Genomic DNA, 70864 nt, shown 5'->3' on the forward strand with positions numbered 1-70864 from the left:
TTGTATACAGAACCATCCCTGTGTCTCTCTGAACTTAGTTTATTCACAGTCAAAAAATTCAAATAAAACACAATAATACACACAATTCAGACTCTCTGTGTATATTCCATCTTTACGTGGCTTATTTGTTTTTACTCTATTACTTTTTAATATTTATTTTATTATCTTTATTCTTTTAATCTATGACTGTACTGTCTCTTTAAAGATTTTGGGTTTTTTTCATATTTTTTTTCTCTCTCTCAAACCTACATATATTTTTCTTTAAACACACTGTGACCCATTCAGTGGTTTATGTTTGTCTGAATCTTTATTGCATATCGGTAATTCTTTTCTGACCAGGAGCACTTTAAAACAGTAAGTAGTGAGGTTGTGGCAGCCCTGGATGCTGGCTCCACCTCTGTCTTTCAAGTCCCATTACTGCCAGCTCTGGGACTGCTGGGTGGGAGCCGTCCTCACCACTTCAACCCTGGATAGCTCCTTGCAGCATATAAACCCTTTTCATCTGAGTAAAAGCTAAATCTGCCATGCAGCTCAGTGCACAGCCTGGAAATATCTCTGTGTACAGCAGCGGGAATCTGCCATGCTCTCCTGCCTATGCGCGCCTAGCAGACCTGATCCTGCCGCCTGCCCAGGCTGGGGTGCTGAGTGGCAGGCAAGCTCTCAGCTACTTTTCTCCTAACCCTGAACGGGCATACAAGCACCTGGATCCGGAGTGTGTGGCTTGCCATGCGGGTTAGCCCATTGGGTACCAATCTGTTGGTGGAGGCCACTTGTTTGTTTCCTGGCTGCCCAGACCCAAAATAATATCACAGAAACTATTTTATTTGCAATACTGTTTGGCAAATAGCTTAAGCGTATTTCTAGTTAGCTCTTACATCTTTAATTAACCCATTTCTATCATTTTGTATTTTACCACGAGGCTCATGGTTTATGGGCAAGGTTCTGGGGTGGGCATCTGTCTCCCCTGGTGGCTACATGGCATCTCTCTGACTCTGCCTACTCTTTCTATATATCTTTTCCAGCCTGGCTATTGGCCATTGGCCAAAAGCAGCTTCTTTATTAACCAATGATAATAAAACATATTAACAACATACAGAGGGAAATTCCACATCAATCCTTGTTATCTGGCTCTTACACTCTCTCTTCTTCCTTTTCCAGGATGTTTTCCAAGCCTTAGGTTTAAGAGCTGCATTGTAGATATACCAGCAAGGTCGGGAGTCCCACAGTCTCTCCTTCTCTGCATTTTGACCAGTTGTGGGTCTCTATAGTGGCCTCTATCTGCTGCAAAAAGTTCACTTGAGGAGGTGTGAGAGTTATACCTATCTGCGGATGTAAGGATACGTGTTTAGAATATAGTTAGAGGCTATATTGATTTAGAAAATGACAGTAGTAGGTCTTCTGCGACTTGTGACTCTCTAGCCCCAGGGTCTTGGTTGTTTACAGCTCATGACTATTGAGCAAGCCTTCAGTCCCATCACTCAGCTGGTGGTTACCCCTGAGATAAGCATGCCATTGTTGCGCCAGCAGAGGACGCCTTGCCAGGCGCATCTCTGTGGTTTACAGGGTCTAAAGCGGGGTAGGACTACTGATTCCCTTTTTTGGTAGCTTGCATAGCACCCTATACTGTGAGAGCTAGCCCTCCAGGGGCTGGGGGCCTCCAGGTCAGTACCAGCTTGACTCTTCCAAGCCTTATGTCCAAAGTGTGTGGTGTCTTCAGCAATAGGGGTTTATCTTAAATTCTAGGAGGTAATCAAAGACAAGGCAATAGCCTACATTTTGGGGTGGGGACTTGCCTCTTGGTCCCTCCTGACTAACATCCTGAAGGGGTGTGTGCCTTGCTTAGCATTGGAGTTTTGTTGCGTAGTTCATGGCTTGGAGTACGGGGAGCACTACCATTTCATGTAGAGTAGCTCCCCAGGGTAAGAAGCAAGCTTCTAGCATAAGCTAGCATAAGGCCTTGTGGAGCAGTGTGTGTGTGTGTGTGTGTGTGTGTGTGTGTAGGTAGAGGTCAGGGATTGAACTCAGGTCATCAATCTTGGTGGCAAGCGCCCTTACCTGCTGAGCCATAGTGCTGGCTCAGAAAGTACAAAGTACATTTTTGGGGTCTATTGTTATCTCTACTGTGTGGATTTGACCTCTGTGAGGCCCTTCACTGACTTTTGTGTCTCAAAGTCTCTTAGGAAGCTTTCTCATGTCATTTCACAGTACTTCCTCTGGTCATTTTAGCTGGTGCAATTTGGCAAGGCAAATTTGAGAGGCATTATTTTAATAATGGGGATTGAACCCAGGGCTTCCCTTGCTAGGCAAATGGTCTAACATCCAGGCATACCTCCAGGTCTAGCGCCAAGGAATCATTATTGTTTTTTTAAGATTTGTTTTGTGAATGTGTGCGGTGGGATATTAGTACACTGTGTGAAAGTGTATTGCTGTGATTGGTTTTTTATAAAAAGCTGAACTGCCAATAGCTAGGCAGGAGGTGTAGGTGAGACTTCAGAGAGACAGGAGGAGACCCAGAATGGGCGTATGTGATAGAACATAGATTAATAGAAATGTGTTCATTTAAGTTATAAGAGATAGTTAAAAACAGGCTTAAGCTAAGGCCAAGCTTTCATAATTAATAAGTCTCCATGTTGTTGTTTGTGAGCTGGAGGACCAAAGAAAAATTTGACTCTCTATGTATGTATGTATGTGTGTGTGTGTGTGTGTGTGTGTGTGTGCGCGCATGTGTGAACATGTTTGTGTACACCCCCAAAGGCCAACAGTGGCTCTTAGTGAGGTAAATAAATCATTGGGAGCACCATCAGTTGATACTATTCTCTCACAGTGAATTCAGCACGGATTATTGTGGTGGCACATACTTGTAATCTCAGGGCTTGAGAGGCTGAGGCAGGAGGATTGTGAGTTTAAAGATAGCCTGGGCTACATAGTGAAACTGTCTCAAAAACAAAACAACAAAATGCTCAGGGGGCTGGGGAGATGGCTCAGCAGTTAAGAGTGCTAGCAGTTCTTCCAGAGGACCCAGATTTGAGTCCCAATACCCACATGGTGGCTAACAACTATCTGTAACTACAGTTCCAGGAGATCCAATGACGACTTCTGGCCTCTGTGGGCACTGCACACATACAGTAAACAGACATACATGCAGAAAAAACACATATGCATAATAATAATTTTTTAAAATCTTAAAAATAAAAACCTGGCTCAGTTGGAAAAGTGCCTGCTATGCCAGCAGAAGATCTGAGTTTTATTTTAATAATTCAGAATCCATGGAGAAAAATCAGATGTAGCAGTACATGTGTGTAATCCTATTTCTGCAGAAACGGGAAGAAGCAGATTCCTGGGACTTACTGGCCAGTCAGCTTGACCTAATTGGCAAGCTCCAGATCAACGAGAGACTCTGTCTCAAAACAAAACCAAAACCAAGATGGTTCCTGAAAAGTGACACCTGAAGTTGAACTCTGACCTTCACACACACCAATCCTCTGTCACTTCTTTGTTACTTCTGCATTAAGTTATTGTGTAGTAGAAGCTGCTAAAATCAAGAGATCTTCTGTTCTAATCTCCTTCCTGTTGCTGGGAAAAAAAATATTGGGCTAAAAGACTCAAGAGAGACTTAGTAGAAGCGTCTCAGCTACTTTTCCATTGTTGTGAAGAGACACCATTGTAACATGTCTTTCTTCAGACCTCCAGCTCCCAAATAATAACACAGAGAGTTCTTATTAATTCTGAAATCTTGGCCTTAGGTTACACTTGCTCCCAACTAGCTCTTAGACCAGACATACTGTTGTCAAGATGTTGCTGTTGCATCTGCCAGACGCTTGTAGCCCGACAATCATTATGTTTATGAGTTAAATTAACTCACTCTGTGAGTTTAAGGTCAGAGTAATCTACATGGCAAGTTCCAGACCTGTAAGAGTTACATAATGACCTTGTCCAAGCATAAAGAAATAAAAAAAGGAATTATTTGCTGGGCCTGGTAGTACAAGCCTTTAATCCCAGCACTCAGGAGGCAGAGGCAGGTGGATCTCTGTGAGTTTGAGGCCGGTTTGGTCTACAGAGTGAGTTCCAGGACAGCCGAAGATACACAGAGAAACCCTGTCTCAAAAGAACAAACAAACGAACAAACAAGCAAAAATGAATTATTTAATGGCATAGATGGTTTGGGTATGGATGTCAGTTTGATCTTGCAGAAGTGGTGCCACGTTGGACATGTTTCTCAAACTGTCTTTATTTATTTTCATTAATAAAATAGAAATAGTGATCTTGTTTGAGAGGTGCAAAAAGTGAGGGACTGGCTGTTCCTATCCCACCCAGCTTACATCCAGAACCCCCTACCCCCTGTCTCCCTCCCTCCCTCCCCTCTTTGGCAGCATAGCACCTCCCAGTTCAGCCTGCTTGGGCGCTGGGACCGAACCCGAATTGGGAGGGCAAAAGGGAGGGCGGTAGTTCCTTTGTCTCCATAGCCTGCCTGCAGCAAGCAGGGTGGGCCCTTTGTTTGTGAGCTACCCAAGCAGCAAGGAGATCCGATCTGGACACGGGGAGAACCATCACTGGGGAGTGACATCACTGGGAAGGTACATCAGGGGGCAAGAAGACCTGATCCTGTAAAAGAAGATCCATAGGGGAGTATTAGGAGGAAGAGATGGGCAGGCGCCAATGCAAGAATTCACCCAACAATCTGAAAAACAACATGAAACCACCAGAACCCAGCGACCTCACAACAGGAGGACATGAACACCTTAATCAAGAAGAAGTAGAAAAAACTGACTTTATGAAAGTGATAGAGGCCCTTAAACAGCATGTAAAAAACGCCCTTATAGAAATGGATGAGAAGTATAACAGAAAGTTTGAGGAATTGAGTAAATCAGTGAATGATACCCTAGGAAACCAAGGAAAAACAATCAAGCAGATAATGGAAACAGTTCATGACTTGAAAACTGAAATGGAGGCAAAGAAGAAAACACAAACAGAGGGCCGGCTGGACATGGAAAATCTAGGTAAACGAATAGAGACTACAGAAACAAGCATAACCAGCAGAATACAAGAGATAGAAGAAAGAATCTCAGATTCTGAAGATAACATAGAGAAAATAAATGCACTGATCAAAGAAAACAGCAAGTCCAACAAACTCTCATCACAAAACATTCAGGAAATATGGGACACAATAAAAAGACCAAACCTAAGAATAATTGGAGTAGAAGAAGGAGAAGAAGTGCAGCTCAACGGTCCAGAAAATATACTTAATAAAATTATAGAAGAAAACTTTCCCAACCTGAAGAAAGATGTACCTATGAAGGTTCAAGAAGCATACAGAACACCAAATAGGCTGGATCAAAAAAAAAATCCCCTCGGCATATAATAATCAAAACACAAAGCATACAGAATAAAGAAAGAATATTAAGAGCCGCAAAGGAAAAAGGCCAAGTTACTTATAAAGGTAAACATATCAGACTTACACCTGACTTCTCTATGGAAACCATGAAAGCCAGAAGGTCCTGGATAGATGTACTGCAAAAACTAAGAGACCATGGATGCAAGCCCAGACAACTATACCCAGCCAAGTTTCGTTCACTATAAATGGAGAAAACAAAATTTTCCAGGATAAAAACAAATTTAAACAATATGTAGCCACAAATTCAGCCTTACAGAAAATAATAGAAGGAAAATCACTAACCAAGGAGTCCAACAAAGACCACAATAACTCAGACATATAGAGACCCTTCACCAGCGCAACTCAAAGAAGGGAAACACACAAACCCTACTACTAAAAAAGTGACCAGAATTAACAACCACTGGTCATTAATATCACTTAATGTCAATGGGCTCAACTCACCTATAAAAAGGCACAGGCTAAGAGATTGGATACGAAAACAGGATCTAACATTCTGCTGTTCACAAGAAACACACCTCAACCACAAAGACAGGCACCTACTCAGAGTAAAGGGCTGGGAAAAGGCTTATCAAGCAAATGGACCTAAGAAACAAGCAGGTGTGGCCATACTAATTTCTAAAAAGTTGACTTCAAACTTAAATCAATCAGAAGAGATGGAGAGGGACATTTTATATTCCTAACAGGAACAATTCATCAGGAAGAAGTCTCAATCCTGAATATCTATGCCCCTAATATAAAAGCACCCACGCACGTAAAAGAAACATTACTAAAACTTAAGGCAGCCATCAAACCGCACACACTAATAGTAGGAGACTTCAACACTCCTCTCTCACCAATGGACAGGTCAATCAAAGAGAAACCTAACAGAGAAATTAGAGAATTAATGGAGGTAATGAAGCAAATGGACTTAACAGACATCTATAGATTATTCCACCCAAAGAGGAAAGAATATACCTTCTTCTCTGCAGCTCATGGAACCTTCTCGAAAATTGACCACATACTCGGTAGCAAAGCTAACTTACACAGTTACAAAAAAATATTAGTAACCACCTGTGTCTTATCAGATCACCATGGATTAAAGTTAGAATTCAACAACAATGCTACCCCGAGAAAGCCTACAAACTCATGGAAACTGAACAGTCAACTAATGAACCATACCTGGATTAAGGAAGAAATAAAGAAAGAAATTAAAGTCTTCTTTGAATTCAATGAAAATAAAGAAAGAACATACTTGAACTTATGGGACACGATGAAAGCAGTCCTAAGAGGAAAGTTCATCGCACTAAGTGCCCACTTAAAGAAAACAGAGAAAGTACATATTGGAGACTTAACAGCCCACCTGAAAGCTCTTGAAAAAAAAGAAGCAGACTCACCTAGGAGGAGTAGAAGACTGGAAATAATCAAACTGAGGGCTGAAATCAACAAAATAGAAACACAGAAAACAATCCAAAGAATCAATGAAACAAAAAGCTGGTTCCTGGAGAAAATCAAGAAGATTGATAAACCCCTATCCAAACTAATCAAACGGCAGAGAGAGAATACGCAAATTAATAAGATCAGAAATGAAAAGGGGGACATAACCACAGACACAGAGGAAATTCAGAGAATCATTAGATCTTACTACAAAAGCCTGTATACCACAAAACTGGAAAATTAAAGGAAATGGACACTTTTTTAGATAAATACCATATACCAAAGTTAAACCAGGACCAGGTGAACAATCTAAACAGACCTGTTAGTGGCGAAGATTTAGAAGCTGTTATCAAAAACCTCCCTACCAAAAAAAGCCCAGGACCAGATAGTTTCAATGTGGAATTCTACCATAACTTCCAAGAAGAGCTAATACTTTTACTCCTTAATGTATTCCACGATATAAAAACAGAAGGGTCATTACCAAATTCCTTTTATGAAGCTACAGTTACTCTGATACCAAAACCACACAAAGACTCAACCATGAAAGAGAATTACAGGCCAATCTCACTCATGAACATCGACGCAAAAATCCTCAACAAAATACTGGCAAACCGAATCCAAGAACACATCCGAAAAATTATCCATTATGATCAAGTAGGCTTCATCCCAGAGATGCAGGGCTGGTTCAACATACGAAAATCTATCAATGTAATCCAACATATAAATAAACTGAAAGAAAAAAACCATATGATCATTTCATTAGATGCTGAAAAAGCATTTAACAAAATTCAACATCCCTTTATGATAAAAGTATTGGAGCGATTAGGGATACAAGGGTCATACCTAAATATAATAAAAGCTATATACAGCAAGCCGACAGCTAACATCAAATTAAACGGAGAGAAACTCAAAGCCATCCCGCTAACTCAGGAATATGACAAGGCTGTCCACTCTCGCCATACCTCTTCAATATAGTGCTTGAAGTTCTAGCAATAGCAATAAGACAACATAATTGGATCAAGGGGATTCGAATTGGAAAGGAAGAAGTTAAACTTTCGTTATTTGCAGATGATATGATAGTGTACATAAGCAACCCCCAAAACTCCACCAAAGAACTTTTACAGCTGATAAACAGCTTTAGTAATGTGGCAGGATACAAGATCAACTCCAAAAAATCAGTCGCCCTCTTATACACAAAGGATATGGAAGCAGAGAGGGAAATCAGAGAAGCTTCACCTTTCACGATAGCCACAAACAGCATAAAATATCTTGGGGTAAATCTAACCAAGGAAGTGAAAGATCTATTTGACAAGAACTTTAAGGCATTGAAGAAAGAAATTGAAGAGGATACCAGAAAATGGATGGACCTCCCTTGCTCTTGGATTGGGAGGATCAACATAGTAAAAATGGCAATTCTACCAAAGGCAATTTATAGATTCAATGCAATCCCCATCAAGATCCCATCAAAATTCTTCACAGATCTGGAGAGGACAAAAATCAACTTTATATGGAAAAACAAAAATCCCAGGATAGCCAAAACAATCCTATACAATAAAGGATCTTCTGGAGGCATTACCATCCCTGACTTCAAACTCTATTACAGAGCTACAGTAATGAAAACAGTGTGGTACTGGCATAACAACAGAGAAGTCGACCAATGGAATCGAATAGAAGACCCAGATTTTAACCCACAAACCTATGATCAACTCATTTTCGATAAAGGAGCTAAAAGTATACAATGGAAGAAAGAAAGCATCTTCAACAAATGTTGCTGGCACAACTGGATGTCAACCTGTAGAAGAATGAAAATAGACCCATATCTATCACCATGCACAAAACTCAAGTCCAAATGGATTAAAGACCTCAATATCAGCCCGAACACACTGAACCTGAGAGAAAAGAAAGTGGGAAGTACCCTACAACAGATGGGCACAGGAGATCGCTTCCTATGTATATCCCCAGCAGCACAGACATTAGGGCAACATTGAATAAATGGGACCTACTAAAACTGAGAAGCTTCTGTAAAGCAAAGGACACTGTCACTAAGACAAAAAGGCAACCTACTGACTGGAAGAAGATCTTCACCAACCCCGCAACAGACAAAGGTCTGATCTCCAAAATATATAGAGAACTCAAGAAACTCGACTTTAAAATGCTAATTAACCCAATTACAAAATTGGGCACTGAACTGAACAGAGAATTCTCAACAGAAGAAGTTCAAATGGCCAAAAGACACTTAAGGTCATGCTCAACCTCCTTAGCAATCAGGGAAATGCAAATCAAAACAACTTTGAGATATCATCTTACACCTGTCAGAATGGCTAAAATAAAAAACTCCAATGATAGCCTTTGCTGGAGAGGCTGTGGAGGAAGGGGTACCCTCATCCATTGCTGGTGGGAACGCAATCTTGTGCAACCACTGTGGAAATCAGTGTTTCCTTTTCTCAGGAAATTCGGGATCAACCTACCCCTGGATCCAGCAATACCACTCTTGGGAATATACCCAAGAGATGCCCTATCATATGACAAGAGCATTTGTTCAACTATGTTCATAGCAGTATTATTTGTAATAGCCAGAACCTGGAAACAACCTAGATGCCCTTCAATGGAAGAATGGATGAAGAAAGTATGGAATATATACACATTAGAGTACTACGCTGCGGTAAAAAAACAATGACTTCTCGAATTTTGCATGCAAATGGATGGAAATAGAAAACACTATCCTGAGTGAGGTAAGCCAGACCCAAAAAGATGAACATGGGATGTACTCACTCATAATTGGTTTCTAGCCATAAATAAGGGTCACAGAGACTACAATTGGTGAACCTAAAGAAACTAAATAAGAAGGTGAACCCAAGGAAAAACATATAGTTATCCTCTTGGCTATGGGAAGTAGACAAAATTGCTGGGGAGAAAATTGGGATCTTGGGGGTGGGGTGGGATGGGGGTAAGGGGAGATGGGGAGAGAAAAGTGAGAAGGGAAGGAGGGGGGAACTAGGGAAACAGGATGATTGGGATAAAGGAAGGTTGGACAGGGGAGCAAGGAAGAACAATTCTTAGTTATGGGATCCACCTTAGGGTTGGCAAGAGACTCGACCCTAGAGTGGCTCCCAGGAGCCCATGGTGATGTCCCCAGTTAGTCCCTTGTACAGCTGAGGATAGGGAACCTGAAATGACCCTATCCTATAGCAATACTGCCGAATATCTTGCATATCACCATAGAACCTTCATCTGGTGATGGATGGAGATAGAGACAGAGACCCACACTGGAGCACTGGACTGAGCTCCCAAGGTCCCAATGAGGAGCAGAAGGAGGGAGAACATGAGCAAGGAAGTCAGGACCACGAGGGGTGCACCCACCCACTGAGACAATGGGGCTGATCTATTGGGAGCTCACCAAGACCAGCTGGACTGTGACTGAAAAAGCAGGGGACAAAACCGGACTCTCTGAACATGGCGAACAATGAGGGCTGCTGAGAAGCCAAGGACAATGGCACGGGGTTTTGATCCTACTTAATGTGATGGCTTTGTGGGAGCCTAGCCAGTTTGGATGTTCACCTTCCTAGATATGGACGGAGTGGGGCGGACCTTGGACTTTCCACAGGGCAGGGAACCCTGACTGCTCTTTGGACTGGAGAGGGAGGGGGAGAGGAGTTTGGGGGAGGGGGAGAAAGGTGGGAGGAGGGGGAGGGAATGGGAGGCTGGGAGGAGGCGGATACTTTTTTTTCCTTTTTTCAATAAAAAAAAAAGTGAGGGACTGGCAGCTGTTCACCAGAATCTATTTTCCTCTTCTTCCTTTAGTGATAGAATCCTGGTCTGGGATTGCAGCTCCGTGGTAGAGCACTTTGACAAGGAATGTTCAGAAGCAAAGTGTGCCTCTGGGGGTAGTGTCAGGTGCCTGTGTTCCCAAGGAGGCTACACAGGAGGATAATTGTGCCTCGGAGTTCCTTAGCTGAGCAACATAGAGAGACTGTGTCAAAACTCAACCAACTGCAAGGTGATGTTGAAGGGTTAAAGTAGTACCTTCACTTGGGATGGTTAGAAAATAAGTTCATAGAGTCAGTTGTTTCCCTGCGGGCTTCACAGAACCACTGACTTGGAGAAGCCAATACAAAACCATTTCTGGGAGAAGGCCTTTATTTTGTTCTCCAATAGCCTCCTCTTTTTGTGACCTGACCCCTTAGTGAAGAGACAGTTACTTTGAAGCCGTGGCAGACAACATTGTATCACTAACTAAAATCACTGCAATGTCCTTAAGCCCACCAGCGAAAGACAAGGGCTGTGAGCCTGTACTCAAGAGCTATTTCAAAGATAGAAGTACATGATGAATACAAAGATATTGTCATGAATTGTAAAGTGCTTTGTAAAATTCACATTTACCAAGTAATAAAGTCAGTTTAACACTCTCTTACCTCCAGACCAACTAATCAATCATATAAGCCCACAGGTACTTTATGCCTCGAGACCTGAGACAGGAGATCTGGGTATGTTAGTGCTGAACCATTGAGTGTGACAGGGGAAGTTCTTTCTCTTCTGCTTGTCTTGTTGTTTACTTGATTTCACCATTATCACCACCACCACCATCATCACCACCATCATTTGCTAGTACAGGGAGTGAACCTCACACATATTAGGCAGGTGCTCATTTTTTCTTTCTCCTTGAGACACTAAGTTGCCCGGGCTGGCTTTGATTTCACTCTGCAGCCTAAGCTGTCGTTGAACTTGTGACTCTTCTGTCTCAACCCTCTGTGTACCAGGAAAGCAAGCACGCACCACTATATGTCTGGCTGCTTCACTAGTTACAGAAGGGCAGAGTCAGCATTGACAACGTCCTTCCTCTTGGGCAGTTTTTGGATCCTGTGCTTTCTCAGAAGCTCATTCATATTCATGGGTCACAGTTATTGTTTTAGCTCATAAATATAATGATTGTTGAGGCTACAAGGGTCTGGCGGATGCACCAACATCCTTGAGAGCGGTATGTCTGGTATGTGGCATCAAAAAAGCTTCAGAACTACAGAAAGTTATTCTCATCTCCGGCTCTCTCAAACTGTTGCCAGTGGTTGCAATCTGTTGTTTCAAGACACTGAAATAAAAACGCAAAAGTATCGAGGAAACACCATTGAAGCCAACCTGTAAAACAAGTTAGAGTATGCTCCAAGTCCTTTAATCCCAGCATTTGGGAGGCAGAGGAAGGACAATCTCAACAATCTCCGTGAGTCTGAGGCCAGTCTGATCTATATAGTGAGTTCCAGGATAGTCAAGGCTATGCAGAGAGACCCGGTCTACAAAAAACAAAACAAAACAAAACAACAACAACAAAAAAAACCCTAAAACTAAAATAAGCAAAAGTGAAATACTTCAAGAGCAGCAGGTTGGGTCCCAGGTACTGTTTGAGATGCAAGAGAAGGAATTTGGTCATTAAGGTGGAATAGTGAGAGTAGTTCTCTATTTTTTATGTTTATTTATTTTATGTGTGTGAGTGTTTTACCAGCAGGTATGTATATGCACTGTATGAATGCCTGGTGCTTGCAGAGGCAAGAACAAGGTGTCAGATTCTCTGGAACTGGAATAACAGAGGGTTTCAAGTCACCTGGTGGTTGTAGAACTACACCCCAGTCCTTAAAAAAAGCAGAAAGTGCTCTTAACTATTGAGTCATCTCGTCATCTCCAAGACTGTCTCTTTTGATTGCTATATACACAACCATTTGTAGTAATAAGGGCGGCGGGGCTGCGTCCCCAGCCGCCTGCTCAGCTAGCTTATGCCCCGAAATAATTACAGGGACACTGTATTCTTTTAATCACTGCTTGGCCCTTTAGCTCTAGCCCTTACTGGCTAATTCTGATATCCCGATCAACCCATCTCTAATAATCTGAGAGCACCGGTCTTACCGGGAAAGATTCAGCATGTCTGACCTGGCGGCTTGCTTCATCGCGTGCCTCTGCCCAGGAGCCGGGAGCATGGCTTCTCTCTCTGAGGCGTCTGCTCCAGAGAGCAGAGCTGTGGAGTCTGACCTCACTTCCTCTTCCTCCCAGCGTTCTGTCCTGTTTACTCCTCCCACCTATCTTCTAACCAACGAGGACCAAGCAGTTTCTTTTTATTTAACCAATGACCTTCCTCCATCAACCATTTTCTACTGTACATGTCTCTTTCCACAATTCACTTGATTTTAATCATGTGTACAGTCACAAGATGGTAATTGGTGGATTCTCCCTAAAAGTTCACATGAGGTCACAATTTTGCCTTACATGAACCCCAAACCAATTCATACTGGGATCAGTCCTTCTGCCCTGGGGAACAAGGGTGCATTGGGAGTGTATTTGAGTAGAAACTGTGTAAGTTTGATGTTTATTTAAGGTAGGAGGGGGCAGAAGAGGTGTCTCAGAGGTTAAGAAGAGGATCAAGGATTGTTAGAGCCCATGTGGGCCCCAACATAGATAACTCTTTTCCCTAACTGGACTGGTACGGAGCCGCAAGGAATAACCAGACACAGCTTACATGGTCATCACAGAAGGGCATCTCAGGGTTCTTTCTCCTGACGGTCTCCTGAAGATCTCCTCACGTTCATTATCCAAACAACTTTTATACCAACACATAAACTGAGCGGAAAAATACATTAGGCTGTCTCCTAGGTAACCAGGTGAATGGCCTTTTGTCACGTCTGCATCTGCCTGTCTGCTGTGCATGCTAGCTGTCACGTAGGCTTGAATCAGCATCTCTATAAGGCATCCTCCAAATTACAAAGGAAGGAGCACCGAATATCCTGACTTTTTTTTTTTTTTGGTTTTTTGAGACAGGGTTTCTCTGTGGTTTTGGAGCCTGTCCTGGAACTAGCTCTTGTATCCCAGGCTGGCCTTGAACTCACAGAGATCTGCCTGCCTCTGCCTCCCGAGTGCTGGGATTACTTTTGTTAGGCAGAGACAGCTTGTCTGCAGAACTACGTGACCCCCTCGGATGGGGCCTATGGCTTTGTCGCCTGGCTGCCACACCATACAGAAATATGGGCCTACAAATTATCTATTCCTAGTACCCATATGGGACCTTACAATTGTTTGTTTTTCTAGTTCCAGGGGTTCTGACATCCTCTTATGGCCTTCCAGGGCACTAAGCACACATGTGCTGCCTAGATATACATGCAGACAAAACACTTATGCACAAATAATTAAAATAAGAGGAGAAATGTATTCTGTTATTCAGGAAGGATGTATGTGTCACTCACAATGGAAAAGTGCCTAAACACAGGGTTGTAAAGTTGTAAATAGGAGCCAGGTGTGGTGGCGCACGCCTTTAATCCCAGAACTTGAGGCAGGGACAGGTGGATCTCTGTGAGTTCGAGACCAGCCTGGTCTACAAGGAAGAGAGTTTCAGGACAGCTGGGACTGTTACGTGGAGAAACCCTGTCTTGGAAACAAACAAAAAAGAAAGAAAGAAAGAAAGAAAGAAAGAAAGAAAGAAAAGAAAAGAAAGAAAAAGAAAAAAGCAGCTAGGGAAAGCCCTTTGCAAACTGCAGGCTGTGCTGGCAGGAGCTACAGCTGCTGCACCTGGATCACTGTCAAATTAGCTCCAGGCACTGAAACCCTGAGAACAATGGCAGAGCTCACATCTCTGGCTTCTGAAACCAAAACTGTGGAGGGCATTTCATCTCTGATTTTATAGGCTGAGAAAGATGGGACTTGAATTAGATCCCTGGAACTCAAAAGGGAGAAGAGCGAGCTGACTCTCAAAAGTTGCTCTTTGTGTACAGTTTCATGTGCGTGCTTGCACGCGTGTGGACACGTGCGTGTGAATGCTTATCTGGATGTGTGTACAGAGTCCAGAGGTCACACTGGGTGTCTTCCTTTATTATCTCTCTGCTATCATCTTATTTTCTGAAACAGGGTTTATCACTGAACCGTGAGCATACTGATCAGTTAGGCTGGCCAGGAAGCCAACTGCCACTGTTCTTCAGTGGGGATACACTTGGCGGAGGTTACATGGAGCTTCTCAGGCCAGCACAGAAAGTGTCCTATTTTGCTTTATGTTGCTTAGGTGAACACCATGACCAAAAACAGCTTCTGGGAGAAAGGGGTTTACTTCAGCTTACAGCATACAGTCTCATCATTGAGGGAAGCCCAGGCAGAAACCTGGAGGCAGGAACTGAAGCAGAAACCATGGAAGAACACTGCCTGGTGGTTTGCTTTCCACAGCTTGCTCAGTCAGCCCAGGGCCACCTGTTTAAGAATGGCACTGCCCACACTGGACTGGGCCCCCTACATTAGTCAACAATCAAGAAAATACCCACCACCCCAGGCATGCCCACAGTCTGCTGGCAGCAATTTTTCAGTTGAGTTTTTCTCTTCCTAAGTATGTCCAGATTTGTGACAGAAACTAATCAACACTGAAAGTTGATGAGGAACAAAAGGGAAGTAAAAACAAGATTTGTGTGTGTGTGTGTGTGGCTAAGGTTGTGTGTGAAATTCGAACAAACGACACTTTGGAAATGGTGTGGATGCATGAGTTTGTAGCCCCCCGTTACTTTGGACGCTGAAGCTGAGGATCACTTGAATCCAGGAGTTTGAGGCTAGCCCTGGCAACATAGTGAGACCTTGACACACCCACACAGAGACGCAGAGAGATAGAAATAGAGAGCCAGCCAGCCACACACACGCACAGAAACACACACACACATACGCACGCGCACACACACACACACAGACACACACACGAGAGAGGAGAGAAGAGAGAACTAGATTAACATGTAAAATGTCCCACTTAGCCAAAAACCTTTGTTGTGTGTGTGTCTGGGGGTTGGTGCCTGTGTTAAGGCCAACCTGATTGACTTGCAATCTTGCTCCAGTGAGGCCAACATGAAATGAGTTTCAGGTAACTGTGAATTGAAGGCTTATGACAAAGGCTCAGTTAGGGCAAAATTAGAAGCCTTGCCTTGGATCAAAGAATTTTGCGGGAGAAATACCAGCCATTGTTTGAAAATCCAGTTCTCTGGTTAACAGGCAATGTTTCTGTGCAAAAGGGAGCTGGAAGGGTCTGGAGTTTCCATCCACATCTTTGATTTGCCACATGGTGGCTGACCCTTGATGCTGTTTGTGTGACGGGGCAGGGCAGTAACTCATCTATTCATAGAACTCTATGAATGTGCCTTTGTATTGAGCTCTGTGTCTTAGACGGAGTCTCCCAGATGTTGACTAAAAAAGTAGCTTGTTTGAAATTCTTGTCCTGAATTTGGGGAGCCCTGCCTGGGGTGCCTAAGGGTACCAGAGACATTTAGGTCCCCACTTTGTATTCTTGGTCTCATCAGTGCAAGAATTTAAGAAGGAAACTTGAGGACAGTTTATTATAATCTAAAAGAAAAACAGGAGTGTAGGCAAGCAGCCAGGAAAGAGGGAGCAATGCCTTTTGAATTAGTCTGGCATGTGTGAAATGAGGTCAGCAAACAGCCATAGGCAGATAAGCAGCTCACAAAGGCCGATGAGGAACTTCAGAGGAAGAATGAAGAAGCCCAATGTGTCGGAGAGAGCATGTCCAAGCTTTGGCCGGTATTCAAAAGAAAAAAAAAGAAAAAAAGAAGGAAAAAGGAAAGGCTATCTTTTTCTGAGCAATTTGGAAAATCAGAAAGACTTGGCAGAGCCACGTGGAAGCTAAAACATCAAGCTTAACATCAGAGGGGCCAGTGAGACGGCTGGCTCAATGGTGGAGGTGCCTGCTGTTAAGCCTTGCAGACCCGAGTTCAATCCCTAGGTCTCACAGTTGTCCTCTGACCGCCACACGTGTACCTTGCACAAAATAAATACAATGCAATAAAAGAAAATCACATACTTAACATGAAAGAAGTCAGTTTGCAGAAGAAGACTGGCATGGTGGGTTGCTTCTAATCCCAGCCTCAGAGGACCAAAACAGGCGATGGCCAGAGCAAGCTCACTAAGGAGACCAGCCATCTTGACAAGCTCTGGTTTGACCATGAGAACCTATCTCACTGACTAAAGTAGGAGAGCAAGGGAAGGCGATTATAGACCTCACCCTTGTACCTCCATATGCATGTGCACCTCCACATGCATACCGCATGGAGAGGAAAATGAGAGACTGGGAACCTTTATTTACCTAGGTTTCTGTTAGCAGAGCGTTTCTGAGAAAAGCCCGTGACACACAGGAGAGGCAAGGACTGTAAAGGGCCATATTTCTTGAGCCTGATGTTTTGGGGGTTCTTTTCTCAGCTCTCTGTTCCACTTCCACTCTTGGGGGTGCTTTTCCTTTCTTAATAATCTGTCTCTATGTTGCTCTAGGACCTAAAAGTTTGGGCTTAGATGTTCTCTGAGCTCGGGTCCACGACTCAGCATGTGTTGCCTGGCACTGGGCTTCATCACTATTTAATGGCTGACTTAAAAGACATGACTGCACCTGTCCTGCCAGAACTTTCAACACTTAATAAAATTGTCCTTGGGCTTCCTTCTGAGTTATTTTTTAACTCATTTTATTAATGAGACTAAGAAACCCCAAAGGGAAACTAAGTACCTGACTGCGCCTTGCTGAGAGTTACAGGAGTTAAGAGAGGTGCCTACCGGCATAGTAAGTTGACAAAGTAACTACTAGTTCTAAAATATTCTCCCCTCCCCCTGTGGTGTGTGTGTGTGTGTGCACGCGTGTGCGTGTGTGCACGTGTGCGTGTGTGTGTGTGTGTGTGTGAATTTGTGTATGTGTGTATTACTGGGGATGGAACCCACATGCATGAGAAGCAGGGGCTTTGCCACTGAACTATTTTACCAGCCCAAATATTATCTTCTTATTGGCTCCAGGAATGTAAGTGAGCCTAGAAACCCCCTTTTCATGAAGTATGTGGTATCCTTTTGGTTCAGGGCTCTCACTAAATAACAAGGAGTTAAGAAACAGAAGGGAGAAGGACCAATTTGGAGACTGATAGAATAATCCCAACTCTTAGAGAGTGGCCGGGAAGAACGTGTTTTTTTGATTCAAGAGGAAATTGGAGGCACACTACGGTAGTTTGGCCCCGCAGGGAGTGGCACTATTAAGAGGTGTGGCTTTGTTGGGGTTGGTCTGACCTTGTTGAAGTATGTGTGTCACTGTGAGGGCGGGCTTTGAGATTTCTTTTGCTTGAGTTTTGCTCAGTGTGACGCTCAACTGATTTCCTGTCACCTGCAAGTTGTAGGCCTCTTACCTACTACTCCAGCACCATGTTGGTCTGCAACCACCATGCTCAGAAATGGTAATAATGGACTGAACTTCTGTGAGTGAGACACCCCAATTAAATGTCTTCTTTATTGGAGTTTCTGTGGTCATGGTGTCTCTCCACTGTTGTGCTTTCCTGTTGCTTTAAGGGACAAGCCACACCCACTCCCATTACCTCTGACTTGCCTGCTGCCATCTTGGGCCCTTCCTTTTCTGCTTCCTTGACGTGCGTGCTTTTTATTATAAGGAAGACCTGGGAATGTTATGGTTTTGGTCCCTTTAAGAGACAAGCCACACCCATTCCCCTCCCATCCACTGAGGCAGGCTGATCTTCAGCTTCTGGCCTGAGATCGCTCTCTTTTCCATCTTCCTCTCAGAGAGGCAGCTTCGCTTCTGCCTCTCTCCCCACTTCTCTGCTTCCCCCCTTCTCTGTCTCTTTTTCCTCTTCTCTCTCTCTCTCTCTCTCTCTCTCTCTCTCTCTCTCTCCCTCTCAGTCCCCCCCTTCACCCTTCCTCCTCCATAACCCCCTGAATAAACATTCAACCTCACCCTGCATGTCCTGTCAATCCATGTTTCTGTCTTCTGCCCGCCCGCCATGTGTCTCCCTGCCTGGAACCAGCCATTGCTCAGGGACCAGCAGCCGTCTCTGCCTGGGGCCTACTGCCTGCTGCCACATGGCCTGCCACCACTGCTCTGGGACCAGCAGCCGTCTCTGCCTGGGACTGGCTGCTCCCAGGGCCCGCTGTCTGCAGCCACATTGCCCGCCGCCGCCACCACCGCTCGTGCGCAGCTCTGGGACCAGCAGCCATTTCTGCCTGGGACTGGCTGCTCCCAGAGCCCGCTGCCTGCCACCACATGGCCCGCCACCACTGCTCTGAGACCAGCAGCTGTCTCTGCCTGGAACTGGCTGCTCCCAGGGCCCACTGCCTGCCACCACATGGCCCGCCGCCACCATTTGGGACCTACAGCATTTCTGCTGCCTACTGCTGCAGGAATCTTGCAGCATTTTTTAAAAAAGAACAACACCCACAGCAATTAAAACCCTAACTAAGACACACGCTCACAATCAGTAAGAATAAATAACTCATAGGGTAATTTTTACTAAAACAGTTTTGTATTTTATGTGTGTGTGGGAGGGGATAAATTGTACCCAAGGCTTTGCCTGTTCTAGGCAGATATATCTCTGAACTATACTCTCAGCTCTAAAAACTAAGTTTAAAAATGGTAAATAATGAATTAGAAAAAGAAATAAAAAAGGGGGAGAAAAGAAAATTATTTTTCCTAAGTTTGGTAGAGGAGAAAGTTTATTGTAGATATGTAGGAGAGTGTAGGTAGAGGTCAGGACATCTGGGGGGGTTCAGAATGCACATGACCAGACTGAGCTGAGCAGTGGGGGAGAGGGGGAGAGAAAAGAAGAGAGGAGAGAGGGGAATAACACGTTGCAGCCAGGAGGCCAAAGGTACAAAAAGGGTTGGGTAGTCAAAATATCTGGATTATATAGGAAAAAGCCTCTGAGGGGAGGGCAGCCCAGCCCCTGGGCTGCAGAGTTCAGGGTAGAGGGCTGGGTTTGCCAGTCAGACCCTGTAACAGGTATGTTAAATAGGTACCTCAACCCTTTGTCCCTGGTTTGAAACTTAACTGATAACATTCAAATATAGGAATGATTCAGATATAAATAACCTTTCCTTAAGGGAGAATTCTTAGAGGGAAATCTCAGAAGTGGACAGCTGTTTATACTTGTAGACAAATGCTATTCTCTGCTGTAATAAGAGCTTTTCTTCGCAAAAAACAGAGACCATGGTTGTCGATAAGGAATTACTATGCTCAGCTCTAAACAGAGCATTTATACCAGGGCCTGGAAAGACCAGGGAATACTGAAAATGTGTGGAAAGAATATAAGAGTCTGTGAGGGCCAGCTATGATAATCTAAGTCTGGGCAGGTCACCCAAGGCAAGTTCTTTACTTCCAACCGTAATCACCTGGGACTCTGGCCTTTGATAAATTTAAATAAGAGGCCTAAGTCTCAGTAGTTTACCCTGAAGCAATACCTGGTGGCAGGGAAGAACCACAAGCTGAGATAACCAGATCCCCACCCAAAAGGCAGACCAAAGAAAATGCCTGACATTCCAACCGCTGTAGATAGGATCACCTGCCAGCACACCTCACCAGGACACCCCTAGACAAAAGTCAGCCAATCAGGGGTCCTGAACCTCAGAGACCCCTCACCCCCACCTTTACTACTATAAAAACCCAATTCTAATTGAGCTCGGGGCTCTCCGGTTATTCCAATACGTTGGACATAGGGAGAGACTGAGTTTGCAAACTTGATTAAAATAAAGGCTCTTTGCTTTTACATATGGGACTCGGTCTCTTTGTTGGCTTTTGTGGGGACCCCGCAGATTTGGGCACAAGTCAAAAGACAGGGAAAGGGGCTGTGGAATATTATCTTGTGGACATGACACAGCCAATGAAATTAGGATTTTTTTTCTTGGTCCCAATGCAGTCCTGCCTGTCCTGGAACTCGCTATGTAGATCAGGCTTCTCTCTCTCTCTCTCTCTCTCTCTCTCTCTCTCTCTCTCTCTCTCCACATGTGCAGGAGGTCACAGAAATCCTCCTGCCTCTACCTTCGGAGTAGAGGAATTCAAGGCCTGCACCAACATGCCTGGTTTACACTGTCTCTAGTTAAATACCCATTGATAAACCCAGGTTCTAACAGATAGCTTGAAAGCCTTGGTCACACACATGGCCTTGATTAAACTCAGTAAGTCACAGAAGAAAACGACATACACTGGGGAAAGGGACTTGTGAAGAAGGTCGGAGTGTGTAAAAGGTGATGGGGTTCTCAGATGCTGGATACCTGGAAGGTTGCTGAACGAGGCTGACACCAAGCACCACGGATTCTTCTAACATCATGCAAAGCCACAGTGGTCCAGGAAGGGGCGGGTGTTGGAGCTGGGGCAATGTCAGCCAATTGGAGGCGAAGGGAGAGAAGCGACCAATGATAAACGGCTCTTGAGGGTGACTCTGCCAACGAGGCTCCAGTTCGGCGCAAGCAAGCGCGCCCGTCGCGCTGGACTACGGGACGCTGCAGAGCTGAGGGGCCCAAAGGGATACAGTACGGCGCCCGAGTCACGTGTCCCAGAGGTGCCCGAGTTCCTCTGGAGTCAGGGACATTTTCTGTAGGCAAAGGTCATAGGGCCTTGGGTTGGGGTGTGTGTGTCTGTGAGGTGGAGTTGGAGGAGCACCCGACTGCAATGTGACAATGTGATCTCGGCCGAAGGACAAAGGTCTAGAGTTAGGTCGGGGGGCCGTGGGCTGGGCGATCCGGTGGGGTTGTGGCCTTACGACTCAAAGAAGTAAGCGTGGAGCGGGCTCTCCACTGAGGTCCTGTGATGAGGAGGGCGGGGATGCCCACGGGTTTACTACCAAATAGATAAGTAGAGACCACAACTCTCTTCCGATGCTGCTGTGATCCCTGCGCTGGCCTACTTTTAGATTGGAGGTGGTGACGTCAGGGGGCGGAATTAGCCTCACTAGGGGTGTGGCCTCAGCCCAGCCTAGATGCGTCTGTGGGCGGGGCGTGGCAGCTCGGGGGCGTGGTTCAGGAGAGGGTGGACGATCCTGCTTCCGGATTAGCTTATAGTGCTCAGGTTCTGGCTCTGTGCTTTCTTACTTAGGTTCCGCTTCATGGAGACTCCCGTGGCCGCCGCACCTGCTGGGGGTTTCTTCCCCTCGTTCCTGCTCCTGGCGTTTGGGACACTGGTGGCTGCTGTGCTGGGCACTGCTCACAGACTGGGGCTCTTCTATCAGCTGATGCACAAGGTGCTTATGGCAGGAGGAGAGGAGGGCTACGGGTTAGGAGGAGGGGCCTGAAGGCGCTCCTCCAGCTCATCCACTGTGCTGGTGGGTAAAGCGAGTCCCGACTAGTTCAGAGTCGTTGGGAGATTCTTTACAGAGCTTTGTCCCTTTGCCAAACTGTATGTGGGCTCTGGACTTTGTATCTAGTTCGAGATAATGGGGAAACTGTCTCTGTCTGGATAGTACACACTCTGCCTAGCTCCATACCCAGGGGCCTGAGTCATTTTAACAGAGCAGGCCTTTTTAGACATAGTGGGATTGGTGGGCAAAAGGCAGGCAGGGGAGGGACTGGGCTTCGATACTAGGCTACACGAGGGTTCAAAGCTCTTCCGAGGGAGGGACTTTCTTAACATCTGTTACCATCGAAATTGGTGCTATCATTTCTGTCCTTGTGTTCGCAAGAGGAAACCCATCTACAGAAAAGTTTAGTATTTGCTCTAGATGACAGGTTTGGAAAGAGCTGACCCCACATGTCATATTCTAAATCGTTCCATTGTGAGAAATTTCTGCCCCCTGACCCAGTCCTTTCTCTTCTAGTGGAGCTGTGTCAGTGACCTTGAGGTGTGTGTGTGGCTGTTGAAGCTACCCGTTACTGAGGCTTGGATGCTCAGGGCAGTCTGTGCCAGGAGGCACTTCTGTGCTAGGCATGTGGCAGCTGGCAGCGTGTCAGCTGGATACGAGACTCATGAGCAGAGCGAGAGGGAGGCAATAGGCTGGAATTAGCACTCCAGGTGCCAGGCCCTGCAGGGATACCAGAAAGCAGGCACAAGGCCAAGCCAGGGGCCTTTGGCCTCTTGCCAAGCTTCCCTGGGTTCTGTAGATCTGCCCTCATTTTCTCCTGACTGGTTGAATATCTCTGGAGCAGGCGATGTAATCTACTGAGCCACATAAGAGCATAGCCCCTATCTTAGCCTGGGACTTGGTAGGCTGAGAAAAGATGACCACAGGTTCAAACTCAGCTTAGGCGACACAGGGGTTCAAAGCCATTCTGGGGAGCATAGTGAGACCTTTAAAACATAAAAAGGCTCATGAGGCAGCTTAGTGGTAGAGTGATTGTCTAACATGGTCTGTACCTTGGGTTCAGTCCTCAGTGCTGCTGCAAAACAAACGGTTCTGTTGGACTCTGTCACTTGGGAAAGTCTTGGTGTCCTTCGCTGTAGGAAAAAAGAGAACAGTAAGATTTGCTAGGACAGCATACTCTGACTATTTGCTATAGTGTGGTATGTCCCTAACCAACATCTGTGTTCTGTCCTCTCCCCCTGCTCCTGGGCTGGCCTGTTACTGTCTTTTTCCTTCTCTCCCCTGGCTCAGGTGGACAGGACAAGCATTCGGCATGGTGGGGAGAGTGTGGCGGCTGTGCTCAAGGCCCATGGCGTGCGGTTTGTCTTCACACTGGTTGGTGGGCACATTTCCCCACTGCTGGTAGCCTGTGAGAAGCTGGGCATCCGTGTGGTAGACACTCGCCATGAGGTGACTGCTGTCTTTGCTGCCGATGCTGTGGCCCGCCTGACTGGTAAGGGTAACATATGGAGGGCCGGGGGCTGGCGGGACAGTGACATGGAACCTGTACACGAGAGGTGTGGGGGTAGGGTGATGGCTGGCAGGGTGGCATGGTTGTCATCGCTCTGTCTCCCAGGGACAGTGGGCGTGGCCGCAGTGACAGCTGGTCCTGGCCTTACCAACACAGTAACTGCAGTGAAGAATGCTCAGGTGGCCCAGTCTCCGGTCCTGCTTCTGGGTGGGGCTGCCAGCACCCTGCTGCAGGTGTGTAGTAAGAGGAGCGGGCTGTGTCCTTAAGTGTGGTCAGGGTCCCCAGGAAAAGCTTCCTGAGCTTACCTAATAACCATCCCACCCCTTCTCTGCCAGAAACGGGGAGCACTCCAGGCCATTGACCAGATGTCTCTGTTCAGACCGCTTTGCAAGTTTTGTGCCTCTGTGCGAAGGGTACGAGACATTGTACCTACCCTGAGGGCCGCAATGGCTGCGGCCCAGTCAGGCACCCCAGGTAGGTGGAGGAGGGAGCTGGATAGCAATAAGGTCCTGGGGGTTTGGGGGTTGCAACAGCAGGCACCATAGGCTTGGAGTCTTCCTGTCCCTGCAGGTCCGGTGTTTGTGGAGCTGCCCCTGGATGTGCTGTATCCCTACTTCATGGTAGAGAAGGAGATGGTGCCAGCCAAGCCGCCCAAGGGCTTCATGGGTCGAGTGGTCTCCTGGTGAGAACTGCCATTCCCCTACACACCTCCTCCATTGTTCTCCTCTTTCTCAGTCTTCTCCCCCAACACACCCTCCTTCCTTTCTCATGTGAGTACATGTGAACTCTGAGGAGCCAGCTCTGGAGAGAACATTCCATGTAAAAGCAATGCATGTGTAAAGGTCCCGAGGCAGGAGGGTACTTAGTGGGTTTGGGAAGGCAAGGCACAGAGGTTGAGAGGTTTTCCTACCTCCTTTCTTTCTCCTCTTTCTCCACATTCACACCTCCACATTCCTGAGCTTCTCCGGCTTCTCCCTTTGCTTGTTGTTGCCCCTCCCCTCCCAGATATTTAGTGGGCCAGATCTCTGCGCAAGATAGGCATTGGACGTCGTCAGTGGACAAGATATTCAGGTTCCTGTGCACTGGTTTGTGAAGATTGTTCTGAGGACCAGGTCAAGCAAAAGTGATTTTTGTCTTAACTTATTCTGGCCCAGAGCTCTGTGTGGCCCAGGCTGTTCAGAAACTTGAAAATCCTCCTCTCTCTGCCTCTGAAATGCTGGGATCACCAACAGGTGCTCCAGGCCTGCCGGAAGTCTTGTTCTTAAGGCTTCCGGCCTTCAGTCATCTGGCCCTCTTCTCTCCCTGTCCTTTCTCTCAGCGTCACTTGGAAGGCTGGCTCTCTTCCTGCCTCCCCTTTATTTATTTTTATTTTATTAGTTTTTATGAGATAGGAGTTAGCTTTGGAGCCCATGCTGGCTCACAGTTGGGGTCAGTCCTCTTGACTCAGTATCTCTGGTGCTGGATGGTCTTTCCTTTTTAAACCATGTTGCCGTGGCTTCCCATGTTCTTGGCTTCATCTTAGCTCCTTGTAGCCTTGACTCAAACAGACGAGACAGCCTTTAGCTCTGTGTGTGACTGTTTCTTGTTGACACTCATGGCAGTCTTTAATGAGACAGCGTGTTCCTTGAGGGCAAGACCTGGGCAGGATTTCTTTTTGTGTCTCAGGGCCTTAGAAACTTGAGGCCTGTGGCCCAGTGAGTGGGGAGACAGAGAAACACTGTTAGAGTGAATGGGTGACATTAATTACTACCACGGACAGAGCATTTTGCAAAATGTTTGCCTCCTCCCCTTCTGGTGGTGTTAGAGGTAGAAACTGAGGCTTCATATACACCAGGCAAGGGCTTTAACACTGAGCCACATTCCCAGACCACAGCATGCCTCATAACCTAAGAGGGTAGCTATAAAAGCTTTCCCAGTTTGGAGAGGAGGAAGCTCAAACAGCTGGGACACTGTAGGGGCAGGGTCTAACCCACCGGTCCAGTTTCTGTGCAGGCATTCTCTGCTCGTGTTTTATATCTGGGGGCTATGTCAGATTAGGGTGGTTATCTGAAAGGAGGAATAAGTACCTGGTGACTTGGCCATTTAGTGTCCCTATGTCATGACTTTCGTCCCTGATTCCTTTCCTGGCCCCTTGGCTTTCCTCAGCCTCCAGAGTACTGTATTAACTTTAGTAACTGATTCCTCCCTGTTCTCACAGGTACTTACAGAACTGCCTGAACAACCTCTTTGTTGGAGCTTGGGAGCCTCATCCTGAGGGACCTCTGCCCCTGGACATTCCCCAGGCATCTCCCCAACAGGTGAATCAACTCTCTTACCTGGCTTAGGACTCCCACTTGGCAAGGCCTCGGCAGATCTTCTCTCTTGGCCAGTGCTGGGCCTCAATCTTGTGGGCTCGTGGGAACCCTGAGATGGCCCTTTACATTTTTAGAAAATGTTTGTGTGTTTGTGTGTTGTGTTTATACCACTACTTGCATGTGGAGATCAGAATACAACTGTGTGGAATTGATTCTCTCTTTCTGCCTTGACATAAGCTCTGGGGATTCGGTTCAGGCTTTCCAGGCATGTGCTATGACCTGTTAGCTGTCTTGCCAGACTGTGGGATGGCCCTTTGATCTCTACCTGTCACCCCAGGTCCAGCGCTGTGTGGAGATCCTGAGCCGGGCCAAGAGACCCCTGCTGGTGCTGGGGAGCCAGGCTCTGCTGCCCCCAACCCCTGCCAACAAGCTTAGGTGAGGAGTTCCCACCCTGTCTTAGAACAATGGTCTTGGTCTCTGGTGTTCCAGCGGCCTAGGTCATACTGACATCTGCTCTACCTGGACTCTCCCTGCCCACAGGGCTGCTGTGGAGACCCTAGGAGTCCCTTGCTTCCTGGGGGGGATGTCTCGGGGGCTGCTGGGCCGCAACCACCCTCTCCATATCCGGCAGAACCGCAGTGCTGCCCTGAAGAAAGCAGATGTTGTTGTCCTGGCAGGTGGGCTCGGCCTCCCATTCTTCCCTTCGTCCCCAACCTTGTCCATCCTCATGTCCAGCACCATTTTCCAGCACCCTTCCTTTGTGATCGCTCCTACTTCCTCCTCTGCATCCACCCACCCACCCCTCCCCTTCTAAAGGCCTTCTAACAAGCTTGAATATGCAAGCCAGCAAACACCTCAGACTGCAGCTTTGTGCTGTGACCTGGCTTCCCCCAGAGCAAGCATGTGGCTGGGAAACTGCTGGTCCGTGTCATTCACAAGACCACAGTCGTATATATGAACTGTCACTGACTGAAACATTGTTAGGCTGTACAGGACTGTAATGGTGCCCCATATCAGTGGGTCATCGTAAGTTCACGATTACTTACATCTCACCAGCAGGCTAGGTAGGAATCCTCCCTTCCCTTGTGGTGTTGAGGCTATTAGAATCCAAGGCCTTGTACATGCTAAATGAGTTTTCTGCTACCCACAAACCCTCATGACCTTTTGACCTTTTCTCTCAGTATGGCACACCGTTGCTTTTGCCACGGTTTCTTGATGAGAGCCAGTCAAGAGGCCTTCCCAGAATCAAGAACTGCAAAGTCATGCTGGCCAGATGGCCTCGTGGGTAAAAATGCTTGTTGCTAAGCCTGGTAACCTGAGTTTGATCCCTGGACCCCACATAGTCGGAGTAGAAAACCACCCCCTGCAAGGTGTTTTTCACCCCCAATGTAAACATCTGTAAGGTTCCTGCAAGTGGTACAGATGTAAGGAAGGGGGACTGCCCTACATTCAGTGTGCCACAATGGATCAGGAGTGAGGTAGTACCCACTGACACCCTGCCTGTCACCCCAGGAGCTGTATGTGATTTCCGCCTGTCTTACGGTCGTGTTCTCAACCGCAAGAGCAAAATCATCATTGTCAATCGGAACCGGGATGATATGTTGCTCAACTCAGACATCTTCTGGAAGCCCCAGGAGGCTGTGCAGGGTGAGCATATCCCAGGGGTCCCTACCATGCATGGCTTCTTTCATCTGGCCTCTGTTGAAACTTCAACTGAATGTCAGGTCTGGCCCCTGCACCAGGGGACACTGGGGCAACCGGAGACACATTTGGCTTGCAGACTGATAGGTGCTTCTGAAGGAATGGAGGGAGGGTGGGTGCAGAGGGAGGTTTGGGATTTTGCATGTCATCAACTCCTGTATGCTGCCTGCTGCTGCTTTGTCTGGCCCCTGCCCCTGAGCATCTCTCTTATTCTAACCCTCCTGATTTTTGTCTGCTTTCCATGCCATACCTTGACCACTATTCTAAGGACATAGACTCTCTTGTCGCATAGGAAACAGGGTCCTTTAGGATTTAACCAGAGAATTGATTCCACCCTGTGTGTTAGGGACGGTCCCTCCCAGAAGTTGATGAGCAGCATGGGAAGATGGCAGGCTGGGCAGGGAGGGACTGATAGAAGAAGCTCGACATTCAGGGAATGATGCTGCATGCCTGTGAGTCCAGCTACTTGGTGGCAGGGAGGTGAGGGAACAGAGACCAGATTACCTGTTTGAGGCTTTACTTACTTAGCAAGATCTATGTCAAAATAAAAGAACTCCAGTGTCACCTGTGATAGTACACACTTAGGTTTTCTTTGTTTGGAAACAGGCTCTCACTGTGTAGCTCTAGCTGTCTTGGAACTCACTGTGTAGATCAGGCTGTCCTTGAACTCACAGAGACGTGCCTGCCTCTGTTCACCAAGTACAAGGATTAAAATGTGCCACTACAGTGATGGTGGTGCACACTTGTAATTCCAATATGAAATCAGAAGAACCACTGAGAGTTTGAGCCAAATCCTTGGTGAATAGTGAGTTTAAGGCTAGCGTAGACTGCAGTGTGATATCTTGCCCCGCCCCCCCAAAAATCCTGAGTGGGGTGGGGTGGTAAGTTTGGTGGCACATGCCTCCCACTAAGGAGGCAGAGGCAGGTAGATTTCTGAGTTTAAGGCCAACCTGTTCTACATAGAGAGTTCGAGGCCAGCCAATGCTACATAGAGAAACCCTGTCTCAAAACACAAAGTAACACAAAGTAAACAATGAAATAAAAAAAAAAACACCAGGAAAGTACTGCCCGTATGCTTGGGCTTGGAAGACTTCCTTGGTGGGTGACATATTTTTGAGGCAGACTTGACAGTACTTGGTGCCTCTGGGTTATGAGGGGCAGGGAGACAATGAGGCCAGCTTAAGTTTCCAACTTCTCTGCACCTCATTTATCAGGTCTTGCCAGTTCTCAAAGGCTCTTGGAGGGGCTTTACCAGCTTTGTCCTGAGAATGCCTCTGGCCCGCTTTCCTCTCAGATGCTGCCGTTGGCGTCCTGTTACATTTGGGCCTCTGGTGCTAAAAGGGCAGGAGGAAGCTGCTGCCCGGCAGCTGGCCCTATAGCTGTGCTTTCTTCTTTTCTAGGAGACGTGGGCTCCTTCATGCTCAAGCTGGTGGAAGGCCTTCAGGGCCAGGTGTGGGCCTCAGATTGGGCTGAGGAGCTTCGGAAAGCCGACCAGCAGAAGGAACAGACTTATCGGTCAGTCTGGGTAGAGTGGGAAGGGTAAGGAGTGGAGGAGGTCATTGCCAACCAACCCTACTGACCTCCAGTGTCCTGTTTCAGGGACAAGGCTGCAACGCCTGTGTCTCAGCACCTGAACCCAGTGCAGGTGCTACAGCAGGTGGAGGAGACTCTGCCTGACAACGCACTTCTTGTGGTTGATGGTGGGGACTTTGTGGCCACAGCCGCCTACTTGGTACAGCCCCGAGGGCCCCTGCGCTGGCTCGATCCTGGTAAGGAAAGGCCCACACCCGGGGCAGCTTGCACTGCATGGACCCTTCACAGCAATTTGCTCCTATCTTCCTAGGAGCCTTTGGGACTCTGGGAGTTGGTGCAGGGTTTGCACTTGGGGCTAAGCTGTGTCAGCCGGATGCCGAGGTGAGGCACTGGATGTGGGAGACTTGCTGCTTTCTGGGCTGTGAACCACCCTAACTGCCCTGGGTCCCCCCTACCAGGTTTGGTGCCTGTTTGGGGATGGTGCCTTTGGCTACAGCCTCATCGAGTTTGACACATTCGTGAGACACAAGGTGACTGGGCTGTCCTGAGGGAAGCTTATGTGATATGGGTTCTGGGATATGTCATCCAGGGTGAGCTGTGGGGGCTGGGGGGAGGAAGGAGGAGGAGGAGGAGGGAGGGGGCTTCCCTCAGTGGGCCACAGGTCCTGTGGCTGGTCAGACCTTTGGACTGATGGCTGTCGCCTGGCCTTTTTTTTTTTCCCCTGTAGATACCAGTGATGGCCTTGATAGGGAATGATGCAGGCTGGACCCAGATTTCTCGGGAACAGGTGTCCAGGTTGGGCAGTGACGTGGCCTGTAGCCTGGCTTACACTGGTGAGGGGTCAGAATATTTTATGTCCAGTTGGGTTTCTGTTACTCTTCTTGGTGGACCCTCTTCTACTGTCTGATTTATTTTCTTTCAGATTATCACAAGGCAGCCATAGGTCTGGGGGCCCAGGGATTGATACTGTCACGGGACAATGAGGATCAAGTGGTCAGGGTACTTCGTGAAGGCCAGCAGCTGTGCCGGGAGGGCCATGCAGTCGTGGTCAACATCCTGATTGGGAGGACCGATTTCAGAGATGGATCTATTTCTGTATAGGGCCCGTGTATGGGTTAGTATGCTTGCTTCTGTACCTGGACTATGCCTGGCCCAAGTTTTCATCCTTTCCTGCTCTGAGCTTGTCTCACAAGGCTCAACAATTCTACAACCCTCCGAGGGAGTAATGGAGGGATCAAAGATCAGAGACACCTTGGTGACCCTGGATAGCAGCTCTTTCCACAGCTTAGCCGTACACCTTTCTCCTGCTTACAGACTGAATAAACCTCCTAGCCACATGAACCCAAGGACTCAGTCACGTAACATGTGTATATTGATTTATTTATTGTCCACAAAGGTTGAAGTAGTGGAAAAGAAATGGGAGACTGGAAGGGGACCTCATTCTTCCACTTGATCTCTGGGAATTTTGGGGTACCCACTCTATGGTCCCTGAAAGAGTTCCACATGCCCACTCCAGAGAGGCCAGTGCACACAAGTCCTCACACAGACACACACATGCATGGAGGCAATAAATATTTTCCGTACCAAAAGTGCCCCCAACCTGATACCTCAGGTGGGGTCCCTCCAAAGGGGAGGAGTTAAGTGCTCAGTTTTTCAGGGGTGGGAAAGGGCTTCTGGGGAAAGGAAGGGTCGGACTCTGTCTCTACTTGCTGGTTGGAGGCTCATCTTGGAGGTCTTCCCTAGAAGAGAGGGTTGGGGGAAATCAGCTGTTTTGCTATAGGCCTAAGCTGCCCTTTCACAGATGGCGGCCAAGTCTGGGGCTATGTCCCTTAAGATGAACCTCATGACTGTCCTTAGAGAGACAGAGTGTAGTGCTTGATGCTAATACTGGTTTGGTTGGCAGCAGCAAGAGGGTTGACTAGGGATGTCTCAACACCCCAGGGTGATGCTCACAGTAATTGGTGTTCCCCTACAAAGGGGGAGGCAAGAGAGGCCAGCCTAGCAAGCAGAACTGTCTCTGGCAGCAAGAGAAGTCCTGGTGCTCAGGAGAGAGGCTATGGCATCAGTGCTTAAAATGCCAAGAGCCTGATCTTTGCAACTAGGGCCCAAACAATGGCACTAGAAGCTGGGAATGATTCTTACTTAGCATAGGAGGCTGGTCCCTTGGCAACTCCTTAGCACAGGAGCTCAGCCTGAGCAACTCTGGTCAGTTCCTTTTAGGTCATCAGGGCACTGCCTTAGTAAATTGGAATCCAGTCGCCAGTAGCCAGAACCTGGTCCTTAGCAACCAGGAAGCAATTCCTTATTAGCCAGAGTCCAGCACCTGCTTCAAGGACTCAGAGACACACATTGATCTGCTTGGAGAGTTCTCTCTCCAGATCCAGGATGAGTGCATCAAAGTCTTTGAGATTCAGGTGTGGGTTGAAGGGTGCATCAAACTCATCTTCGAAGTCAGTAGTGCCCCTCTGCTCTCCGGTCTCATCATCATCTTCCTCACTGTCTGTCACGTGGTCATAGTCAGGCCCCGACAGGAAGTCCCGTCCATGCGGCAGTAAGTCTCTTCCACACACACTCCAGTCGCCTGCATAGCGGTTGCTTGGGGGGCTTTCAGGGCCTCCGCGACCTCGGGGCCGAGTCACCACTTCGGGGCCCACCAGTGGCAAGTGCAGAGGCGGCTGTCGTTTGGGTCGCAAATAAGGTGCTACGTCCGAGGCCTCTGGTGGTCGGCGGGTATCTGCGGGGGTTCACAGGGAGGGTTATGAGATGTGATGCTGGGAAGTAGCATCTAGGTGCCTGATTGGCCTTCAGAGAGGCCCCCTCAAGTTTACCCCCAAGGGGCGTGGCCTTCCTTAAATTCCAGCCCATGATTGGCTAGTAGGGAAATATATCAGGGAGGCTGATAGGAATGGTCAATGTTAACCTGGCCAAGACTGTAGCAGGTAATGCAGGACTTCGATGTGGCGCTTGAAGTCCACAGCGCTGGTGACGCCTGGGCCAGAGCTACGGAGCCGCGGCCGAGCTGGTGTCTGTCTTGCTGGCAACAACACTGGTCCGAAGCACACTGCCAAGTTCTGTGGGGTCATGCGGTTGTGGGTGTGGAAGGAAGAAACAAGGCGCAGGTGGTCCAGGAGAAGCGTCAGCGTGGCCTGTGGAGAGGGTTGCGGGGGGAGGGGAGGCACAAGGGGGTAAACCTGAGCCTGTTTGCACTTTGTGGGACACTTAGGGGTGGCTTAGAGTGGAGAAACTCCGGCACAAGTTCTCATAGCCATAGGGAGGTGTTAGTATTTAGGAATGTATTTTGCTGAATACAAATATTTTGTTGAAATTAAAGCCAAGGAAAATTTAGCTTTGGACTGGAAGGGTTTGAACTCCAACCCACGCCATGTTAGGCAATATGAGCATGAATTTTATTTTACCGATGAACAGAAGCACAGTTTCAAGGACTTTCTCAAGATCCCACAGCCAGGAACTTCCCTTGTGTTAGGCTGGCAGACCTGCTGGCTCAGTTTGCTACACAGTCCAGGCTGCCTTGGAAGTAGCTATGTACCTTAGGCTGGTCTCCAACTCAATCCTCTTGCCTTTGACTCGAGTGCTAGGAGTAGAGGCACATAACACTATGCCTGCGTAGAGGGTGAGTTTTGGACCAAGCTTGGCTGTTTGACCTTGGGCAAATCACTAGACTGAGCCTTGGTTTCCTAATCCAGGGACTGACAGGTAATAACATGAGCTTTGCTGGGATGTGATGATCCCTTATGCTCACCACATCTCAGGCATGGCTAAAATGCTTTACTGCTATCAACTACTCTATAGTGTCCCAATGTTCCCAGCAGGGTCACTCACTCTCTCCACATCTGGCAGGCAACTGAGGAGCCCTCTGGTGCCCTCAGGACCCAGGGAAGCCTTGCTTGGATGTCCTTGGGCCATGGCCTCCAGCACCACCTGGTAGAGGGGCTGGGTGATGAGCGGAGTAGGCAGCTCCCGGAGATAATCCTTGAGGATGCCTGTGGACAGAGGGGCCTCTCTGGTTAAAACACCCTGGCTCCTGAAACCAGAGGGGTCACTGGGCTGGCAGTAGTAGTGGGAAGAAGGCAGGTATAAGAAGTGAGAACAAGATCAGAGAGGAGGGAGGAGGTTTCATTGGGGGAGGGAACGAGCAGGCAGGGAAGAGGGGCTATGTGGACCTGTGATGACATTGATATCAGGGTACACATCTTCAGAGAGGCACACAGCTGCACTATCCTGCTCAAAGGCATCCCGAAGCTCTTTCTTCACTGCTGCCGAGCCACACAGGCGGTACAGCCCCACTACCTGGGGATACAGACAGAGAAAGGATGTCTTCCTGCAGCCACAGGCAAGGGCTGTTGGACAAGGGTGACAGTGGCTGTTTTGCCCTGGGAGGGTGGGACCATTCACACGCATCTTCACTGTCTGCCTTCCCACAGATGCAACAACTGTCGTAAGTGCCCCTGAGCCGGGACAGGAGGACCACCTGGGCCATAGGCTACAGAATGTGCTCAAGGCCAGCCTGGGCTGCTTAGCGAAAGCCTGTCTCCAAAAGTAAAAAGGTGGCTGGGAGTGTGACTCAATGGTAAAGTGCTTGCTGAGCATGTACGAGGCCCTAGGTTCAGTCCCCCAGTACCAGAAAAAACCAACATCCCAGATACACACCTAGCTTTCTAAATCCCTTAGTTTGTACCACCTCCTCCGACTTCACAGTTCATATCTTCCAGGAAGCCCTCTTTGACTAGCTCAGACCCCACCCCCTTTCGATTTATTTATTTATTTATTAAGAGTCTTACTGTGTTGCTCAGCTGCCCTTGGATTCTCCATCTTGTCCTAGCATTTCTAGTGCTGGGACAAATACCACTGTGCTAGGCTACCCCCTTTCTTAACTACCCTCTGAGCTACAGTTTGGCATCCATGAACTGTCTGTCATCTCTCTCACTCCAGGAGACTGAGCTCTGTAAGGGCTGAGATACTGTAATAAAATGGACAGATGATCCGTGGGTCCTGGTGCTGTGGGGGAGGATTTCTTTTCCCTCAGTGAGTGTCGGATCTCAGAACAGCTCAGGTTGGTGAAGGGGTTCCAGGGAGTAAGGTAGCAGGAGAGGGTACTGATGCTCACCCGCAGACCGCGGCATTCGATCTGCCCCACACACTTTCGAATGATGAGAGGCACCTGGCCAGGCGACTGTTCACGTTCTACCAGTAGCTGCAGAGGGAGCCCGAAGACACGGGGCTCCACTGTGTCAGGGGCCTCTTGCTGTTCAGACAGTGTTAGCTTGGCATAAAGAAGTCCCTGGGGTTCCAGACGAATGGCCAATTGTTGGGCCTGGCACCCTTAAAGATGCAAGGAGGACTGAATTAGTTCTGTCCCAAAGGTTCTTGTGTTCTGGCTCCCCTCATCTGGGACAACCCTCCCTTGTGGAGCCCAGCCCTCCTGGGTGCTGTGGGAGGTCTTGGTGTTGCTTTTCCTTCCTCGAAGTCCCATGTCTTACCTCGAAAGATGGTTGGCAGTAACACAGTGCCCTGGGCGCAGGGCCGGTGCCGCCTTACACCGGGATCCCATGCAAGTACCAGGGCCCGCAGCAGCCGAGCAGCCTCCAGCTCCAAGTGGAAGGTGTGGTCCAGTCTCAGGAAGTCTGGTCCACCTCGAAGTGGCCCTGTGCGGGCCCGAGCTACCCCATCCACTTGGAGAAGGCAGCAGAGATCTCGAGGAGTGGCCCCTGGAGTTGGCCGCAGACCCCCTAGCCCATACAGGTGCAGGCTGAGACGCCCCCAGAGTGCAGCTGGAGGGGCCCGAGCTGATGAGCCCACCTCATAGGGCCGGAAGGCAGTGGGTGATGGTGGTCCCCCAGGGCGCTCCGGAGAATCACTATCGCTGAGGTACCCACCCATTGGGCTCCTAGTGCCTCCGGCCACCGATCCCTGCCCAGGAGTCCCCACACTGCTGTCCAGGTGGTAGCGACTGATGACAGAGCCCGCTGGGGCAGTTCTCTCTCGTTCCCGGGCAGTGCGGGTACTTCTTAAGCTCAGGCGGCGCCGTAGCTCTGGCAGCTTCTTCATCTTCATAGAGAGGCGCCTAGCAGGGCCTGGGGACTTGGTACGGGAAGTTTTGGTAGAGGGGCTGGTAGGGACTGCGCCTGTAGGGAGAGCAAATCTCAGGTGACAGGCCTGGGCCTGGGGTATGATGCTTGTAATCCATAGGGGGCTGGGTTTGAGCCTTGGGCATCCCTGGTTTGGAGTGTGAGGTTTGTGCATGCTTGCAGGTGGGAATGAGTGTAACGCTTTGCGCCTACCTTGGATGACTGAGCCTTCTGTATCAGAGGAGGCTGGCTTTGATCCCAAGGGCTCAGATGCTGGTGGTCTGGGGTCTTCTTCAGGGATGGGGTTGTACCAAATCTCACCAGCAGACTCCCCACTGCTAGGTGTCCCAGGCCCCAAAGATATCTCCTCTGGTGGTTTGGCTCCACTTAGCACCCACCGGCGGCTGCTGGGCTCCAGGCTTTGCAGGTAGGCCCCCCGAGCAGGGCTCCGAGGTGCCTCTGGGCTGGGAGGACCCTCTGCTCCAGCCTGGGACTCTTCAATGATTTGAGGCTCTGGTTCTGGGGGGTGGGGTTCTGAGCGCTGGGCTGGGCGGCCTGGTGGAAAACGAAGGGAGTAAGACCCAGCGCTCAAGTCTGGCTCACTGCCACAGTCGAGCTACTTTGCTTCTGTCCTCACTTACAGAGTCGAAGCCCGTTACCATCCGGGAGCCTAAGTCGCTGCCCCTTGGGACCTATTGTTTTGTTTGGTCCTAGCAACTCGTCAATACCTCCTCAGTCTCTAGTTTGGCGATCCCCTGTCTCCAGCCCCTAGCACTCCAAGGGGGAACTGTAACTAGCCGCGACTCCAAGTCAGATATTCTTGGAACCTCAGGTCATTTTAGCCCTGACTCCCCTTCTTGAGATCTCTCAATCCCGGTTTGGAGTCTCATATCTGTTACTTCTCATTGAGTGGTCTTAAGTGAGTCATTTTCTTGGGCCCCATGTCCTGTTTATGAGGAGATTATGTGTGCCCCCCCCTTCAATGCTTGAGTGAGGGAGCTCAGTGTGAGAAGCAGTGTTAGACAATAGGATTTGCAGTCCAACTCACTGCCCCAGGAGATGCTGCAGAATTGAAGGCAGGACAGGAAATATGACAAGAAGAGCTGGCTTCTTTCTCATTCAGCCCCCTCTACCATTTTCCAAATTCTGTCCCAAGGTCCTCCCAGACCTTGCTCCTCAGCCCACGCCAGGTTTCTACACTCGTGTCCATACACCCCTGGCACCCCTACCCCCACCCCGTCTTGGCTCCATTCTCTTCCTGACATCATGGTTGATTTCCTGTGTGTGTTTATGTGTGGGCACTCGGGTCCCTTCTCTGGCCCTGGGAACCTTGGGACTCACTGGGAAAGGCCAGGGAGGAGGGGTCAGGCTCATGGTGTGGTGGCCTCCCTCCTTTGACTGGTTCTTTTCCAGGCTCCCTACCCATACCGCTATGGTTTCTCTAAGGTCCTGTCTTGCTTGCCAATAGACGCCCAGATTTAAGCAGCTCCTATTCCTTCCCTCTAGCACTCTGCTTCACCTCTCTTGTCATCAGTGGCATAGTCCAAAGGATTGTTTAAAGTCAGTTTACAGGCCCTGGACAAATCACCCAACAGACACATGCCTCAGTTTCCCTTTCTGAATAAGGAGGGCAGTTTTTTGGGGCTGCTCACGGTAGGTGCGGCTGCACCCTCTGGTGCGGTGATGGCACGGAGGTGGGGAAGGGCTGCGATAACAGACATAACCCCGGAGTACCTTTCTCGGGAACAGGAGTGCGCCCCCCATCTCTCATCATACAGAGCTTCCAGTGTCCACCGCCTGGCCGGGTGGCACAGCGGGTCCTCCGGCCACCCTCCAGGCGTCCCGTCGAGGCCCCATTTCCTGTCAGGGGCGAGGCTCCGCTCCCGGGCCTCCCAAGGAACCCGCGGGGCTGGCATCTTAGGCCAGCCCCACATAACGGTCCGCTGCCCCCCGCCTTGCAACGATCTGGTCCATATTCCTCTCCTGCAGCAGGGATCAGCCCCGGCTTACTCTCCCAGGTTCCGCTGCGTTTCCTACCGCGGATCTCGGGACCCCAGGCCGGGCGGGGCTCCCATCTCCTCCTCCCCGCGAGCACCCGCACTCACCACGCTCCTTCGCATCTGACTTTTTCCGAGGAAGTTTCTCCCGGCCCCGCAGGCGGGAGAAGGTCTTCCTGAGCAGCGGCTCGGCCATGCTGGGGCCGCGGCCCGGCCGAGTACGAACCCCGGGGCTGCGGCCGCCCGCCCCGTCCGCCCCGCCCGCCCCCCGGCCCGCGCCGGCAGGAAGCGCATTCCGGGAATGCTTGGCCTTAACTTTTTTTTTCTTTTCCCTTCCCGCGGCCCGAGCAGGCGATGCTGGGAGATGTAGTCGTCTGGGGCCGGGAGGGGACATGTTGGGGTGCTGGGCCGATGGCCCCTCTTCAACTACAAATGTCATGACCTAGGCTGAACCTTCTAAAGCATCCCCTTGTATGATGGCATGCAGCAAATACTGTCAGGTCTCCAAAAAACACGTCAAAGTACATATAATCCCACGTCTTTCCTCCTGTACATCGAGTGCCCACATGACTTAATACCTCGCCCAGCGACTCTTTGGTTACCCTAATGCCATTCCTTGCCCCTTCTACCGTACCCAATTTCCTCACTCAACTCGTAATTACTACTGCTGTTTATCAAACCATCCTCAAATTTATTGGTGTCAAAGAGCCGTGATGCGAGCAAGGAACTCAGGACCGCGAGGGGTGCACCCACACACTGAGACAATGGGGATATTCTATGGGGAACCCACTAAGGCCAGCTGGCCTGGGTCTGAAAAAGCATGGGATAAAACCGGACTTGCTGAACATAGCGGACAATGAAGACTACTGAGAACTTAAGAACAATGGCAATGGGTTTTTGATCCTACTGCACATACTGGATTTGTGGGAGCCTAGACAGCTTGGATGCTCACCTTACTAGACCTGGATGGAGGTGGGTGGTCCTTGGACTTCCCACAGGTCAGGGAACCCTGATAGCTCTTCGAGCTGATGAGGGAGGGGGACTTGATTGGGGGAAGGGGAGGGAAATGGGAGGCGGTGGCGGGGAGGAGGCAGAAACCTTTAATAAATAAATAAATCAAATAAAAAAAGAGCCCTGATGCTCATCACTGCTGATATCGTCCGCTTTATATTGTCTACATAGTGGAGAACACAGCAAGGGTAGGGATGTCTCGAAAATAAGAGGAAGTAGATGTAGGATCAACTGGAGGCATATGCATTCAGAGGCTCTATTTTTTTAACTAATAAGGAAATACTGGAGACTGAACGACTTTATAAAGTAAATTAGTTTCACAGCTCTGAAGCTTCATAGCATAGTTGTAGCATAGTCTTGGTTCTGATGACATCCTCAGAGCTGGTAATATCATAGCAGCATATCTTGAGACAGGAAGAGAGAAATTCTGGGTTTGGGCTCATTCTTACAACTTTCAAAAAAGATTTTTTTATTTATGTGTATTTGTGTGTCTCTGTGTATGTCAGATGGGTCTGTGTGTCCACAGAGGCCAGAGGAATCAGATTCCTCTGGAGTTGGAGTTACAATTGTGAACCATCCGACATATGGCTGAGGGAACACAACCTGGATACTCTGGAAGAATAAGCACTTTTAACTACTTAAGCTCTCTATCCAGCCCCACAAATTAACTTTTGCAAGAACTAATTCGATCCCAGGAGAACTATCTTTTGAAGGCAAACTCCCTTGTGATATAGGCTCCCTTTGCCATGCCCAGCCTATTAACAGTGCCACTAGGAAGTAGGAACTTCCAACACATGGACTGTGTCAGAAACCATATCTAAACTAAAGCTCAGGTCTTACAACTGCTGCCTGTCCCTGGCTGGACCTCCACTGGGATCGAGTGCCCATTGTGGGCCTCTACATGTGTCCTTGCCTTCCTCCTAGTTAGGTAGCTTTGGGTGTGTATGCAGGGCTCTAAAGGTTAGCAGTGCAGAGTTTGCACGAACCTTTCTGGAAACCTTGCATGAGTACTTCCTCTTCTGGTACAGATTCAGGAAGACACAGATGCCCCCTTTCTCAGTGTAAGGAAGACACGTCAAGTGGAGTTTGTCCAGGTAGATATAGGAGAAGAGACTATCGTGATGCAATACTTTGAAAAGAACTCTTACGTCCTGCGAACTTCTGCTGGACCTCACAGCCAGAGTTAATAATACACCTTGGTCACTTAAGACCGCTCTCCTCCTGTATACTCAGCCTGTTTGTTTAACTTACCTTCAGAGAACAATGTAACAATTAACTCCACTTGCCTTGGATGTCCTGTGTAATCAACTTTATGCACCCTTAGATAATGCAGAGCTGTAATCTTCATTTATGTGCTCTTCCATGCTTCTGACTCAGATAGTGCATATGAATCCTTTGCTGAAAGCAGCAAATACAGAGTTGGAAGCAACTTCCTTAAATCTGCTGAAAAGGTTGAAAAAGCAACTATTTGTGGGTGTTGTTTGATAAACAGTGATGCTTGTTATCTGGGCCAGTTACGATCAAATAGAGCAAGTGACTTGTAAAACTCTGTAAAGTATCCCATTCCTTCTCCATACAATGCTTTCTGTGCTGTTCAATAAAGACAGAACCACACACACACACACACACACACACACACACACACAGAGAGAGAGAGAGAGAGAGAGAGAGCGAGCTCATACAGCATAGAAACAAACAGAACAGACAGATACAGGTGTAACAGATAGAGGACAGAAGACAAAGGAAGCATGACGTTGAGAAGTCAGACCTGGACTCGCCCTTGGTTAGATGACACCAGGCAGAAGCACTTTTGTTTCTCTAATGTGACACTGATGATTGGTAACTCGCAGTTAATTACTGATGTGTATAATCCTGGCAGGAAACTCTGTTGTGGCCGCCTTGAGAAATACAACCTGCTTTACACCCATGTTCCGTGGTCCACGCAGGACCCCTGATGGACTTGGAACTCAAATCAGATTAGGGCACATTCCTGTTGGAAGTCCTTTCACTACTACTCGCCCCACCCACTTGAAATAAGGTCTATATTGCCACCATAACCTCCCTGAATTTTCTGGTCTCATTGAAGTGGTTGGTGGAGACCATTTTCCATTTCCAACCAAGTTCTTGTCCCACCCACCTCTAAGAATCGAGTATAAATTGGGGGGGTTTCTTTATTGTCTGTTTGGGATTAACAACCTTACATGGGATAAATTTTAAGCATTCAGGGTTAAAATGACATGGGTTTGAGCTCTTGGTAGCACCAACCAAGAGTGGCCTTTTTGAGAATAAAGAAAATGCCTTGGCCTGTTGATAGGGCAGAACTTAAAGGAAGGCAGAGAGAGACAGAGAGAGAGAGAGAGAGAGAGAGAGACCATGGAGCTGCCAGACTCAGACATGCCAGATCTTTCATGGTAAGCCACTGCTACGTGGCAATATACAAATTAATAGAAATGGGCTAAATTAATGTGAGAGTTAGCCAATAAAAAAGCTAAAGCTAATAGGCCAAGCAGTGATTTAATTAATACAGTTTCTGTGTGATTATTTCTGGGCTGGGCAGCAGGAAATCAAAGAAATGGCACCTCCCTCCAACAGAGGTCTAGAAGTTCGGGCCACTGGTCTCAGAAATGATGGGTCTTGGAGGTTGGAAGCAGATGCAGGGAAGAGTTCCCTTCCTGAAGCGATCTGAGTGAAAAGTCTTGAAGGCGGAGTCAGGAACAAGTCTCTCCACTGGCTGGCGATGGCTGAGTCCTGGAGGTTGCCTTGAGGCCAGAAGCCTCAGGCATCTATCTATCCAGGTGAGTATAATTTGAAGCCACGAGGCTTCCTCCTCTGAAGAAAGATGGAACATTTGGGGCTTGATTCCCAGCTAGAGTTAGGAGCTGGTCTCCAAAGTCTTTCTTCTCTCCTTCGAAGCTGTGTGGGTCTGATTTGACCTTTGCAGGCAGCCTGATGCTTTTGTAGGAGTCTGCTTCCTTCAGCTAGGTATTTACTTCTACCACTTTTGTTTGTTTGTTTGTTCTTGGCGTATTGTATTGCATGTGTGTGTGTGTGTGTGTGTGGGTTTGCTACTACAGATAGCAGCTCCTTTGCCCTGAAGACTCAAGCCTGCCAGCTGTGAGAAAGCCCTGTATCAGGGGGCCCTACCTGTCTCTAATACTATCTCTCTGGCCACAAACTTCTCTTATGGCTTCAGTTTGGGCCTTCCTGTTGTGTCTCTATTTCTTCCAAACTGAAATTTTCCTGGAGTCAAACTAGATAAGACTAGGGAAGTAAATACGCCCATTGTTAGGGTTGCTTGCTGGTCCAGTCACCCATCTCAAGAAGTTCTTGAAACTTACAAGATTCACTAGGCCTTGCCCCTGGGGTTATTTAAGCAGTAACAATTGCTAAGAAGAGGTTTCCTGAGTGAGGTTTTTGGTTTTGGTGGTGTGTGTGTGCGCACGTGCGCTGCTGTTATGGGTTTTTTTGAGACAGGGTTTCTCTTTGTACCCATGACTGCCCTGGAATTCCCTCTGTAGACCAGGCTGACCTTGAACTCACAGAGATCGGCCTGCTTCTTGTGAGCTGGGATTTAAGGTGTGTGCCACCACTACCTGGCAATGAGCTTCTCTCCAGGAAAGAACAGATGTAGCTCAGTGCAGAGTGCTTGCCTAGTATGGGCAAGACCCTGGGCTTGATCCTAAACAGGTTGAAAAACAGGCTGTCAAGTTCTGTGAATCTCTCTGTTGTGTCATGATATACTGTGGGACTTCTAGCCCACACAGGTTATGTAGATGTCAAGATCTCCCCCATTCTGTGAATTTTCAGAAAAATAAACATTTGGCAGCTAGAACTTCTATGGGATCCTCTAGACAAACCTTTAGTGATCTTTTCTCCAAGTGTGTTGGAAGTGGCTTCCTGACCACTCTCATCAGCTTGACTCTGTTTTGGGTCTCTCCCTCCGAGAGGTATCCCTGAGCTATCAGACGTTACCCACATACGTGACTGCCAACTTCGTGACAAACAGTGTGTGTGTGTGTGCATGTGTGTGTCACACCAACTGATTTGGAATCCTCCATGTCTTTGATCTGATGCACAGTCTTGGGACAGTCACTTCAGCTTGGTGAGACTCAGTGCCGGAATCTCCAAGATTCGTGAACCACTCAGCGAAATCCCACAAGGAGTGGGTTGTATAGCAGTTTCTATTGCATTGAAGTATTGCATCCTGCAGAGAAGTTCAGTAAGACTCAGGAAGTAAACAGCTCATAAATCTCAGGAAATACCTGTAACTTACAAAGTGCACAAGGCTTTTGCCTCCCCCACCCCGGTTTTATAACAGTAACGATGGTCAAGGAGAGCAGACTTTTCCAACCTGTTGAGCTGCCTGTAATTCAAGCAGAAAGTTCCAGGGTTCTGGTTCTTTTAGTCATCAGCCATGCTAGAGTGGCCTTTCAGTGGTGGCTTGAAGTTGTCCTTGTTTCTGTAAGTAACCCTGATGGAGGTGGGTCTTCTATGTGTTACTTTCATTGGTCAAATAAAGAAACTGCCTTGGCATTTGATAGGACAGCAGCTTAGATAGGCGGAGTAGACAGAACAGAATGCTGGGAGAAAGAAGCAGAGTTAGAGAGCTTCCATGATTCTTCGACCTGAGACAGATGTAGGTTAGAATCTTTTCCGGTAAGCCACCACCTCATGGTGCTACACAGATTACTAAATATGGGTTAAAGCAAGATGTGAGAATTAGCCAATAAGAGGCTGAAACTAATGGGCCAGGCAGTATTTAAATGAATAAGGTAATTATTTCGGGTGTAAAGTTAGCTGTGAGGGAGCCAGATGAAAAGCAGACTTGCTCGCCTCATCACTACATAACCCTTAAACCACACTCCTGTAATTAAATCCAGTAATCTTAATGGTTCATCACATTTGATTTTAGTGGTATTATTACTCTGCTCTATCACCAGTTCCCCATCTGGGGTGAGGAGATGTTTATTGTTTATTCATGCCTCCCTAGAAACAGTGTCACACAACAGCAAGACAAAAATACTCTTTTACTATAATGCTGGATGTAACAAATCTGTTTATTCAAATCTGTATAAAACTGGCTGAAACCCCTCCCTAAAGCATTGCTGAGGGTTTGCTTCTCATAGTGTCCTGTTACTGAGATGTTAGCTCTGCCATGTGCTCTCTGGTCCCGCTCTTGAGGATGGAGCACCTGACTGCCCTTTGATGTGGCAGAAATCCACAGAAGGCACCTGGATCTGAAGTGGACTTTACAGAAGGTGAAGGGATGGAGGAGGCGGCTACATTTCAATTTGCATCAGTTGAAGTATGACTATTGTCTTAGTGCACTTTCTGTGACTGTAACACAATAACAGAGATCAGTAAAGAAAATAAGTTTATTTTAGCTTATGGTATTTTGAGGCTGTAAGTTCAAGTTTGAGTGATCTTGTCTGTTCAGGCTATGGTTAAAGCTCCATTGGCTGGATCACAGCCTGCAGGTGGTTTCTGTGTGTGTGCAAGTGTGTGTATGTATGTGTGAGTGCGCATGCATGAGAGAGAGAGAGAGAGAGAGAGAGAGAGAGAGAGAGAGAGAGATCAGATATGAAGCCAGAGATTGTGAAGAATCCAGCCTTCTGAAACAACCTACTCTTTTGTGAAGTAATTTACTCTAGGAGACCAGCATTACTTTCAAAAGTGGGTGTCCCTAATAACTTAATTCTGTCCCAGTAAGTTATACCTCTTAAAGGTTCCACTGTACTCCAATACAGCCACACTGGGGTCCAAGCCCTGTAGCAGATGAAGAAATGATAGACCCAATCAATCCACATCCAAACCATACCCACTACAGACATCTTTGTCCCCAAACAGTCAATGTGGCATCCTAGGCTTGTTATCACACTGCTTCATTCATACATCCAGTCAGTGACACACACACACACACACACACACACACACACACACACACACACACACACCACACGCACACTGTGTAGTTCAAGCTGGCCTTGAACTCAGATATCCACCTGCCTCTGCTTCCTGAGTGATGGGAATAAAGGGGCGTACCACCATGCCTAGCAGTCTACACGTATCTGAGTGAGAGGCTAGTATACTAAGCATAGGGGTACAGACTTGGGCCTCGTAAGATAATACCCAAGATCTGCTCTGTCAATAGACTTTGAAGATTTATACAAGCGAGTATTTATGGCAGCTTTTGTCACTGACACAAACTGAGGGGACTCTAGCAAGGCCAAGTGTGGCAAGCATGGCTCTGGCAGGCTTTGCACTTCTCCCCCATTCCTTCTGCCTTGCTAAAAACTGTAACATTACATTTTTTTAAAGCTAGCCCTTATTTGGCTACTTCCTCCTCCTGAGGCTGACTAAGGTATTGAAGTTCAGCCTACCTAATTAACATGCCCAATTAAAATTAAACACCTCATCTTGAAATGGGGTTTCCCATTTTACCTTTATAATCTCCCATTTTCCTATGTGCCATGTCTCTCTCCTCTCTGTCCAAAGGTAGTACCCTAGCCCCCTTTCCCTTGTTCCCTTCTCCCTGTCTTCTGTCTCCTGTCTTTGTCTCTTATCCCCTGCCCTCGCTCCCTCTGGGATATATCAGTCCCCTTTGTGCTGAGAACTTGTCTTGGGGTCCTGAGCTGATACTGTTTTCTTGCACAAGCTTTGAGCAAAGCGGCTTATAGGGAGGGCAGGATTGTTTTAACTCACAGTTTTGGAGGTTCCGAGTCTGTGCTTTGCTGGCCCCTTTGCCTTTAGGTTTGACACAGTGGGAAGCAAAGGTATAGTGAAACTGTTTGTTTCATGGCTGGTTTGCGAAAAGAAGCAGGAGGAGGAAGGGCCTGGGGTCCTGTAGTCCCCTTCTAGGGCACATCCCCAGTGACTTAATGTCCTTCATTAGTCCTTTCCTCTATAAGGGTTCCATCATCTTCCAATAGCTCCATCAACTAGCATGTAACTTATCTTGTCAGGTGTGATAGAATGTCTGCTCATGCCAGCTAGGACACTGATACCAGGTAAAAGAAACAATCCTACCAAAGCTCAGCTTGGAGGACCGATGAGTTTATTGGGACTTCCTCTGAGTGCATAGGTGACCGAGAGGCGAAGCCCATACCAGCACATCTAATGATTTCAGAAGGCTGCAACCCCGGAGCTCGCTGCACAGTCCGTAGACTGCTAGGTCAGAGAATCTCCTTACTGTCTATGTGACTTTGGGGAGGAAGTGGGCATTGTTGAGTCTTGTTTCGGGGACCTCTTGAAGCTCATCAATTGTTTACTTCCTGGCGTTAGAGAGCTTCCTCTAGGATGTTTCACTTAGGAGGACATTGCTACATAACAGTTAGGGAACAGCCCTTTAACATGGGGCAGTTGGATCTACCGCAATGATGACAGTAAGGACACAGTGACCAAATCAGGCTGATGTGATTGATCGCAGCAGTAGATGGAGATAAGAGGAAGAAGGGTCTAAGTTGAGATCTTACATTCAGGAGAGTATTAACTCTGGGAGGTAGTGGGAAGTGGAAACAGCACAAACTCCTCTTTGTTCCTGCCTGCCTCTACTGATGGGCTTTAGTGGGTAGTGTTTCTCCCCTTTGGTCTTCCTTGATTTCTGCTTCTTCTCTCTCCTGTCTCTTATGTAGCTATTTCCTCTGAATAGAAACATTCATAAGGCCTAGGAAGTAAACACAGGACTCTGGAAGCTTCAGAAAGTCAGGAGATGTAGGAAATCACGCCCCCAGGTTATAGAACAGAAATACTTGTAGGTAGGTAGAAGGATTCTGATCTGCAATGGCAGGGTTTCCTACAACCTTTGGAGGGGGCTTCAGGGATGCAAGTTTTGGGTTATCAGCAAGATAGGCAACTCAAGACAACAAAGGGCTTTTGAGTGACTCGTGCGTCTGTGAGGAACCCTAATGGACGCATTAGGTCACTTTGCTTTGTTGTTGGTACCCTATCTACAGTGAGTCGATGGTTATGTCTCTCCAAGAGAAGTCACACATCTACCCCATGACTGGCAAATGTAGGTCCTTCAGATTGTGACAGTTAATGCTATGTTGATGGCTAGGATTACCTTTATTTTTTTTTATTCTTTTTATTTTTAAATTTATTTATTTATTAAGGATTTCTGCCTCCTCCCCGCCACCGCCTCCCACTTCCCTCCCCCTCCCCCGATCAAATTCCCCTCCCTCATCAGCTCTAAGAGCAATCAGGGTTCCCTGCCCAGTGGGAAGCCCAAGGACCGCCCACCTCCATCCAGGTCTAGTAAGGTGAGCATCCAAACTGCCTAGGCTCCCACAAATCCAGTACGTGCAGTAGGATCAAAAACCCACTGCCATTATTCTTGAGTTCTCAATAGTCCTCATTGTCCGCTATGTTCAGCAAGTCCAGTTTTATCCCATGCTTTTTCAGACCCAGGCCAGCTGGCCTTGGTGAGTTCCCGATAGAACATCCCCATTGTCTCAGTGTGTGGGTGCACCCCTCGCGGTCCTGAGTTCCTTGCTCGTACTCTCCCTCCTTCTTAGGGTTACCTTTAAAATGACAAAAATTACCGTGCTTCAGAGAACTACAAAGCAAAATTGGGCCTCCAAATGTTAAGGGTTGCTTTGGTAAATGTTTGGTCTTGTATAACTTTTAACAAAATTGTTTATAGAAGAGGGTGTGATTCACAACTTCAGTTCCTGGGGTTCAAGTGCCCTCTTTTGGTTTCTACAGGTACTGCATGCATGTGTTGCATTTGCATGCAGGCAAAACATTTCTATAAATAAAAATAACAGAAAAAAATAGAGCCTGAAAGAAAAGTGTCTGAAAAGTTTCTGCATCCGGATAAGCCTCTCTGCCAATGCAATAATCTGAATAGGACCAAATCAAACCAAATTAGAAAAAGCCCAGGTTTAATGGATACCAACGCTCCTGGATGGCTAAGGGAAACTGTGTTTTTTCCTCTGAGGGGCAGTTTAAATATCCTGTGAGAGTGGTCTTGAGCATCTCTGGGGAGGGGTCTTCGTTAGGCGGACTTTCTTGGGGGTGGAGTCTGGATTGAGGCAACTCCAGGGAAGGGGGTTTAGGATGGAACTTCTACCCAAACATTCAGACTCTTTGGATATACAGGATGCCAACGGCTGGTGTGAAGCCTCTACCCAAACATTGTCCATTAGGAAAGTAGCATCTGGGCTGTTTGTCTGAAAGAAAAAAAAGTAACAGGAAAAGTCTAGAATAAATGCAAAGTGTCCATCAAGTCAAGCATTGTCAGGGCAGCTTGTCAGGAGGAAAAGCTCTGCCTCCAACCAGACCTCTAGATCCTAACTCAACATCCCTTGCGGGCTTCAAACGAGAACCCCTGGGCCTGCCCAGGTCCTGAAAAAATCTGAGAAACGACAGATATTTTGTGGGCGGGAGTAGTAGTGAATGGGTTAATTGGTTAGCTGATTTTTTTTTTTTTTTTGAGACAAGACTAAGTGTGTAGCACAGGCTGACTTCAAACTCCAGACTAGGCCTCCTGCCTTGCTGAAAATCTGGGCACATCTTGTGGTCAAACTTAAACTGTTTGGCACAGAAGCTGGATGAAAATCCTGGGGGATAATGGCCCGGCCAAAATTCTAGCAGAAAAATTTAGGCAAAAGGTATGGAAACAGAGCCAAAAGCAAAACCACGGCAAAAAGTCTGGCAGAAAGAGAGGTGAAAAGTCCTGGTTGAAATGCTGGGTAAAAAGGCTGTGTGAAAAAAATGTCAGAACAGAAATCCAGGCAAATAATACCGACCACAAATACAGGCACAGACGCTGGGAGCAAAGACTATGCGAGGCAGGAGAACATAGCTGGGTCCTATCTGAAATAAATAAAAATAAATAGATAAATCAGCATGCACCTTTAATCCTGGCACCTGGGAGGCAGTGGCAGGCAGATCTCTGTGAGTTCGAGGCCAGTCTTGTATATAGAGTGAGTTCCAGGGAAGATAGGGCTACACAGAGAAACTGTCTTAAAATAAATAACAAATAAATAAATTTAAAAAAATCAACTAACCAACCCATCCACCATCATCCCCCACCCATGAAATATCTGTTTTCCAGTTTTCTAGGGACCTCGGCAGGCTCAGGGGTGCTCAAACTTTAAGAGGGATGTTGAAGTTAGGTTCTAGTGGTCTGGGTTGGAGGCAGAGCTTTTCCTCCTGACAAGCTGCCCTGACAATGCTTTCCTTGATGGACACTTTGCATTTACTCTAGACTTTTCCTGTTACTTTTTTTTTCTTTCAGTATTGGGGCATTAAGCCCAGGGCTTTGTAACATTAGGGAGTGTTAGGGGAAGAATAATCTCTGTATCAAACAAAGAAACACATGGACAAAGTGGAAGTGACTCAGCAGAGTGATTTCTTTTCACAAAAAGAGTTCACTAGGACCCAAACTGGGGTGGCAAATACACTGGCCAAAATGACTCCTTTATCACTGGCATACATGGTGACTGTGTCCCATTCTACCAGCAAGAGCTCAACAATTCAAGATGATGAGTTTGGTTAAGTGGTAAAAGGAGAAGGGGAAGGGTTAAGAAATATGGGCCCTTGTTGAGTGTACTGTCTTTAATAGAAAAAAAAAGAACTTTCTCACAGGGGAGTGCTTTATTTCTGAACTGTATCCAAATTTTCTCTCTCTCTCTCTCTCTCTCTCTCTCTCTCTCTCTCTCTCTCTCTCTCTGACACACACACACACACACACACACACACACACACACACACACACCAGCTCACCAGCTCACCAAAAATAGAGAATCCACAACAGACCAAAGTACAATTGCACCAATGTCCGGCTTGGAGAACCCATGAGTTCATTAACAGGAATATGGGTGAGAGGTTACTTATGTGAGCAAAGGCAGCTGCCTCACTGAAAAGCCCACTCGTTTAAGAAAGTCACAACACTGGGGTTTTCTGTGTAACTTGCAAGCAGCTGAGAGGCTGCAGAGCCTTCCTGGAGCAGGGCTTCTGGCCATAGGCTCCTCCCCAGCAGTTGTTTAAGCCCCCATAACTTAGTGGAGCAGCCCTGGTTCATCTTGTAAACATCAGCTTTTCAGATTTGTGAGTTTTGTTCTCTTCCCAAGTCTCAGGAGACTGCTCGGAGGCAGTGTTTCAGCTCCAAGGTAACCCCAAAGACGGGAGGAGAAAGACCACCGACCCAAATCATCACGGCCAAATTCATTCAAGCAAGCTTTTCTGTTGTGTACATGGGCTGCCTCTCAGAGGTGGAGTTGGAGAGGTCAGCACTGGATATGATGAAGATGAGGTTCAGGGTTAGGCCGTTTCCAAATGGGGGATTTGGCGGGCAAAATAGTCAGGATTACAGAAGTAGAACACAAGCATAACAAGTTAGTCCTGATGACCTCCGGAAACAAAGACATGGTTGCAACATGGGCATAACAAGGTGGTCGTAGCAACAGGTAGTCATAAGTGGTCATATAACCATTCGAAACACTGGTAGGATTGCAAGATGATTATACACATCCTTCTGAAACAAAGACATGATTGCCATCATACCTAGGATGGTGGCCTATTCCTTTAATTCCAGCACTCGAGAGGCAGAGGCAGGCAGATATTTGTGAGTTCGAGGCCTGTCTGGTCTACATAAAGCAAGTTCCAGGACAGCCAGAGCTGTTACACAGAGAGACCCTGTCTTGAAAAACCGATTAAAAAAGAAGTACTTGGTGTTCTTGGAGAACACCCAGGTTCCATGTTCACCGTCTACATGGTGATTCACAACTCCAGTTCCTGGGGTTCAAGTGCCCTTTTCTGGCTTCTACAGATTTTTCATGAATGTGGTACATTTATATGCAGGCAAAACATTTGTAAAAATAAAAGCAAATAAGAAAAATTCCATACATGCCTCTAATCTCTGTACCCAAGAGGCAGAGGTAGGCAGATCTCTGTGAATTCAAGTTTAGGTTGGCCAGGGCTGCACAGTGAGACCCTATTTCAAAAAGAAAACAAGTCAACAAACAAATAAATATTGAAAATTATCTTCATGAGAGAAGAATAAAGGTTAAAAGAAGCAAGCAAAAAAAAAATTACCTTCAAGAAAAGTCAAATATAGCTGTGAGGTGAGGCCAGTGTGATCTACAGAGAGAAACCCTGTCTTGAAAAACAAAAAAACCAACCAAACAACCAACAAAAAAGTCAAATAAACCAAAACTAAAATAAAACAAAAAACTAAAACAAAACAAAATGGAACCAGGGGACTAAATTGTTGTAATGTGGAGCAGCGGGCTGTGTCCCGCCATCTGGCTAGCTTATACCCCGAAATAACAACACAAAAACTGTATTAATTTAATCACTGCCTGGCCCATTATCTCCAGCCCCTTATTGGCTAACTCTCACATATTCGTTTAAGCCATCTCCATTAATGTGTATTGCCACTTGACTGTGGCTTACCGCATGAGTCTAACCAGCGTCCATCTCAGAGAGGAGAGCCATGGTGTCTACCACACTGCCTTCTTCCTCTCAGCATTCTGTTCTGTCTACTCCACCCACCTAAGGGCTGACCTATCAAAAGGCCAAGGCAGTTTTCTTTATTCAACCAATGAAAGCAACACATAGAAAGAAGACCCACCTACACCACTAAAGAGATGGCCCAGTCGATGAAGAACCTATGATTTGAGAATGAGGACCTGATTTGGGGTCCCTAGTGTCCATGTGAAAGCTGGGCATGGTGTTGACTCTTGTGACCCTGGCACTGAGGACAGCAGGAAGGGGAGGGGAGGGACAGATTCCTGTAGCTTCCTGGGCAGCCAGTGTGGTCCGTGGTAAACTCCAGCTCAAGAGAGAGGCCTTGCCACAAAAAAATAAAGTGAGAGAAAGACTGGAAGACATTCAGTTTTGACCTCTAGCCTTCATATGCATGGGTACACATATACACAAAGACATGTACACAATATATGCACAAAAACAACAGACAAAACCAGAGTGGGTGTGATAGTCCATGCCTGTAGCCCTAGCACCCAGGAAGCAGAGAAAGAAGGATCAGGAATTGGAAGCCACTTTATGTTAAGAGTATACACAAGGCCTTGGAGAGATGGCTCAAACCTTAAGCATTCAGTTCCCAGCACCCATTGTAATGGTCTGTCCTGTCCCTTTAAGAGATAAGCCCCGCTTACTCCCTTCCTCATCTGCCGAGGCAAGTGGATCTTCCTTCCACTTCCAGCCTGAGTTCATTCCCTTTCCATCTCTTTCTGAGGAGTCTCCCCCATTTTTCTTTCTCTCTCTCTGCCTCTCTCTCTGCTCTTCCCCCTTTTCCCTTTCTCTCTCCTCTCCATAACCCACTAAATAAATACCCACTTTCTCTGCATGGCAAGCCTATCCATCTCTGTCTCTCTCCTGCTGTGTGGCTCCTCATGGGACTGACTGACCTGCTGAGGTCTCTCACCCTGCCTGGGACCTGCTGCCCCTCATGGCCTGCTGCCCACTGCTGCCACTCAGGGACCTGGAGAGTTTTATTTTTTCGATTTCCATCTCATTGAATGACTCAAATATCTGTTACTCTTGTTCCAGGGGACCCAGACTTTCAGATTGCAGGCACCTGCATATACTTATATCTCTGCCATCACACACATAATTAAAAAAATAAATCTTTGTTGTTTTTTGAGACAGGATCTCACTGTTATGCCCAGATTTGTGAAGTTCTTCAAAACCAACAAGGATATGAAGTCCCATACATAAAAGCAAAGAGCCTTTATTCTATACAATTTTGCAAACTTGGTCTCTCTGTGTGTCTAAAGTATTAGAATAATTGGAGAGCCCCGAGCTCAGTTAGAGTTGGGTTTTTATAGTAGTAAAGGTGGGGGTTAGGCGTTTCTAAGGTTCAGGACCCCTAATTGGCTGATATTTGTCTAGGGGTGTTCTGGTGAGTGTGTACTGGTAGGTGAGTCTGTCTACAATGGTTGGAAGTTTGAAACATTAAGAATTTCCTTTGGATGATCTATTCCTGGGTGGTGACTGGGTAATCTCAGTTTGTGGTCCTTCCTGCAACCAGGTATTGCCTCAGGATAAACTACTGAGGCTCAGGCCTCCATTAAGTTTATCATTAAGCTGAGTCCTACAGTGGCAGGTGATAATGGTTGGAAGTTAAGAACTTCCTTTGGGTGGTCTGTTCCTACCAAGCTTATTATGGTTGAGTCCTACACTCACTACATAGCTCTGGCTGTCCAGGAACTCACTCCGTAGACCAGGTTGGCCTGCAACTCAGAGAGATCTGCTTGCTTCTGCCTTCTGAGTGCTGGGATTAAAGGTGTGTGCCACCTGCCTGGCAGAAAAATAAAGTAAATCTTACAAAAAGAAAACAAAACCCCAAACAACAGACATAAAAACAAATTAAACACAGAGAAATGTAAAAGCCACCCCCAATTTGGCAGCTATACCAAACCAAACTGTGGACTGGATTTGCCTCTGATGTGGGATTCCCCTCTGTATGCTATGAATATCATTGGTTAATAAAGGAACTGCTTTGAGCCTATAGCAGAGCTATAGGGGAACAGAGATAGGTGGGGAAAACTAAATGGAATACTGGGAAAAAGGAGGTGGGGTCAGAGAGAAGCCATGGAGCCGCTGCCTGAGACAGATGTGCTAACACTTTGCTGGTAGGCTACAACCTCATGGTGATGCACAGACTAATGGAGATTAAAATAACGTGAGAATTCACCAATAAGAAGCTAGATCTAATGGGCCAAGCAGCGTTTTAAATAATATAGTTTCTGTGTGATTATTTTGGGGGGCTGAGCCACTGAGCAGCCGGGAACCAACAAGCAGCCTCCTCCAGCATGCCTTGGTGCTGCAACTTGTAGATGCTGCTCAATAGCACATTTAGAGGCTTTGCATATGCCGCTGTCCCCTCTCACCGCTTGCTGCAGCCATGGTTAACCCCACCATGTTCTTTGACATCGCGGCCCATGGCGAGCCCTTGGGCCGCATCTCCTTCGAGGTGTTTGCAGACAAAGTTCCAAAGACAGCAGAAAACTTTCGTGCTCTGAGCACTGGAGAGAAAGGATTTGGATATAAGGGTTCTTCCTTTCACAGGATTATTCCAGGATTCATGTGCCAGGGTGGTGACTTCACACGCCATAATGGCACTGGCAGCAGATCCATCTACGGAGAAAAATTTGAGGATGAGAACTTCATCCTGAAGCATACAGGTCTTGGCATCTTGTCCATGGCAAATGCTGGACCAAACACAAATGGTTCCCAGTTTTTTTATCTGCACCACCAAGACTGAGTGGCTGGATGGCAAATATGTCATCTTTGGGAAGGTGAAAGAAGGTATGAACATTGTGGAAGCCATGGAGTGTTTTGGGTCCAGGAAATGACAAGACCAGCAAGAAGATCACCATTTCCGACTGTGGACAACTCTAATTCTTTTGACTTGCGGGCTTCTTACCCACCAGACCATTCCTTCTGTAGCTCAGGAGAGAACCCCAGCCCCATCTGCTCTCAGTACCCTGTAATCTCGGCTCTCGCTGAAGTTCTTTGGGTTCCATATTTTCCTCATTCTCCTTCAAGTCTAGCTGGATTGCAGAGTTAAGTTTATGATTATGAATAAAAACTAAGTAAAAAAAAATGACACATTTAAGCAATCCTGTGTCCTTGTCAAGACTAGGGTCCAGGGTTTTGATCTCAGTTACCATAGTAGCAGTTTCACCTGTCAAGTCCCAGCTACCCCAGGGGGACATTTTACTTAGGGATATTTTTTTTAAAGATTTATTTATTTATTTTGTATACAGTGTTCTGCCTGCATATATGCCTGCAGGCCAGAAGAGGGCGCCAGATCTCATTACAGATGGTTGTGAGCCACCAGGTGGTTGCTGAGAATTGAACTCAGGACCTCTGGAACAACAATCAGTGCTCTTAACCTCTGAGCCATCTCTCCAGCTCAGGGATATTGTTTAAAATGTGATAAATTGCCTGGCATGTTGGTGTATGCCTTTAATCTTAGCACTTCACAGTCAGAAGCAGGTAGATTTCTATGAGTTCAAGGGTAACCTAGTCTGCATAGTGAGTTCAAGGCCAGCCAGGGCTACATAGAGACCCTGTCTCAAAAAATAATAAATGTAATGACTGGCAGATAAAATGAGTTTAGTTCTTAGCTGATGGTGAATCCTAGCTTTCAGCATCTTTTTGTTCCTGATACCCAGCAAGCCCATTGGTGAAATTATCTGTCTGTCTGTCTGTCTGTCTGTCTGTCTATTTACTGTTCTCTCACACAGCAAACCAAAATTTCCCCTCTCCCCATTCCTCTCAGTTCCCTCTCCCACAGATTTACTCTGATGTGGGAAGGTCATTTGTCAGTCTGTTGTTTCACTGGTTAATCAATAAAGAAAACTGCTTGGCCTGATAGGTCAGAAAATTAGGTAGGTGGAGTAGACAGAACAGAATGCTGCGAAGAAGGGAAGTGAGCCAGACGCCAAGCCTCTCCTTTCCAGGGCAGATGAGATGAAGCTCCAGCCCAAGATGGATGCAGGTCAGACATGTCTTTCCCGGTAAGACACCACCTCGTGGTGCTACACAAATTACTAGATATGTGTTAAGCAAGATATGAGAGTTAGTCAAGAAGAAGCTAGATATAATGGGCCAAGCAGTGTTTAAATGAATACAGTTTGTGCGTTGTTATTTCGGGCATAAGCTAGCCAGGTGGCCGGGAGTTGTGCTGCAGGAATGCAGCCCGCAGCTCCTTCAACATTATTCCTTCTCTGTTTCAGTTCAGAAAAGAGCAGGCATCCCAGGGCTATCAACCAAATACAGCTTAACAAGATACACTAAGTTAAAAACCCTCATATCAGGTCTGGGTGAGGTAACCCAGTAGGAGGAAAAGGCTCCCAAGAGCAGGCAAAAAACCTTTTAATCCTTCATATGTTTTTCCTCAATACAGAATGGGCCACAAACCAGACATATTTAGACACAATCTTTGCAAGTCACCAACTCTTCCCAAATGACCATAGGGGTTCTCTGGTGCTGCCACATAAGAAAATCACAAACTTCCCTATCTAGCTGTTGAACACCTGTCATCCCAACATTCAGGATGCTGAGACACTGAACTTGGGGCCCCTGTAAGACCCCACACTGACTGCTTCTAATTACCAAGCCATCCATTTCGTTATGACACATTGACCACGTTTTACTGTAAGGTTTTATTAAGTGGCTCTGCTCCACGCTAGACTTTGGACAACTTGAGAACAGGACTGGGGCTCATCCCTGAATCCCAAGTAGCTAACAGTGGTTCCAAAACATGGTGGGTGCCTGGTCACTGTTCTTCCCTATGAGTGGGATAAGACTGCTTTGCTGCCAAGCTTCCTCAGGGCTGCCTTCATGTCCTTGTTCCTTAGGCTGTAGATAAAGGGGTTCAGTGTAGGGATGACCACCCCACACATTAATGCAGCTATCTTGTCTTTCTGGGAGGAGGTGGGGGATGCTGGCTGTAAGTATACAGCAAAGATGGTCCCATAGAACAACGACACCACGGTGAGGTGTGAGCCACAAGTAGAGAAGGCTTTCCACTTGCCCTGAGCAGAAGGGATCCGGAAGACTGCCCTGAAAATGCAGATGTAGGAGACTAGGATGCAGGACAATGGGCTGAGGCCCATGATGATGCCGAAAGCAAAGATCACCAACTCATTGGTGTGCGTGTCTGAGCAGGAGAGTTTCAGGAGGGGCATGAGGTCACAGAAGAAGTGAGGGATTTCTGACCCTGCACAGAATGTCAGTTGGGCCATGAGACAAGTGTGTACCAGGGATTGGAGATTAGTGATCACCCATGGCCCACCCACCAGTAGCCCACAGACATGTGGGCTCATGAGCACTGAGTAGTGCAGTGGATAGACAATGGCCACCAGCCGGTCAATGGCCATCACTGCCAGGAGGAAGCTGTCCATGGTCCCGAAGAGGTGGAAGGCATACATTTGGGCAAGGCAGCCCGAGAAGGGGATGGCTGTGCTCTGGGTCTGGATGTTCACCAGCATCTTGGGGACAGAGGTAGAGGAGAAAAGGATGTCAACCAAGGACAGGTTGCAGAGGAAGAAGTACATGGGTGTGTGCAAGCGAGAGTCTGAGACAATGGCCAGGATGATGAGCAGGTTCCCAAAGACAGTGACCAGGTACATGGAGAGGAAGAGTCCAAAGAGGGTGGGCTGCAGGTCTGGATTTTCCGAGAGTCCCATGAGATGGAATTCTAAGACCGTTTGGTTTTTCAGTTCCATGGAGACCTTGCCCGCATCTACTGGAACAGAACACAGAGCTGGAGTCAGAGATGGGACTCTAGTCCTGTGGGAACCTTTAAGGTTCTGTGAAAGTCCTCCTGCTTCGGGTAAATTTCTTCAGGCTATCTCCAGTGGGTTTTGTATTCTCGAAGCTGTCTAAATCTGAGGCAATTAGGGTCTCAAATCCCTGACTGAGGTACGTGATCAACTTGGATGTTGTTCAAGGTGGGTGACCTTTGCCTATGGAACTCAAAAAAATAGTTTTAAAGGTTGTGTTAAGGGCTGGAGGCATAGCTCAGTGGTAGAGCCCTTGTCTAGCCTGTATCTGACCCTGAGTTTGATCCTCATCACTTTGAAAAAGAATTTTTGTTTGCTTGCTAGTAATATTTAATTAAGTAATACAATTACAGTAACAGCTGCAACCATCAAAATCAGGTTTGGGATTAATTAAAATGACACAATTCAGTAGATGGTAGCAGAGCCTGGTAGACAAATAAAGGAACCTGCTTTTGGGTTATGTACCCCATCAACAACCTACTTAATATCCGAATTCCTTCCCTGCATGTTCTATACACACATATCCCTTTCCAGACTGCACCCAGCAACCTAGGGATCCCCCCCCAGGCCCTACCCACACTAGAATCCACGTCCTCCCTACCCACACTAGAATCCATGTCCTCCCTACCCACACTGGAATCCACGTCCTCCCTACCCACACTAGAATCCATGTCCTCCCTACCCACACTAGAATCCACGTCCTCCCTACCCACACTAGAATCCATGTCCTCCCTACCCACACTAGAATCCATGTCCTCCCTACCCACACTAGAATCCATGTCCTCCCATCTTTGAACAATGCTGTAGGTTTCCCTGCTCACAGTCACGGTGAGACGGTTTCTGTTCAAGTGTGTAAACAGTTTATGTAAACAGTTTATGTAAACAGAGACTGCTCATTTGTTTCCCGGCCGCCCAAACCCAAATAATCACACAGAAACTATATTAACAACAACACTGTTCAGCCAATAGCTTAGGTGTATTCCTACCTAGCTCTTTCATATCTTAAATTAACCCATTTTGGGTTTTGGGTATAGGCACAGTAAGGCGAAGCTCTAGCAGTGCTTTAGGAGACTTCTATTTACTATGTTATGCCCATGCATAATTGGGTGTACATATGATTAAAATGATGCAGTATGGGAAGAGACACGGGCAACAGAGAAATGACTGTATCACCTGATCTATGGGAACTGCCCACATAACTCCCCTCAGTAAGCAGACTCCTCTGGAAGCCCATAAAAATATGGCTCCCTGTCTTTCTTTGTTCTGAATAGGTTTTTTGATTCTTTCTCAAGTCTGTGTGGGCCCCAGTTTAAAATTCTTGGGATAAGAGACCAAGAACTTGAAAACATCTGGCCCAGACCCAGATCACCACCTGCTCCAAAACTCAGTCTTTCTTTAAAGTTTGTAAATAGCTCTCACGACTCTGAAGTTGTTGAGGTTGAGAGGGCTCCTGAGATCACTCAACTTATAAATACCCAGTGTCTCATGTGTGTGTGTGTGTGTGTGTATGTATGTGTGTGGTGCTAGGGATTGCACAAGCTGGGCAAGTGTCCTACTGTTGAGTTCCATTGCCAGCTCATTTTTTTTTTTTTTTTACTTTTTCTTTTGAGGCATGATCTCACTAACTTGTCCAGGCTGGTCGTGAACTCACTCTACAGCCCTGGTTGTCATTAAATGCCTCCAGGGTAGTTGGGATTGCAGGTCTGCATCCCCAGACCTGAGTCTAAATCTAGGTTTATCTTCACCACGTGGGGCTCCTCTGTTCTCTCTGTGGGGCTCTTTTCACAAATTCAGTGCAAGGGAAAGGGCATTCAGTTGTAAATGTATCTCCCTGCCTTCCAAAGAACAATATTCTCCGGAAAGATTTAAGGATTGTTGAAATGGGACTAGAATGTAAATGATAGAACACGGGATGGGAAGAGATGTGGGTAAAAGTGAGGAAACTAGAAAGAGACCCTCATAGGCAGGCAAGATGGCTCAGTGGGTAAAGGTGCTTGTTGCCAAGTCTGAAGACCTGAGTTCAATCCCAGAAACCCACATCATTGAGAGAGAACTGATTTCCACAGGTTGTCCTCTACCCCCCTATACAAACACACACACACACACACACACACACACACACACACACACACACACTATATACACACACACACACACACACACTATATACACACACACACACTATATACACACACACACACACACACTATACACACACACACACTATATATACACACACACACACACACACACACACTATATACACACACACACACTATATACACACACACACACACACATACACACACACACACACTATATACACACACACACACTATATACACACACACACACACACTATATACACACACACACACACACTATATATACACACACACACACACACTATATACACACACACACGCCCACACACACACACTATACACACACACACACACTATATATACACACACACACACTATATACACACACACACACACACACACACTATATACACACACACACACACATACACACACACACACACTATATACACACACACACACACTATATACACACACACACACACACACTATATACACACACACACACACACACGCCCACACACACACACTATACACACACACACACACACTATATACACACACACACACACACTATATACACACACACACACACTATATACACACACACACACACACTATATACACACACACACACACACACACTATATACACACACACACGCCCACACACACACACTATACACACACACACACACACTATATATACACACACACACACACTATATACACACACACACACACACACACTATATACACACACACACACACACTATACACACACACACACACACACACACACACACACACACGCCCACTCCCCCATAAACAATTATGTAAAAAAAGAGCTTCTCTAACTGGATGGGGGGAAAGGGTCTAAGGGAACAGGTGTGGTAACATCAAAAAGGAGAGTGGAAGTGGGAGGGGAAATGGGGTAAATGGGGGAAGGGAGATGATGGAGAAGGGGAAGATAATGAATCAAAATGAAATATGTATGAAAATCTCACATGGAAGTCCATGACTTTGTAAGTTAATTTTAAAAATTCAAAAAGAAAAAGAAAGAAAAGAAAGTGTTTGGTTAGAGGTAGGGTTCAGTGGTAAAGTACATACCTGCCATTCCTGTAGAAGCTCAAGGTTATTTTGGGCTACATTACCCCAAAAAGGAGAAAGAAAACAAGCCCCTACCCCCACCACACCCCCAACCCAAACACCAAAACAAAGAAACAGAACACAGAGGAGGAGAAAGAAAGTCAACAGGTGTGATGATGACTGCCCTGCCCCAAGGTGCTGTGAGAGCAGAGGAGGCAGATGTAAGGCAGGCTCCTTGAGGTGGAAGACACCGGACAGGGAATTCAGGAAGGTCATTAGCATCCTCTCCCTGCTCACCAATCAATCCCAAGACTGGTCTTACTTTGCAAGACAGGGGTGGGGTTTGAGTTTGAGGCGTTTGCAGGGCAATGTCAGATTCTTCCGGGCTGCTGGGTGAAGCCATGATTCCCTGTCATGAACACATTTGCAACTGTCTTTGGTGGGTGACTTGCGTTGCCCTATGATAGTAGTTTTTGGACCATCCCCATTGCGGTGTGGGGAGCTTTTAAATGCCCAAAAAGAGCTGGTCTGAGGACCATTTGAAGAACTATCCCTCTGGGGACCCTGTTCTGTGACTCTCCCATTTGCACAAATGTTGTTGCACGTATGTCCTAACATTGAGTTTGACCCCCTCCTATTTATCTCTCCGGTCTACAATTGTCCACCCCCACCATCCTCCAGTCAGGAAGGAGCTGAGTTCCCTTTCTTCAGCCTCTTCCATCTTATTGTTCTCTGTCCTTCCCTCCCTTGCTCACCAGAATGGCATCAACAAAGAAGGGTTCTTCTCAGCAGCCTTCCTTATTCATTATCCACCAGAACAAACAGAGGTCAGGGCTCAGACCCCAGGAAGGGCACAGGAAGTCATTCACTGTGACAGCTGAGATGAACCTGCTGTCCTTGGGAGAAAAACTCAGATGTGCCCCCAGCCCGGGGCAGATGAGTAGAAAGCCAAGGGCCCTGGCAGATACTTATATTTGGGGACTCTTGGGGACTCCATCCCCAAGCTCTTTGTTAAGAAGGAGGATGCTAATTATTTTGTTTCCGTTCTTGTCCCACGTGACCTGTTCTCTGAGGGAAGCAGGTGGTTTGGGAATCACGTGAGGAACTAGAGCAGGTGTTAGTGATTTCCCCTCTTGTACCCATTCTCAACTCAGAAGCCCCTAAGCAAGATGGTCCTGGGCGGGAGGAGCCAAGTCCTCAGTGTCCAGAAGAGCCTGAGCAGGACCTTTCACTGTGTCTGTGTGGAAACTCCGTTAAAAAGGATTCATGTCACTTGTGTCACCAAAGAAAGTTTCTGGAAAATACTAAGCAGTCGATCAATACACACTGACTAAATAAATTATCACGTATTTAATTTTGAATGGTGCTTGGCATGACAAGGATGGATCTGAGTCAGGAGGTCAGCTGCTGGAGTTCCCAGGTTCTTGTTCCTTTTTACAAGGATTTATACAGAGACACGTGGATGATGGGGGAACAACCTTCTGTGTTATTCTAAACACAAGACTAGCAACAGCAAAGCAGAGCTTAGTATAACATTCTGCAGAAAGGGTACTGGCATAAAGAGCAGATGAAACAGCTGGTGCTTTTCTTTTATTGCTTTTGTTTTTAATTTATTTCTAGTTTTTATGTGTGTGGGTGTTTGGTCAGCATGTTTGTCTGTGTGCCACTGCATGTGTAGTGCTTACTTAGGCCAGGAAAGGGTATCAGACATCCTGGAACTGGAGTTACAGATGTAACCCACCATGTGGGTGCAGGGAATTGAACCTGGGTCTCTTAGAAGAGCAGACAGTGATCTTAACCACTGAGCCATCTCTCATGTCCCCCACCTTCCTCTCTTCATCCTTTCCTCTCTCCCACTTCTGTTTCACTCTGGGTCTTCCTGCAAGGTCTAGAAAAAGTTCAGTTTCTTTGAAGGCAAAAGATATTTTTTTAAATTTTATATAATTGCGCACATACATCTATCACATTGCCAATGTGAAGGTCATGTGGGGATTGGTTCTCCCTTCCATCTTGCTGAGGTACGGTCTCTCTTGTATCTGCTGCTGTGATTTATACTCCAGGCAAGCTGACCTGCCAGTGTTCCTCAGATTCTTCTGTCTTTGCCTGCCATCTCCCCATAAGAATTCTGCAGATACAATGCCAAAGTATTCCATTCAAAATATTTTTGTTTATTCTCTGAGGATTTCATACACTACATTTTGGTCACAATCACCCCAGCTCCTTCCCTACTCCTCCTAGATACACCCCACCTCCCCATACCCACAACTTCATTTTGCTATTTATTTATTTATTTATTTATTTATTTATTTATATTTAATAACCCAACCCATTAACTCCAATTTGTGATGTCCATATACTTGTGTGTGGGTGTGAGGCCATCTACTGGAGTGTGGTTGTTCTACCAGGAGCCACATCCTTAAAGAAAAACTGACTTTCCTTCCCCAAGAGCCACCATCTCTCAATAGCTACTCAGGTGGGGTGGGGCCTTATGAGCCTCTTCCCACTCCCTTCTAGAAGGCCAAGCTAGAATCCAGTTTTTTTACGTGGGTTCTAGAAATTGAACTCAGGTCATTGAGCTTGTGGGACAATTGCTTTTACCCTCGGAGTCATCTCCCCAGCCCTGATGTTTTTCTTTTCCGATACAAGGTCTTGCTATGTTGCTCACTCTGACCTTGAACTCAGGCTCGAGTGAACTTCTTGCTCGGGTTTCCTGAGTAGCTGGGACTCTGAGTGTCCACCACTCAGCTGCAAGTATTTTCTGCTTTGATGTTATTCATTTTATTTTCTTTATATGTTTTTGTTTATTATTATTGCTCTGTACACATGTGCAGCTGTACGTGGGGAATTCAGAGGACAACCATTCTCCTCCCACCTTTCCATATGGTTCTCAGGGTCAAATTCAGGTTCTCAGTCTTGCTTGGTGTGCTGAATATTTTTATGTCAACTTGATAAGAGCTAAAGTCATCTGAGAGGAGGGAACCTTAACTGAGAAAATACCACCATGAGAGCAGGTTGTAGGCAAGCCTATAGTATATTCTTAATTACTGATTGATGGGGAAGGGCCAAGACCATTGTGAATGGTACCATAACATTTCTACCAGAAAGCAGGCTGAGGAAGCCACGAGGAGCAAGCCAGTCAGTAGCCCCCCTCTATGGCCTCTGCATCAGCTCCTACCTCCAGGGTCCTGCCCTGTTTGGGTTTCTGTCCTGATTCCCTTCCATTATAAACAGTGATGTGGAAGTGTAAGCCAAATAAAACCTTTCCTCCCTAAGTTGCTTTGGATCATAGTGTTTCATCACAACAGTAACCCACAGAAACTCAGCAAGCATTTTACCCACAGAATTATATGACTCACAGGCTCCTCCTTATCACATTAAGTAATTAATATACATTTTCAGATAATAAATATTAACATTATGATCTTTGTGTTCAGATCTTTTTTCACATCTGAAAACATACTGTCAGTGTTTTTATAAAACTTGTTTATTTGTTCATTTGGATGTGTGTGGGTCATAGCAAATAGATATCTAGATAAAAACCTCATTAATTGTAATAGCTGCATAATATCCCAAGAAATGAATGTACTCTGACCATGAAGTTTCTCCACCTTTGAGGGCATGAAGGGTAATTCCAGTTTATTTTTGTTGCGTCTATAGTCAATTCTTTAGTAAACATTTATATAGGGTGGAGTCTCAGATGTGGGATTTATTTTTTAAATTTTAATTTATTCATTTATTTATGTGTATGGATGTTTTGCCTGCATGTATGTCTGTCCACCATGTACATGCCTGGTGCCCCCTGGAGCATCAGATCCCATGGGATTGGAGTTACAGACAGCTGTGAGCTGCCATATGTGCTGGGAATGACCCTGGTCCTCTGGAAGAGAAGCTCATATGTGACGTGCCATCTCTCCAGTCCAGATGTAGGATTTCAAATAGATATTGTCCTCTCAACTTACCAGTGTGCAGTCACAAGCCACATTCCCACTAGAAATAGGAGTGCCTGTCTCAGTATATTTGTAGGTGCTGGTGTTGTTATTTTTTCTGTTACTGCTTTTTCCTTCCCTTCCCTTTTCCCTCTCTTCCCTTCTCTTCCCTTCCCTTCCCTTCCCTTCCCTTCCCTTCCCTTCCCTTCTCCTCTCTTCTTCCCTACGCCCTTCCCTTCTCTTCTCCTCCTCCAGTCCTCGTCCTTCTTTTAAATGAAGCACTGTGACTCTGTTAAGTGAAAAAAATAAGAAGCCATTGCTACTTACATTTCATTTCCCTACCCAAGGTGAAGTCGAGTTTCTTTCCATTTGTTTGTTTGATGAATTAAGCCCCTCTTCTGTGATCGCTCACTTCACACATTATTTGTATGTTTAATGTACTTGGATTGTTTGTGTTTTATTTGGGAGGGCTCTTGTTAATCCCTACGGTGAGAATAAGGCCACTACCATAATTTGAGCTGAATTTGAAGCAAACTTGATTTTTATTGGGTTGCACCCAAGAGCTGGCCAACAACTGCTCCTAAGTCAGGTTAGATTCAAGTCCACCTATTAAACCCCCCCCCCCCTTTTTTTGAGAAAAAAATTTCCTTTACTAGCCTTTCAGTGTCAGAGTCAACTTCCATAGCAACAAGAGTGAAGAGAACCAGAGGAATGGATGCAGTGCTTTAAAATCTTTTTCTCTCTTTCTCTCTCCCTCCCCCTGCTCTGTGGGAAGTCCAAGGCCCTCCTCCCTCCATCCAGGCTTTGGAAGTTATGCATTCAAATACAGCAGGATCCCCAAAAGCCAGTACATGCAGTAGAGACAGATCCCAGTGCCATTATCATTGGCTTCTCAGTCTGCCTCAATTGTCAGCCACATTCAGAGGGTCCAGTTTGATGACATGCTTGTCAGTCCCAGTCCAGCTGGATTTGGTGAGCTCCCATTAGCTCAAGCACACTGTCTCAGTGGGTGAACCAACCCCTCATGGTCCTGACTTCCTTGCTCATATTCTCCCTTCTTCTGCTCTTCGTCTGGACCTTGGGAACTCAGTCCAGTGATCTGATGTGGGTCTCTGTCTCTATCCATCCATCGCAGGATAAAGGTTCTATGGTGATATTCAAGATAGTCATCAGTCTGACTATGGAACAAAGCCAGTTCAGGCACCCTCTCCTCCACTGCCCAGGCTCCTAGCTGGGGACATCCCCGTGGACACCTGGGAACCCCTCCAGAGCCAAGCCTCTTGCCAACCCCAAAATGGCTCCTTCAATTAAGATTATCTCCTTCCCTGCTCCCATATCTTTCCTTCCTCCATCTAAACCTTCCAACTCTCCCAAGCTCTCCCCAACCCTTCCCTTCTCCCCTTTCTTTCCCCCTTTCCCCTCCCCCCACCCCCATGCTTCCAACTTTTGCTTGGAAATCTTGCCTGCTTCCAATTTCCAGGAGGATTTAAATATGTTTTTCTTTGGGTTCACCTTATTACTAAGCTTCTCCAGGATAGTGCACTATAGGCTCAATGTCCTTTGTTTATGACTAGAATCCACTAATGGGTGAGTACATACCATATTCATCTTTTTGGGTCTGGGTTATCTCACTCAGGATAGTGTTTTCTATTTCCATCCATTTGCATGCAAAATTCAAGATGTCTTTTTTTCCCGCTAAGTAGTACTCTAATGTGTATATGTTCCACAATTTCTTTATCCATTCTTCCATTGAAGAGCATCTAGGTTGTTTCCAGAGTCTGGCTATTACAAATAATGCTTCTATGAACATAGTTGAACAAATGCTTTTGTTGTATAATAGGGCATCTCTTGGGTACACACACACACACACACACACACACACACACACACACACACACACATATATATATATATATACACCAAGAGTGGTATTGCTGGATCCTGAGGTAGGTTGACTCCCAATTTTCTGAGAAACCACCACACTGATTTCCAAAGTGGTTGCACAAGTTTGCATTCCTACCAGCAATCGGTGAGTGTTCCCCTATGTTCTCCAGCATAGGTTATCATTGGTGTTTTTGATTTTAGCCATTCTGACAGGTGTAAGATGGTATCTCAAAGTTGTTTTGATTTGCATTTCCCTGATAGCTAAGGAATTTGAACATGTCCTTAAGTATCTTTTGGCCATTTGAAATTCTTGTGATGAGATTTTCTGTTGAGTTCAGCACCCCATTTTTTAATTGGGTTATTTATAATTTTTAATGTCTAATTTCTTGAGTTCTTTATATACTTTGGAGATTAGACCTTTGTCTGATGCAGGGTTGGTGAAGATCTTCTCCCATTCAGTAAGTTGCCTTTTTGTCTTAATAACTGTGTCCTTCACTTTACAGAAGCTTCTCAGTTTCAGGAGGTCCCATTTAATCATTGTTGTTCTTATTGTCTGTGCTACTGGGGTTATACATCAGAAGTGGTATCCTGTGCACATTTATTGCAGGCTACTTCCCACTTTCTCTTTTATCAGGTTCAGTGTGGTCAGATTAATATTGAGGTCTTTAATACATTTGGACTTGAGTTTTGTGCATGGTGATAGATATGGATCTATTTTCATTCTTCTACAGGTTGACAACCAATTATGCCAGCACCATTTTTTTAAAAGATGCTTTCTTTCTTCTAATGTATAATTTTAGCTTCTTTGTCAAAAACCAGGTGTTTATAGGTTTGTGGATTAAAATCAAGGTCTTTGATTCGATTCCATTGGTCAACGTCTCTGTTTTTATGCCAATACCAAGCTGTTTTCATTACTGTAGCTCTGTAATAGAGTTTGAAGTCAGGGATGGTAATGCCTCTAGATGATCCTTTATTGTATAAGATTGTTTTGGCTATCCTGGGTTTTTTGTTTTTCCATATAAAGTTGATTATTGTCTTCTCAAGGTCTGTGAAGAATTTTGATGGTATTTTGATGGGGATTGCATTGAATCTATAGATTGCTTTTGGTAGAATTGCCATTTTTACTATGTTGATCCTCCCAATCCAAGAGCAAGGGAGATCCTTCCATTTTTTGGTGTCCTCTTCAATTTCTTTCTTCAAAGACTTAAAGTTTTTGTCAAATAGATCTTTCACTTCCTTGGTCAGAATTACCCCAAGATATTTTATGCTGTTTGTGGCTATCGTGAATGGTGATGGTTCTCTGATTTCCTTCTCTGCTTCCTTATCCTTAGTGTATAGGAAGGCAACTGATTTTTTTGAGTTGATCTTGTATTCTGCCACATTACTAAAGCTGTTTATCAGCTGTAGGAGTTCTTTGGTAGAGTTTTTGGGATCGCTTATGTATACTATCGTATCATTTGCAAATAACGAAAGTTTAACTTCTTCCTTTCCAATCCCCTTATGTTGTCTTATTGCTATTGCTAGAACTGGAGGAAGTGCCACCACCTAAGTCATAGGCCTCACTTGCACCAATCAGAGGAAGAGATGCGTAGATGGCAGTGTAAGGACACCTTCAACAACATAAAGAGCAATATGACACCACCAGAAACTAGTGGTTCTACACCACCAAGACCTGAACACCCTAATACAGATGAAACAGAAGAAAACTACCTTAAATATAACTTTATAAGGATGATAGAGATCCTTAAAAAGGAAATGAAAAATTCCCTTAAAGAAATGAAAAAAGTACAAACAAAAAATTGGAAGAAATCAATGAAACCCAAGAAAATTTAGAAAAAAAAAAACAATTGAACAGGTGAAGCAAACAGTTAAAACAGTCCAAGACTTGAAAACTGAAATAGAGGCAATAAAGAAAAACACAAATGGAGGGAATTCTGGAAATGGAAAATATGGGAAAGCAATCAGGAACTACAGATGTAAGTATAACCAACGGAATACAAGAGATGGAAGAGAGAATCTCAGGTGTCGAAGTTACAATAGAGGAAATAGACTCATTGGCCAATGAAAATGTTAAATCCAATAAACACTTAACATAAAATATCCAGGAAATCTGGGATACTGTGTAAAGTGTAAAGACCAAACCAAGAATAATAGGGATAGAAGGAGAAGTCCAACTTAAAGGCACAGAAAATACATTTACCAAAATTGTAGAAGAAAACTTTCTCAACCTAAAGGAGGACTTGCTTATGAAAGTACAAGGAGCTTACAGAACAACAAATAGATTGGACCAAAAAAAAAAGTGCCCTCACCCCATAATAATCACAACACTAAACATACAGAATAAAGAAATAATACTAAGAACTGCAAAGGACAAAGACTAGGTAGCATACAAAGCAGTCCTATCAGAATTATACCCGACTTCTCAATGGAAACTATGAAATTCAGAAGGTCCTGGATAGATGTTCTGAAGACACTATGGAGACAATGGATGCCAGTCCAGACTGCTATACCTAGCAAAGCTTTCAATCACTATAAATGTAGAAAACAAGATGTTCCACAATAAAATCAAATTTAAACAATACCTATCCACAAATTCAGTCCTATAGAAAGTACTAGAAGGAAAACTCCAACCCAAGCAATTCAAAGAATCAATGAGGCAAAGAGTTGGTTTTTTGAGAAAATTGACAAAATAGACAAACCCTTATCCAAACTAACCAAAAAACAGAAATAACACTCAAATTAACAAAATCAGAAGAGAGAAGGGGGACATAAGAACCGATACTGAGGAAATCCAGAGAATCATTAGGTCATACTTCAAAAACTTGTACTCCATAAAACTGAAAAATTTAAAGGAAATGAACAATTTTCTGGATAGGTACCACATACCAAAATTAAATCAAGAACAGATAAACAATTTAAATAGACCTATAACCTCTAAGGATATAGAAGCAGCCATCAAAATCTCCCCAAAAAATAAAAGCCCAGGCCCAGATGGTTTCAGTGCAGAACTCTACCAGAATTTCAAAGAAGAGCTAACCGATACTCTTCAAATTGTTCCACACAATAGAAACAGAAGGGGCATTGCCAAACTTTTTACGAGGTGACTGTTACCCTGGTACCCAAACCACACAAAGATGCAACCAAGAAAGAGAATTACAGACCAATCTCCTTCATGAACATTGATGCAAAAATATTAAAAAAATACTGGCAAACTGAATTCAAGAATACATCAGAAAAATCACCATGATCAGTTGGCTTCATCCCAGAGATGCAGGGATGGTTCAACACACAAATATCCAATGGTGTAGTCTACCATATAAACAAACTGAAAGAAAAAACCCACCTGATCATCTCATTAGATGTGGAAAAGGCCTTTGACAAAAATCCAACACCTCTTTGTGATAAAGGTCTTGGAAAGATCAGGGAGTCTAGGAACATACCTGTACATAATAACGGCAATATACAACAAGTCAACGGCCAACATCAAACTAAATGGAGAGAAACTCAAAACAATTCCACTAAAATCAGCAACAAGACAAGGTTATCCATCTCTCCATATCTTTTTAGCATAGTCTTGAAGTTCTAGCTAAAGCAATAAGATACATAGAGATTATATTCTGTATAAATAATCTTCAACCTCTTCAAAGAGCTGTAGAAAATGGCATTTATTTTAATCTTAGAGTTCTGTGGTAGTGAGACACAGTTGCTTCTGGCAACACAGATCTATTCCCGAGAGATTGTTGAGCACTAAAGACTTGGAGCTTGTCTTCTTGGCAAAACCGGTCTCTGGGCAAGGAACTGCCCATACCTCAACTACTGACAAAATACATAGTATCCGGAAATGGATAAGCAGAACTGTCAAATCTTGCCAAGACAGGGCAAGACAGTTTTGAAAAATATCTTGCCTGTTAAAAATAATCTGTCAGTTATTCTAGGCCTTAGCCAAAGTTGGTTGCTTCAATGCTGCAAACATGACTTTGGGTGATTGCCCAGGTAGCCAGTTGTCTCTGTAATTTGTTGCATGTTTTGGAAGTTGTTTGATTGCACTTCCTAATTACTCAGGTAACATTATTTCCCTTCTCAGATTTTTGATGGGGTTGAAGTCTATATAAATGTAGTTACTTTCCTCTCATGACTTGGCCAAGTTATTTATTATACAAGACTTAAGCTAATTAGAATAGGATATTTGTTCTTATTGTATATAATTTCGTAGTAGGTTTAGAGCTCTCTTACTTAAACAAAAGGGGGAGGTGCTATGGGAGCTCCTTCTGCTCCTACAGCCAATAGCCACTGAGATACCAGCCCACTGGGGCGTGGTCTCTCTCTCTCTTTAAAAAAAGCAGCAGCAGCCCTCTGCTCTCTCTCTTGCTTCAGGCTCTGCTTCCGGCTCTGCTTCTGGCTACTAGACTCTTTTCCTGATTGCACAGAGGGCTGTTGTCTGGGATGGTGATCTGTAAGTTTTTTCCCTTTAAATAAATAACCATTCTATTAATCATAATTCCAAACTGTTTGTGATTTACGCCTTCATAAGGCAAAGGACAGAGACAACAAGACAAAATGACAACCTACAGAATGTGAAAAAAAAAAATCTTCACTAACCCCACTTTGGACAAAGGGCTAATCTCCAAAATATACAAAGATCTCAAGCAACTAGATATCAAATACCAAATAATCCAATTAAAAATGGGGTAGAGATCTAAACAGAGAATTCTCAACAGAGGAATATCTAATGACTGAGAGGCACTTAAGGAATTGCTTAACGTCCTTAGCCATCTTCCCCTTCCTCTCTGTATTTCTCTTTCCCTTTCCTTGACTCCTCTTTCATTGAACTTCTCACTTAAGCTCTGCCTGCATGGCATATTTGTCTCCTACTAGCTGTGAGGCCTCTGGCTCTTACCCACCTTGTGGCCCAGTCCTGTCAAGGTCTCTCACATGCTGTTTTACAACTTTGGTGCTAGGAAACTAGGCAGGCTCTCCTGGCAATTCCGCCTCCTCCCACGGTGGCTTAGCCTGTCTTGGGGCGGATACCTGGGAGCATCTACCTCACCTTCTACAAGTTCTGTTTCACTGTTCATTTCATGTTCCTGTTCCAATCAAGTAAGTCTCTGTCATTTTTAAATCAATAACTCAGGTAAAATTTATCCTTCTCAAGAACTCTGGTACAGTTTGATGACTGGTAGGTTTGTCAGTTTAAAAGGAACAAACTCACTCTTTGGCGGCATAGCACCTCCCAGTTCAGCCTGCTTGGGCGCTGGGACTGAACCCAAATCGGGAGGGCAAAGGGGACGGTGGTAGTTCCTCTGTCTCCATAGCCTGCCTACAGCAAGCGGGGTGGGCCCTTTGTTTGCGAGCTACCCAAGGAGCACAGAGATCTGATCTGGTCACCAGGAGAAACATCACTGGGGAGTGACATCACTGGGAAGGTACATCAGGGGGCAAGAAGACCTGATCCTGTAAAAGAAGATCCATAGGGGAGCATTCAGAGGAAGAGATGGGCAGGCGCCAATGCAAGAATTCACCCAACAATCTGAAAAACAACATGAAACCACCAGAACCCAGCGACCTCACAACAGGAGGACATGAACACCTTAATCAAGAAGAAGTA

The 70864-nt window shown here is 46.2% G+C and overlaps 3 protein-coding genes and 1 pseudogene across 7 annotated transcripts; 2 read left to right on the plus strand and 2 right to left on the minus strand.

The window, feature by feature from the left end:
- Positions 1-21011: 21011 nt before the first annotated feature.
- Hacl2 (2-hydroxyacyl-CoA lyase 2) lies at positions 21012-30261 on the plus strand. 5 transcript variants are annotated; one of them, XM_075984287.1, is made up of 16 exons: positions 21012-21126; positions 21660-21804; positions 23152-23353; positions 23477-23604; positions 23707-23845; positions 23942-24053; positions 25569-25668; positions 26003-26100; positions 26206-26342; positions 27178-27312; positions 28767-28881; positions 28966-29135; positions 29210-29280; positions 29358-29429; positions 29627-29732; positions 29822-30261. In XM_075984287.1, exons 2-16 carry the CDS (start codon positions 21670-21672, stop codon positions 29998-30000), a joined length of 1899 nt encoding a protein of 632 aa, XP_075840402.1. In that variant the 5' UTR covers positions 21012-21126; positions 21660-21669; the 3' UTR covers positions 30001-30261. The 5 variants fall into 5 exon arrangements, with proteins under 5 accessions (XP_075840402.1, XP_075840403.1, XP_075840401.1 ...); XM_075984288.1 differs by having other exon boundaries at positions 21023-21171; XM_075984286.1 differs by having other exon boundaries at positions 21029-21161.
- A 6-nt stretch (positions 30262-30267) lies between these two features.
- Syde1 (synapse defective Rho GTPase activating protein 1) lies at positions 30268-37245 on the minus strand. The gene is made up of 8 exons (XM_075984283.1): positions 37091-37245; positions 35199-35540; positions 34398-35042; positions 34025-34239; positions 33081-33207; positions 32740-32900; positions 31820-32045; positions 30268-31633 (listed from the first exon to the last, which is right to left on the minus strand). The coding sequence occupies exons 1-8, from the start codon at positions 37176-37178 to the stop codon at positions 31236-31238; spliced, it is 2202 nt and encodes a 733-aa protein (XP_075840398.1). The 5' UTR covers positions 37179-37245; the 3' UTR covers positions 30268-31235.
- A 15595-nt stretch (positions 37246-52840) lies between these two features.
- Positions 52841-53543, plus strand: LOC142855647 (peptidyl-prolyl cis-trans isomerase A pseudogene; annotated as a pseudogene).
- A 1717-nt stretch (positions 53544-55260) lies between these two features.
- On the minus strand, positions 55261-56199 carry Or1i1 (olfactory receptor family 1 subfamily I member 1). Its single transcript, XM_075982106.1, has one exon. The coding sequence runs from the start codon at positions 56197-56199 to the stop codon at positions 55261-55263; it is 939 nt and encodes a 312-aa protein (XP_075838221.1).
- Positions 56200-70864: the final 14665 nt, after the last annotated feature.

Source organism: Microtus pennsylvanicus, chromosome 8 (genome assembly GCF_037038515.1).
Source record: "Microtus pennsylvanicus isolate mMicPen1 chromosome 8, mMicPen1.hap1, whole genome shotgun sequence".
Lineage (NCBI taxonomy): Eukaryota > Metazoa > Chordata > Mammalia > Rodentia > Cricetidae > Microtus > Microtus pennsylvanicus.

Bases quoted from the DNA above. Each gene is read 5' to 3' on its own strand.
- Hacl2 (XM_075984287.1), top strand. From the start codon at position 21,670: ATGGAGACTCCCGTGGCCGCCGCACCTGCTGGGGGTTTCTTCCCCTCG. The intron at 25,669-26,002 runs GTGAATCAACTC...CTGTCACCCCAG, and splicing joins CCCAGGCATCTCCCCAACAG to GTCCAGCGCTGTGTGGAGAT. The intron at 27,313-28,766 runs GTGAGCATATCC...CTTCTTTTCTAG, and splicing joins GCCCCAGGAGGCTGTGCAGG to GAGACGTGGGCTCCTTCATG.
- Syde1 (XM_075984283.1), bottom strand. From the start codon at position 37,178: ATGGCCGAGCCGCTGCTCAGGAAGACCTTCTCCCGCCTGCGGGGCCGG. The intron at 34,240-34,397 runs GTAAGACATGGG...TGCATCTTTAAG, and splicing joins ACTGCCAACCATCTTTCGAG to GGTGCCAGGCCCAACAATTG. The intron at 33,208-34,024 runs GTGAGCATCAGT...CTGTATCCCCAG, and splicing joins TCGAATGCCGCGGTCTGCGG to GTAGTGGGGCTGTACCGCCT.
- Or1i1 (XM_075982106.1), bottom strand. From the start codon at position 56,199: ATGGAACTGAAAAACCAAACGGTCTTAGAATTCCATCTCATGGGACTC.